Consider the following 72,089-nt stretch of genomic DNA (forward strand, 5'->3'; position numbering starts at 1 on the left):
AGATTGCCTTCAAAGAAGGAAAGTATAAATTCGGACAGTAGGCGAGAAAGGCACCTCCAAATTAATGACAATCAGGTTTTATGGGAAGGGGATAGAGAGAGGGAGCACCAGTTAAGAGATGTTAGTAAAGGCGTAACAGACAAAGTTGTCCACGTGTGCTCAATTTACTTGATTGGACATGATTAGGAACTTAACACATCTGTCTATGGAAGACCCCACAGCTAACAATGTATATCCAAGCATAAACCCAGCCATGATGTCAAAGGAATCAAGTGCAATGCTTCGAGACAGGACTGTGTCAAGTTACAGATCTGGGGATGGCTACAAAAAATGTCACAGCATTGAAGGCTCCCCAAGAGCACAGTGGCATCAAACATTCTAAAATGGAAGAAGTTTGGAACAACCACAACTCTTCCTAGAGCTGGCCACCCTGCCAACCTGAGCAATCAGGGAAGAAGAGCCGTAGTAAGAGAGGTAACCAACACCCCAGTGGTCGCTCTGGCTGAGCTCCAGACAACCTGAGTGGAGATGAAAGAATTTTCCAGAAGGACAACCATCACTGCAGCACTCCTCCAATATGGAGTTTATGGCAGAGCGTCCAGATGACACATGAAAGCCTGCTTGTAATTTGAATAAAACCACCTATTCAACTCTGGGACTGGGAGAAACAAGATTCTCTGGTCTGATGAAGTCAAGGTTGAACAGTTTGGCCTCAATTTTAAGAGTCTTGTCTGGGGGACACCAGGCACCGCTCATCATCTGCATGACACTATTCCAACGGTGTGGCAGCATCATGTTGTAGGGTTGTTTTTCAGTGGTAGAGACTGTCAGACTACTCAAGTTGAGGGAAAGCCGAATGAAGCAATATTCTTGGAGATATCTATATCAATATCAATATAGATATCAATACCTATGGAGATCTCTCTATTATAATAAAAAAAAATCCTGGTACAAGACGAGACTTTTTAGCCTGACATGAGGCATGACTTTTTCATAGAGATACTTTCATGTCCCGCAAGATGAGACTTTGTGCAAAGAGATTTAACCATACCCAGAGCCGGAAATAAAAGAGAAAGAGTAGATGACAAAGTAGAACGTCGTAAAAAATTCAAAAACGTTAGCACGATACACATGCAGTTGAGGTTAGAGATAATGAAAGCACTAAAAATTCGAAAGTCTTAAAAAAATTATAGAAAAGATCACATTAGGACAAACAAATGGAAATAACAAAACAGCGAAAAGAGATCGAATATATTGTTCTGATTTAAACTTTAAGTCGGAGACTTGTAGATCGTCTAATTCGTGTTGCCATCAGGGAAAAGTAGTGTTTCTTCCCAATGAAGAGGCGTATCTGAGAGAATTAAAAGATTTGTTATTTGGTGAAAGTGAGCAAAGCGAGCAGAGGGCGAAGCCCCCAAGTATTCTTGATGAAACTCTGCTTCTGAGTGAGGTGGACATCACACTGTGCCAAAGGTTCACCTTCCAACAGGACAATGACCCTAAGTACAAAGCAAAGACACCAGAGTATAGCTTATGGTCAACTCTGTGAATGTCATTGAGAAGTGTTTGAGAAGATCAACCAAGAAGAATGGCTGACATTCCACAAATCCAGGTGTGTATTAAACCCAAGAAGACTGCAGGCTGGAATCACTGGCAAAGGGATTGAGTAAAGGTTCTGAATACTTGTGTGATATTTCAGTTCCTTCAGTTTTTAATAACTTTGCCAAAATTCCTAAAATCTTGTTTTCACTTGTCATTCTGGGGTGTTGAGTATCGGTTGATGAGGGAAGAAATGAATTTAAATAATTATAGCAAAATGCTCAAAAAGTGAAGGAGCCTGAAATTTTTCTGAAGGTGCTGCAGATAAAGAAGTAGAGCAGTAAACATCTTTTATGAAGAGGGCACACATTTCTGAATTATATTTCTTCTTAAGTAACCCTAGCATTCAGACATACATACAATATGCTAATAGTTTCATGAGCATTACGTTAGTTTTCTTATTACCTGTGCAGGAACATGGAAGAAAAGACTGCATGACCAGTAGATAAAACGTTATCAAGAGCCAAACTTAGATTCTTCAACTAAAAGTCAGTCCCATTTTTCACCATAACTGAGAGCTGAAAACAAAAATAAAAATGATTTTAAACCAGAAAATAAAACAAGAAAGCAAACACTAACAAATAAATGACCGTTATCTAGACTTGGATACAAGAAGTGAATGGAGCTTCCCTTTATACCCTTGACTCCTAAGAACATGTGTAGCAAGACTCCGGCCATAACTTATAGGAATACCATAGCAACATCTACAACAACACCACACAAAATGGAGGCATTCATGAGAAACAAAAATGGCATTGCAGGAAGATGCTAAATAATTTTAGGACCCTTAAAACAAAAGAATCTCAAAAAACTAAATAGTGGAAATGAACTCAGTTGACAACAGTTGTGTCAACAAGCTCATTACAGTTTGAGAGCAGACTGGGAGAAGAAATTAAGGACAGAAACAGGACTTAAACCAGGAGACACAATTAACAAGCCAAAGCGAGGGACAAATATCCGTTAGCAAAATGGTTAGAACCAAAATAACACAACAAAATAAGTTTTCAGGAAAAGCATAATGGAAGAAAGGGTTTTCTATCCACAACTAGAATAAGGAAATGATTTTTCAGATGACCCTTCACCCTGTTCTGTCAGTTACCCTGGGGTTACGACCTCTGAGGACATGCCCCTAGAAGCACAGCCAGTTGTCCTAGCGATGGGTGTCCAACATGTGCAAAAAATTAAAATATGCAGAACAATGAAAAATAAATGCCAGATTTGAGCTCAGGACCTCAAAAAGCCCTGGAATGAGTTCTAGACTATTCAAAATGATAGAGAAAAACGTAGTAAAAATATCTAAACGATACCAAATCATAAGAACAACGGTACGCTTTTTTAATTTGTTATCTTGGAATGTCTTTCTCAATTTGGTTGCACCCAGCTGCGGCCAGTTACTTTGCAGTTGCAGTCTTTGAGGTTTCACACAGCGAGTTTTCTCGCGAACATAAAATACATCTGCTGAGAGTTAGTGATCCATTAACTCTTCTTTTTCAGCGAGACAAACTGGTTTATTTTATGTGCAGTCTCTCCTGCTGTGCACCTGTCTGTCTTTTAGTGAGGTTAGACGTATGGCTGACTCTGTTAAGAGCCTTCTCTTTTTACACTAGAATTTCCTCTTTTATCAGCTAGATTGTCTGCATGTCTTATTGATTTCTCATCTTGGATGAAGGACCACCATTTACACACAGCTCAACCTGGCAAAAATCAAATGTGATTCCGGCCAGTCTGTTCAACTCCCCAGCTCTGTACAGCTTGGCTCACTGTCACTCATACCTGCCAAGTCAATACGCAACCTTGGGGTGGTGACTGATTAGCATTGATCCTTTTCTGACCACATTTGTACTGTTTCTCATTCATGCAGGTTCACGCCGTACAACATCCGTAAGATCAGACCTTACTTGACAGAGTATGCCCCCCAGCTTCTGGTTCAGGCTTTGGTCTGGACTACGGCAACTCACTTCTGACTGGAGTAAGCACATGTGCTATCAATATGTTGCAGAATGCAGTGGCCCGTCTTGTATTTAACCAGCCAAAAGATGGTCACGTCACTCCTCTCTTCAGGTCACTACATTGGCGCCCTGTAGCAGCATGCATTAAGTTCAAATCCCTGATGCTTGCCTATAGAGTAGTCAATGGCTCATCACCCGAGTATATGGAGACACCGGTGAAGTGCTACACTCCTTCTCGCCCACTCAGTTTGAGCCAGGTAACGGCGTCAGGTGATGCTACTTCTGTGTGGTATCAAGTCTCAATCCAGACTCTTTTCTTGTGTAGTTCCCAATTGGTAAAATGGGCTGCCCATCTCCATCTGTACTACTGACACCTTTAATGTATTTAATGTAAATGAAGACCCATCTGTTCTGTGAATATCTGTCAAATGGAAAAGAAGGAATAAAAAAGCAAAAAACAAACTTTGTGCTGTGATACTTTATATTTTTGGTTAATTTATTTAATTGCTTCATTGATTGTAATCTCGTAATATAAATGTACGTATGTTATTACATCTTTTTACTTGTAGCAATTAACTTTTGTTACCTGTCCCATTACACTTGCTGATCAAACAGGCCCTGGCCTAATGTTTCTCGGTTGTTTACCTCTTTTGTAAGTTGCTTTGGATAAAAATGTCTGCTAAGCAAATAAATGTAAATGTAGATGTAGAGGGTACTGGTCTTGGATACGGTGCACAGCCTTGACAGTGGGGAATCTGCTGAGGAGAGTAGGACTGAATGTAGGCTGAGCAGAAGTAGATTGAGGGACACATTAGGGAGCTTATGCGGACCATGAATTATGAATGAAGGACTGGACATTTAAACAATGGTTTTCTTGAATTCACATAGGATTTACTTTTTGATTGTTGGTGGATGCACAAGTTTGGTAAAGGTAATCTGTGGTCATATTCCACTGACACCTTGCTCTCTTAAATATGCTTTGCCAGTGTAATCTGAATGTAACAAAGCAAAGAGAGCATAGGAGTGGCTTAGGGTCAACTCTACAAATTTCATGGAGTTCCAGAGCCAGAGCCCAGACTTGAATCTAATCAAACATCTCTGGTGAGGACTGAAAATAGCTGTCCACCGATGGTCTCCATTCAACCTGACAAAGCTTGAGAGGATCCACAAAGGAAAATGGTAGTAAATCCACAAACCCAGGTGTATGTCGAACCCACAATGACTCCAGGCTGGAATAACAGGCAAAAAAACTTCAGCTAAAGTACTGTACTATGTAAAGGTTCTGAAATGCTTGTGTGATATTTCAATTTTTACTTCAAAAATATTTTTCAAAATCTCATTTGTCATTCTGGGGTATTGAGCATTGCTTGATGAGGGGAAAATGAATTTAGCACAAGGCTGCAACATAACAAAATATATAAAAAGTAAAGTGGTCCGAATACTTTCTGAAGGTGCCATATATACAAAGAAGAAGAACAATAAACTTATTAAATGAAGAAGACTGAGCTGATACATATCCAGATTGATCTATCTATCTATCTATCTATCTATCTATCTATCTATCTATCTATCTATCTACAGTATCTATCTATCTATCTATCTATCTATCTATCTATTGTGACAGATAGGGGGCTATCGCTCCCTTGAACCCCTGTCCAAGACTCCAGACACCAGGAAAAAGTCCAAATGTTGATTTTATTTAAATGCCACAGTGCACAAAGCACCCTCTCCTCCACTATACTCATATACAAACCAATAATCATTCACAAATACAATCCTCCACTCCCAGACGCTGCCACCCTTCCACCCAGCTCAGCTCACCGCCTGGGAGCTCCCACAGTCCTTTTATACTTCCTGACCAGAAGTGTTCCCAGTCCCCAGTCCATGTGATTCTTTATCACTTCCGGTCAGGTACAAGTCCTTTCTTCACCCCAGAAGTACCTCACTTCTGTCATCGCCTTCCTTTGACGACTTCCGGGTTATAGGGCACATATGACTCTTTGCTCCCCCTCCTGCTCCCTCTTGCGGCCCCTGTGGTATCCAGCAAAGATGTGCATAGGAGTGGCTTAGGGTCAACTCTACAAATTTCATGGAGTTCCAGAGCCAGAGCCCAGACTTGAATCTAATCAAACATCTCTGGTGAGGACTGAAAATAGCTGTCCACCGATGGTCTCCATTCAACCTGACAAAGCTTGAGAGGATCCACAAAGGAAAATGGTAGTAAATCCACAAACCCAGGTGTATGTCGAACCCACAATGACTCCAGGCTGGAATAACAGGCAAAAAAACTTCAGCTAAAGTACTGTACTATGTAAAGGTTCTGAAATGCTTGTGTGATATTTCAATTTTTACTTCAAAAATATTTTTCAAAATCTCATTTGTCATTCTGGGGTATTGAGCATTGCTTGATGAGGGGAGGGATGAATTTAGCACAAGGCTGCAACATAACAAAATATATAAAAAGTAAAGTGGTCCGAATACTTTCTGAAGGTGCCATATATACAAAGAAGAAGAACAATAAACTTATTAAATGAAGAAGACTGAGCTGATACATATCCAGATTGATCTATCTATCTATCTATCTATCTATCTATCTATCTATCTATCTATCTACAGTATCTATATTCTGTTTATATAGATATATAGATAGTGTGAAATGATTAGACTCGACACACTCAAAAAGGTTTAGTGCACCCATTCGCATAATTTCCGCAAACATCCACCACGCCCTCTCATACCGACTGGCAGATCAACCACATGCGTTACCTGGTAGGTAACCACCCATACAATCAGATCAGGTCTCAGACTATGAATGCTATGAATGTAATTACTCCGATCTCCAAGCTGTCAAATAAATGAACCACACTCCGTGGCGCAGTGTAAAGGGGCGTCGCCACTGACGTCCGAGGTTCAATCCCCGTGAGGGGTGCAGTGGAGTGTGTACACTTGATGAGTCCAAATAAGGACGAAACACGTGTTGCGTACTCTTTGCATTATTTGACAGTAAACTGTGTAAATTCTATGATCTGCTTCTCACAACTGAGAGGATGTGGCAGATGTTTGCCGACTGGTAGACCAGCCACATGCGTTACCTGGTAGGTAACCATCCATACAATCAGATCGGGTCTCAGACTACAAATGCTATTAATGTATATATATATATATATATATATATACACAGTATATATACAGTATATATATATGTATATATATATATAATAGAGAGAGAGAGAGAACAGATTAAGCAGCTCTTGCACACACTGAATTATAAATGAAGGACTGGACATTTTAAGAATGGTTTCTTGGCTTCATATAGGATCAACCTTTCAATTGTTGGTGGATGCACAAGTATGGCAAAGGTGACCAATGGTCAGACTCCACCAACATCTTAGTCTGTGAAAAATGTTTTGGGGGAGCGTCATTTGAATGTGATTCATGCTTTTTTATCAGATGGAAAAATCCAGATTCTGCATACCAAGAGGCCTATTCAGTTGCACAAAGAAACTCATCATTTTCCTTGTAAGGAATTTCGCTTTGGATGAAGTGTTTGTGTTTATGGAGGAGTGTTTGATATCAAATGCTCAAAGACTTTGGGTCAGGTCCGGAGTTGAAGTGAAACTCTTATGTGCCAAAGAAAAATAAGACAATAGCGCTTTGCTCTATAGCTCAGCAAGCATGAATACAATATAAATCAATACAAAGAATCAAGGAAGATTATGAGGCAAATGCTAAACACTGTAAAATATTTGACTGCAAAGCACTGGCTACTAATTGCATTACTTCACAGTTTTTTACGTATCATGTTACGTTATATTAAAACAAAAATGCAATACTATAAAGTGACTTCACAGTAAACTGGGCCACATAATTAATGTGATGTACCAGTACACTGCTGTTCAGTTACAGTATGTCACACACATGCACATGGGGGACAGCTGAAGGGCTCAAGTGACAGTAATTCTACTGCTGCTGTGTCCTAATGCCTTTTTCTCTTCCTACCATCTTTGACAGTTCTGTCACGAACTTGCATCTTACTATGCCACTGTAGGAGAAATAGACAAAGATAAAGAGTTGGGGTACCAGCCTGCTCATCCTGTATAATTGGTTTGGAAAATAACAAAATACAGACAATTGTTGCAGAGTCATCTTTGCAGATGTGAGTTCAAAACTTAACTGTCAAATCTGGCGGAGCCTCCAGTTTTGGGTCCTACTGGGAGGTGGACAGACACCTGAAGTGACATCACAGGTGTTATAGCCATAAAGTATTTGGTCTGCAGAAGGAGGAATAGAAAAACTTATTAGGACACAGTGCCAACCCATGTACCAGATGTTGAATTACAGTCACTAGTGGCCTACAGGTGTCCCCTATGTGCACAAAAAAAAAATCTACAATTTAAGAATGACCTTCCATTGCGGAGTTAAAATACTAAAAAGTCATCATATTAAATCAGATCTGTCATTGGTAAGGATTGTTTTCTAATTAATCAACTGGGCTAGAACCTGTAACGTCTGTGACCCTCCAGGACCAACACTGATCACCACTGATTCACAGTATTGTAAAGGGGGCATTCCTTATGCAAATATCCCAACTTTACACAAATTTGTTTTCTATGCTATTGTGTCTTTATAGCAGTATAGCCTAACAATTATTCATTAAAAAGTCTTGCACATTGAAACAATTTATATGCAGAGCTAAAACACTGCCGATATGCAAGTTTACATGTATTCATCTATTTAAAATCTTTAATCATTTGTTATATTATAGTTTTTTGACTGTGAATATATACCATTAATTTAATGTATTTTCACGGGATTCATTTTACTGTGTTTTCACCTATTTTTCCCCAAAATTTACATCAGGTTGAGTTGTGCAGGTCCCTAAAGTTCTTTTCTGGTCCTCCTTACTATTTGGTCACTTATTCCTGGTGTCTGTGGTTCTCTCTGTGAATGAAAAATACGTATCTCATGTTTGTATAAAATCAAACAAGGCTCCGTTTGTATTCCTGTAGCCAAGATTTCACTTTTAAATGTCATCTTACAACACATATAAGCGAAACAGTATGAAAATGCCCCACAATTCAACGCAGAGCAGTCCAAACACAAGTTTACAGTAAATTGCTGTCTTATTATGGAAGATGGCTTAGTCTACAGTTGCTGTATGTTGCTAAATATTGCAGCAATAGCATAAGAACATCACATGTAAGCACACTTAAGATGTTAATGAGGATGGTTGGGGTCTGTGTTTTGAGCACTAACCTGGACCCTCTGGAAGCAATAGCAGATATAAGGATGTTGGCTACACTAATGTTGATCAAGAAAGACATCTCACAACCTTTGTCCTGCTTAACCCTTGGAGCACCTTCAGCATAGGTCTATTTCTAGGGCATGTTACCAGAAATGTTTTTTTACCAACTTTATCACATATCCATCCATCCATCCAGTATCCAACTCGCTATATTCTACCTACAGGGTCACGGGGGTCTGCTAGAGCCAATCCCAGCCAACACAGGGCGCAAGGCAGGAAACAAACCCCGGGCAGGGCACCAGCCCACTGCATATTTATCACATATCCTGTGGTTAAAATAGCTAAAGGTCTTAAATGTGAATAGATTCTAAATACCATATGGAGGCAATTAATTCATTTTACTGCTTGCTTTGAGTGCATTTTATGTTCTGGTTGCTGCAAGACTGTAATTTCTCCTTGAAATAGATACAATAAAGTATCTTTCAATAGTAAATAAATATAAAAGGCTGTACACAATATATATCTACAGTGCCTTCCATAATGACACATTTTTCCATGATTTACCATTATGCTCCTCAATTTAAATTTACAAATCAAACAATTCCGACATTGTGATTAAAGGGCACATTGCAGACTTTAAGGGGATTTGCATACATTCCAGCCACACCATTTAGAAATGACAACACTTTTAACACATGCCCATAAACACCCCCCCCCCCATTTTTAGCCACCATAATGTTTGGGACAATGGATGTCACAGGTGTTTGTGATTCCTCAGGTGTGTTTCATTGCTTCATAAGGTACTACCTTGGTTCGGCAGGAACACCTCCGGGTCAGGGTAAACAGTCCTTTTCTTCAACCCTGGAGCACGTTGTTTCTTCCTGTCACGTGACCGTGACGTACTTCCGGGTTATAGGGCACATATGCGCCCACGAGCCCCCCTACAGCGACTCCCAGCGGCCCCCAAGGTATCCAGCAGGGCTGTGTATAAACTCTACTTGGTCCATGATGCCCTGCTGGAACTCGGGGCACGATCCTGCTGTCGTGAGAGCTCCTCCTGGCGGCCTGGGGGTGAGGACCGGAGTAAGAAGCCGGCAGTCCTCCACAATATATATATTAACCAAAGTATTTCACACACAAAGTTTTTTATTCCTTTTAAAAGATTCCAATGGCTTGCATGTTTAGGACTGTGTGATTCTGTCTTAAACAGTGTCTGACATGATAATGACGTTGTTACAATTCTTTATATCTTTGTTGTTATTTTCTTGGTTCAATGAATTTGTATTTTTGGCTTGGTAAATTTTTCCCTATTTTTTACTATCACTTTAATTTTGAAGTTTTATTTTTTTGTTCCAAAGCTTATAGATTCTTTTCATTATTATATTTTAAATTTTTCCACAACACCATCTTGTTTTTTGGTGGGTTGAGCATTATGTGTTCCAAATGTTGTGGTTGCCGGTCATGAAATTGAGAAGATGTGATGTTATCGATACAATGTCAGCCATTATCCAAGTTTGTGAATTTCATATGAAAACCTTTTGTGAATGCTTTCTTTTGAAACTTTCTCATTTAGAGGTTATCTGCTTTGATTTTCAGCTCATATATTAGGCTTGTCACATGGCAATTTAGACTATTTCAGTTTGAGCAATGCTAGTATTTAAGTTAAGATTTGTCTCTTCATGTCTTTTTTAATTCCCTTTTGCACTCAAGGCCAACCAGTTCTCCGATAGCTTTGGCAGAATGGATAACCAGCAATGGACACCATATGTATAAGGAATATGACCATGTCAATGACACTAAAGCCCAAAATTGTGTAACCCACTCCAACAAAATGACCCCTCATCATTAAATAAAGACACATTTTATTAATATTAAGAAAACCTAAATGAATACTTAAAGCAATTGTCAAACAGGATTTAAGAAGCAGAAAAAAACAGGATTCATGACAATGATGTTATTGCACCTTTTCTCCATCTTTTTACACTTCTATGTTGGACCAAAGTGTTTGATCAACATTCTCCATATAGCTTGGTCCTGCATCTCCTGACCAGTCAGATCTTTTTCGTTCAGATCCTCTTTTACTTTATCCATCCAACTCTGCTTTGGCCTCCCTCAATTTCTCTTCTGTTGTACTTCCATTCCCATCATTCTTTTGCTCACATATTCAATGTCACTCCTCATCACATGTCCATGCCATTTCAACCAACTTTCCTGTACTTTCTTAGTTATCTCTCCCACTTTTGTTATATTTCTGATTGTATGTCCTCTTTTGGAACTCCACACATCCATCTTCTCCTGCTCTCCCTTTAATGCCCATGTCTCAGCTCAATACATCATTGCTGGCCTTACAACTGTCTTAAAAACTGTCACTTCTAACTTTCATCTTAATTCTTCGATCAGATAGATAGATAGATAGATAGATACATACATACATACATACATACATACATACATACTTTATTAATCCCCAAGGGGAAATTCACATAGTCGTACACGGAGCTGCTGGAAAGGCTGCCACTCATGGCGGCGCCTCATGACTAAAGTCAAAAATCACTCAAAAATCCTGATACTTTCTTCCAATTGTTAAATCCACACTGCACTTTATGAGTTCTCTCTGTATCTAGTTTTCTCCATCTTAGGCTACCACTGATCATAGATACTTAAAATTTATCCACACTGTTCAATAGCCTTTCCTGCAGATGTGGAAGAAACCCCAGAGGAAGACAGGAATAGCTCAATTAATCAGTCTTTATTCAGGCACCGGTGAGTACATGGATTAATGTGTTTCAAGGCAGAAGAGCACAGATTCCCTTTTTTGGTCAGCTTTATATATTTTTTTTCTTTCCTCCCCCTTCCCCTTACTTATCAAAAAGCATAATTTTGTTTACCTAATGTGACAGTAGATAGTGCTATATCAGCACCTACTCTGGCACAGACAGACACAAGAGGCACCCTGATCAAAGCACACGCTTTTATTTTACAATTCACACAGCACAATGCACTATAAACAACTCACAAGGCTCAGTCCTTTTTATTTCTCTTAAGTCTTCTGCCACCCCTACTCCTCTCCTCGCATGCTTCATCCTCTTCCACCTGACTCCGGCTTTTTGAATGGAGTGAGGCGGCCTCTTTTTATAATGTGCTCCAGGTGTTCCCTGATGACCTTCTTGCAGTGCTTCCTAGTGTGATGGAAGTGCTGCATGGACACCTGGAAGCACTCTAGGTATACCTACTTCCTAGTCTGGCAGCACTTCCTGGTGTGGTGGAAGTGCTGCATACCATGGCTTCTGAACCATCCAGGTGCCCCCTAGCAGTGGCCATGGGTCCCCACAAGGTTGAGTTTCCAAGCTCTGTTCCCGTGGCCCCAACACCCACTAGGGCGGCTGCCTTCTCATGTTCCAGGGGAGGTACTGCTCCTCTCCTGGTTCTTGCATCCTCCAGGCTTCCCAACTGGGCATTTGTCCCAGCCATCCACCACACTAAGCATTTAATTTTATTACACAAATGAGCGATCTGTTTCTGTTTTGTGTATGTGTCAGATGGACCCTAAAGAAGGAAAGGTCATCTTTCCTGTGTCTAACAGACATGTTCCTAAGGAGGACATTGTCCTAGGTCAGCCTTCTGCACCCTCTCTTATGACAGACAGCTGTATGAATAACCTGCCTTTATAGCAAAATAGCTTTGTCAGCTTTTAACCCTTAGTAGCTTGCAAGCAGTTCATTTTTCTTTCACACAGACTACCTTCTGAATCCTGAACATCATTAAACCTCATAGATTCAGTCTCCTTCTTCATGTTTATCGCCAACACTCTGTCTTCCAAAGCCCTTCTCCATTCTTCCAACTTCTTTTTCATTTCCTCTGTTCTGGTGCTTCACAAAGTAACGTCATCAGCAAAACACTTGCACCAGGGAACTGGTCTTTTATCCCACGACTCAACACATCCATAAGCAGGTCAAAGAGGTAAGGACTTGAAGAAGATCCCTGGTTCAGACCTACTGTACTTGAACTGGAACCTTGACTGTTACCCCAGCACTGCTTGAAATCCAAATCCTCTCTCCGTCATTCATATACAGGGCAATCCTCACATTTTACACCACCTCTATAGAAAGTAGCAGCCACCTTAATAACCTGTCTGATCTTTTAATACAAAAGGAAAAAGACTGTGTCACTTACAAATAAATATTTTCTTCATTATACTGAAAAAAACATGAGGATTTGAAAGTCTATTTTTCTCATTACGTTCCCTAGGTGGTCATTTTGGTTTAGTTGCTCTACTTTTCCTTGAATCTAGTTTGAGCCTGGCCAGTCTAATGATTCTTAGAAAATCTCTTTTACTTGTTTGCCTTTATAAAGCTCTGAAAATCATTTCTAATAGACAAAGGCTGAACCGAGTCTGTAGTCGAGAGGAACATTTAGAGCAAAGGCACTCGGATTGGAGACCTAGATTACAAGCAAGACTGAATGAAAAGAGAATGTGTTTTGGCTGAATTTAACAGGTGAGCATGTGGACAAGATGATCCCTGTAGGGTGTTTTCTTTTGTACTTATAGTTCTGTGTGTTGCCCTTTTGTTTTTCTTCACTGGCATGCTTTATTTAAAATAATTAATGCACCTATTTTGATCTGTCTTGAATATCTTGGCTTTATTACAGATGTGGAGTGATGCCAGGATGGTGCTCTCCATTTACATTATATTTTCCTTTCAAGATCTGTGCCATGTAAAAAATAAATTGAATTAAATTGAATTAATCCAACGAGTTTTATAAAGACATATAAATTAGCCAGAAATTAAGAGATTGCTTGAAATGACAACAGCTGCTGTGTGAGCCGTTTGCATGTGCACTCTGCCCAGCGTTTGACTCACTTGCATTGGGCATCCGAGCAGCTGTCTGATAATTAAAAGAGGGGGGAAATATATTTATTTATTTACAGATTCAAGCAACCACTCTCAAGGTAAAATTAAAAAGTAACTAATTCCTAGTTGAAGTTACATAGAATGTTACTCTGCTTAAAGATGGGAGAGTACCCAAATTTGCCAATGCTTTTCAATAGAAAAATTTGGAAATTTAAACCTTGGTACAATGCAATTTGTTTGAGAAATCTGAATGAAAATTGAACTGCGTTGACAAATTTCTTTGAAGAATTAGCATGACACATCAAAAAAATTGGTCCTTGTAGGGGCTGAGTTATTTCATGCAGACAGACACGGGCTTTCACAATAGGCACGAAGGCATTTAAAATCTTTAAAGCAAACATGTTCTCACTGAGCTTCCCGTGTGACCTCCAAAAAGCCAGCTCCAGATCTCCTGCTGTGAAAACTACTTGTTAAGAAAAGCATTATACCTGTACATAAATCAGTGTTTGGTTTGTTGTTTGTTAAAGTAGCCAATTTGTTTAAGTCACTGCATTGTTTGTCGCTTTGATATGGTGTGGGAATTTTTACCATTTTATGTGAATGTACTGTACAGTACTTTCTTGTGTAGATGTTGTTAGAAAAATTCACAGCATTCTAACAGCCTGTCAAAGTTTAGAGGTTTTGGCAATATCACCGGTTTTGAAACAGGAGGGTGTCCATTTTAAGTTATATGAGAAGAGAAACAAGATACTCTTACCAATAGGAAAAATGCATACGTGTTAGTTTTAATCTTTAGGTGACTGGTTTACACTGGCATATACAAAGGGACTTTATAAACCTTAAAGTTATACTGCATAAAGCTATAAAACAGAGTAAATTGTAAAAAAGTTGGAAGTCTGTCAGTAGATGAAGTCTTTTTCTTTCTTTTTTTTTTGAATGTGATGAAGTAAGGCCATAAGTACTTTTTCCATTGACTTTTTTCAGCTAAGAATTTAAACCATCAGCATTAAAACATGCTAAGGAAATGTTTTCATAATTCTTTACATAATTTTATCCACTTGGGGGAAATATAGTATTTTATCTTGACCTTACTGATGAAAATTGAATTTCCAGGGAGGTACAGCAGCACTCCCTATTGGGGACAAGCACTATATTTGGATATCACCTTCATCATCCATAGTATTTACTTTCCTGTCTCTGATGTGACCTTATATGACTTGTTTGAAGATCCTGATCATAATGATTTAAAACAGTAATAAAAAAAATCTTGCAATGTATCCAACAAGACACAAGGCAATAAAATCTAGCACAGTTAAAGAGACACATTGATGGATACGTAGACAGTACTTTATTGGTCCCAGAGGGGAAATTGACTTGCTCCAGGAGCCAAATACATATATAAATAAAATGAAAGTCACAGATGTACTGGCATAGTGGCTGGGAGTGATGGTACTTTCTTAACCAGCCAGGAAGTCATAAAGGATGGACAACTTGGATGAATGGGAACTCTGAACAGGAAGGTTGTTGTTCCCTTTCCCAATTGGAAGGCCAGTATAGCAGGAGAAGACTGCTTTAAAGGGTCATTTGCTCCAACAATATGTCTGGTGGTAGAATTTCTCCATTACGACTCCTGTGTGTTCACACATAGGGGTTCCTGGGAGTTGTAGTACTTGGGTACTCCAAAATCTGAGATGAACAAAAGGATAACCTGAGTCTGAAACAGAGTAGAGCAACACTCACCTGGGTCTTCATTTATAAAGCTTGCGTATACACAAGAAGTGGCTCAAAATTAATAAACAACTTGCCATGCAAATGTCGACATTTATAAAAGAAAACTTGATAGGGGGAAAATGTGTGTATATTTATGACAATTCTGACCCACCTTTGATTAAGCAGGGCAATACAACCGAACCAAATACATGATGACTCCTACACATAATAATTCACATCACCAAGCCATTATTTGCTTTGACGTGAGAAACATACACACTCAAAAGTGATGAATATGATGTACATACTGTATTGTAATTCCCTTTTAAGAGGGCCAATGCTGCATACCATATATACTCGTGTAAAAAAATCAGACCCCGACTTATACACCCATTCAAAAATACTTTTTTTTTGTACATCTTCATACTCCCTCCAATCTTGCACCAGTTTCTCAGACACATAGAAGTTTGTTGCAGCAGCGCAGGTTCAAATTTCTTTCGCCACTTCAATGATGTTTAATTTAAAACCAGCTTCACATTTTCTTCTGATTGAACACTCCATCATAGATAAGGGTTATGATAAAGGTGTGAGATACAAAAAACACAAAACAGTGCAAATGTCGCTAATTTGGGTATTACCGTGTGGTCATGTAGGCACAATACATAGAAAGAAAGGCAGTGTGCTCTGTGGTTACTCTTTCAGGTGGGTGTTAGCATATCATAATCTCTTGGACCAATAGTATGAGTTTTCCACATTCGACTTATATATGCCCGTTCAAAAATACTTTTTTTTTTTTTTACATCTTCATGCTCCCTCCAATCTCGAACCAGTTTCTCAGACACACAGAATTTTGTTGCAGCAGTGCAGGTTCAAATTTCTTTCACCACTTCAATGATGTTTAATTTAAAACCAGATTCAGATTTTCTTCTGCTCGAACACTCCATCGTAGATAAAGGTTATGATAAAGGTGTGAGTTACAAAAAGCACAAAGCAGTGCAAACGTCGCTTCAGGATAGTTTGGGTATTACTGTGTGGTCACGTAGGCACAATACATAGAAAGAAAGGCAGTATGCTCTGTGGTTACTGCATCCTGTTTTCATAGGGTGTATGTGCAAATACTGTATATAAAACATGCCATGTTTTGGCCAACACAAAAAGGCAATTTATAGCAGTGTTTGGTTCTCCTAACATAATCTGAGAAATTGAATGTATTCATATAGCAAGAAGGGCATCTACTATGACTGCTTTTGTTAAATAAGAGCAGTGTTATTCCATTGAAACAGAAGTCATCTGTGATGCCAAGATGAGACTGACAAACATCAGTTCAACCTATGATTCATTTATTTCGAGGCAAAGTAGCTTTGACAGACGATTGTGATAGTACTGTATGTGGTGAATGGCCTGTTAGTAAGGTAACTGGCTGAACTCTCTGTCTTTCATATTGCCTGTACTATTCATTGCTTCAGCAATCACGTCATTACATGGGCCAGGTAATAGCGAGTACCTGCTCAGACTCTGGTGCCTTCTGCCTTTCCCAGACTGCCAGAAGGCAAAGGAGAGACACTAAAATGACATGCATGATGCTGAACATGTGCTCTGTCCTCCAAAAGTCATGTGAAAAAACAATTTCCCCTTAGGGATTAATAAAGTACAGTAATCCCTCCTCGATCCGGGGGGTTGCGTTCCAGAACCCCTCGCGATAGGTGAAAATCTGCGAAGTAGAGACCATATGTTTGTATGGTTATTTTTATATATTTTAAGCCCTTAGAAACTCTCCCACACTGTTTATAAATATTCTCCGCACAGTTATACAGTAAACCCTTGTTTATAGCGGTTGATCCGCTCCAGACAGATAAATGAATTTCCAAGAAGTAGGATTTTTTAGTTATAAATCTAATATTTTCGCAGTTAGAGCATTGAAAACCTGTTTATGACCTTCTAAATACGTTTTTCAACATTATTAGAGCCCTCTAGACATGAAATAACAGTCAAAAGCTTAAATTGTGCTCCATGACAAGACAGAGATGACAGTTCTTTCTCACAGTTAAAAGAATGCAAACATATCTTCCTCTTTAAGGTGTGCGTCAGGAGCGGAGAATGTCAGAGAGAGAGAGTAAAGTAAACAGTCAAAAATCAATAGGGCTGTTGCGCTTTTAAGTATGCAAGCACCGCGATAAAGCGGCGCTATGAAGGGATCAATGTGAAGGTAGCCTTTCAGCATTTTTTTACAGGCGCGTCCGTATCTTCTAAGCAAACAGCCACTGTGCAAACAGCCCCTCTGCTCACACCCCCTCCGTCAGGAGCAGATAACGGGGCCAATCATACGCCTCCCTGATGGTATTGCATGATGGATAAGTATCTGTTTGTATTTCTCAGAGAGAGTGAGAGACAGAGAAAAGCAAAGAATGAAAAATTAATACGGGCTGTTAGAGCTTTTAAGTGTGCGAAGCAGCGTGCGGGAAGCATATCGTATATCATTGAGGAGTTTTAATAAATATGTAATACGTGCTCTGATTGGGTAGCTTCTCAGCCATCCGCCAATAGCGTCCCTTGTATGAAATCAACTGGGCAAACAAACTGAGGAAGCATGTAACATAAAATGAAAGACCCATTGTCTGCAGAAATCCGCGAAGCAGCGAAAAATCCGTGATATATATTTAGATATGCTTACATTTAAAATCCGCGATGGAGTGAAGCCGCGAAATTCGAAGCGCGATCACTGTATATCAATTCAAAAAATCAAAATGATCTTGCACTCTCAGATCTAGAGCACAGCTAGATAAGTCTTGAATGGAGCTGGTGAGGTCTAAATACATCGGGGATGCTGCTCTATCAGCCAATACGTTCTGCAACATTGTGGTCACAAATGTATAAGGCTGATTAGCATATGCTCCATGTATGGGTATTTCAAAGAGGGGTCTGAGGCATGTTTACAAGGTGATTGTGATTTTAAAAGGGTAAATTATATAGAAATATAAAATATGCCAGGTTTTATAAATCAGATTTTTTTGGCATTCTTAGCTTTGATGGACTGGCACCCCACTAAAATTTAGTTTAACCCTTGCACCTGAAGTCTAGGATTAATTTTATCAATAGCACCTGATGACCCCGATTCTCTTGATTCACTAACACAATGTCTGACTTGTATCTCAGAATGGATGAATAGTAACTTTCTCAAGTTAAATAAAGAGAAAACTGAAATCTTAGTAATTGGCAATAATGGATACAATGAGGCTATTAGCAATAATGGATACAATGAGGCTATTAGAAATAAACTGGATACATTAGAATTAAAAGTCAAGACGGAGGTAAAAAGCTTAGGGGTAACTGTTGACTGTAATCTAAATTTTAGATTGCATATTTATCAGACCACTAGGACAGCATTTTTTCACTTAAGAAACATAGCTAAAGTTAGACCTCTTATATCACTGAAAGATGCTGAGAAATTAGTTCACGCATTTGTTTTCAGTCGACAAGATTACTGTAACGCACTCCTCTCAGGACTACCCAAAAAAGACATAAATCGCTTGCAACGAGTGCAGAATGCAGCTGCTAGAATCCTAACTAGGAAAAGAAAATCCGAGCACATTTCTCCAGTTTTGATGTCACTACACTGGTTACCTGTGTCATTCAGAATTGACTTTAAAATACTGCTTATGGTTTATAAAGCCTTAAATAATCTCGCTCCATCTTATATATCGGAATGTCTGACACCTTATTTTCCAAATCGTAACCTCAGACCCTCAAATGAGTATCTCCTTAGAATTCCAAGAACAAAACTTAAAAGTGGTGAGGCGGCCTTCTGCTGCTATGCACCTAAAATCTGGAATAGCCTGCCAATAGGAATTTGCAGGGCTAATACAGTAGAGCAATTTAAAACACTGCTGAAAACACATTACTTTACTTTAACTTAATCCTGATATTCTGTATGTTCAATTTATCATAATAACTATTCATGGTGGCTCTAAAATCTGTACTGACCCCTACTCTCTCTTCTGTTTCTTTTTCCAAGTTCCTGCGCCACCACCACCTACTCAAAGCGTCATGATGCTCCAACAATAATAGATGGATTAAAAGCCAGAAGTCTACATGACCATCATCATCAAGTCCTTCCTTCCGTGAGAACCCTAAATCCAAAGAGGACTGTTTCATTTATGTTAGGCAAAATGCTCAGAGGGGACTGGGCAGTCTAATTGTCTGGAATCCCTACAGATTTTATTTTTTTCTCCAGCCGCCTGGAGTTTTTTTTTTGTTTTTTCTGTCCACCCTGGCCATTGGACCTTACTCTTATTCTATGTTAATTAATGTTGGCTTATTTTATTTTCTTACTGTGGCTTTTATTTTTCTATTCTTCATTATGTAAAGCACTTTGAGCAACTTTTTGTATGAAAATGTGCTATATAAATAAATGTTGTTGTTGTTAATTTTAGGCCCCCAAAATCATATACTGAAACGAATAATATACTGAATGAATAATCTCAATTTTGGTACACAGTCTCCCTCACCTCAGGCCACAACCTATAGCATAACAATGCTCTCTCTGTGTGACGTGTGTAGTAATTCAGTTTAACACTTGTTACCCCATATCCATTTCTTTTTATTAAGAAATGTTTCATTTTTCTGATAAGTTTACATTTACATTTATTTGCTTTATCCAAGGCAACTAACAAAACAGGTAAACATAACATTTACATAAACAAGTTTAACTGATATACTAATCCCTACTACATCAACAACTACCACCACTTCAACTGTTATGGTCAGTGATGAGTCCACCACCAACCACCATTGTGTGGGTGGTCCATAATTGAAGACCAAGTGAAGAGATAAGTGAGGAGGGTTCACACAGAAAAAGTTCAGAACAAGAAAGAATCAGTCCTCAGGTTCTTAAAGCCTGTGCTGACTAACTTTGCTGCATCTTCAGTCACCTGCTGTCACTAAGGCTTCAGAAAATGGCGCTACCTGCCTTGTTTCTGCTCCAAAGAAAGCAGGTAAACATTTCTTCACACATTGAATAAATACCAATAGCTCTTATGTCCCAAATCATGAAAACTTTTTAGAGGCTGGTTCTGGACTATATGGTTGTGTTACAGTGTGCTAACAGCTAGTGATGATCCTATGCTGATCTGGTCTTAGTACGTATTTGCAGTAACAAGACTAACTTTCAGGTTTAGCACTGATGCAGTGAGCCTCAACACTCTACACTAGCAGCACATTAAGGGTAAAGCACATCAGATTGTCTCCATATTAGTACAGGTGCCCCTCAAGGCTGTATATTTCACCATAATCCAAACCCCCAACTTCTGTAATCCCTATATACCGATTAATGTATGTCCACTGATCCTTCAGTAAAAAAAATCTTGGTCTAAATACTAATGGTAACACAACAGCTTATAGAAAAGAGGTGCTTCATCTTATATCTTGTGCTTCAAACAACATAGTCCTCAATACCACCAAGAGTGTGGAAATGGTCATTGACTTTCGCAAACAGCAGTTTCAACCTCTCACACTAAAAACGAATTATTCTGCAGTCAATATGGTGGAATCCTTCAACTTTTTGGGCTATCAGCTGGGACATTAACATCACTGACATTACTAAAAAGGCTCAGCAGTGGTTGTCCTTCTTACGCCAACTAAAGAAATGCCCCAGCCAATCCTGCTCTCAAAAGCTCCTCTCTGGTAAACGCTTCATGTAAATCAAAACTACAACTAACAAACACCTCAATAGTTTCTTTCTCAGTGCCATTGTCCTCTCAAACCCGTAATTCTTTGTATATTCAAGCATTGTCATAAACTGTATGAAGATGTACAATACAGTATATGCATGTGTATGCCTGTGCATCACACAACACACTCACACTTTCACATCATCATTTGCCTATCTCCCTTATACATATACTATTCTGCAATTTTGTATGAAGTTTTTCTTTTTAACTTTATTTGTTATTTGTTGTGCTGCCGTTGTGTTCTGAAGCAGCTCCAAATCTACCAAGTCAAACTCCAGTGCATCGAGTTCTGGCAAATAAAAATGATTCGGAGTCTAATTAATTTTCAACCGTTGTTGTGTTAATCTAACAATTCCTTTTCAGTTTCCATTTTCTGCCGCCGTGAAGACGAAGATTTTCATAAAGAATGGGCCTACGCAGTGTTCTTTGTGCACATTGTTTCAAAGCTGTTCTTTTGTGACGCTTTCAAAAGTTGCGCTCGAGACATAAGATGTTTATGCAGATATTAAAATTGCTTGAAGTTATTTGGAAAAATCTGAAATAACAAAACAACCTATACCCTCATCTCTTAAATATTTCTTTTAACATTATCCTGTAGTCGAAACTCGATTTTTAGTGAATTCTCTCACTGCAACATCATTCACATGCGCGATGGCTAATTAACGATGGTATCAGCATCAGACATCCGCTATTAATAACAGGTGATGACATAAAGTCATTTTGTGTCTGCACATTGTTTTAACCAGCACCGACTGCTTAAAAGAGATTCTCGTACTTCTCATCATGTAACTGGTTTCTCTTTGGTAGGTACGTTGGTGGACTTGCTCCCTGGGAGCCCCAGTGGGTTCGTGTTATCAAGTGGGCATCGCAAATTACATAAAAGCCGTCTAAACTGATGTTGTGGGTCGGATCTGCCAAGGAGGTGCAACGTGAGAACACCTTTATTGCGGAGAGCGTGATCGTGTGAGGAGCGAGGGTAGCGGGACTCAAATGAAGGCCTTTTCTTCAGCCGCCGGAGTGTCATGATTTGTTTCAGAACTCACTGTGGAGTGCGAGACCCGAGTCTCAGGTGCCATCTGGATCATCGGAAGATGAAATGGAATGCCTTTAGAGTATCAACTATAACTCGAATAACAGAAACAATTGGGAAATGTGATAAAAATTGGAACACTCTAAGAAAACCCCAAGCTGACACAGTTAGAATGTGCAAATTCATTCTGAAGTTTGGCCTCCTAGTGTTTTGAGACAATAATGCTGGCCACCACATTTCTACGTATAAAATCAACTTACTGTAACACATTTGAGACAGTAATAAATATGCAGTTATATCAGTGACACATTTATAAACGTGTTCCCGGATTTCAGTACGCGTATATACACACAATGGCCAATTTATTGTCAGTTAGTTTACCGAATGCCATGAGTGGATGCTTGTAGCAAAGGTCCGGCGTTTAAGTAATAATACGTTAGCCAGTAAACGATTCACACAATCACTTATTAAAGTCGACTTTGGTAAAAGTAATTTTTTAAAAATTTGATATACTGTATTAATCTCTATGGGGAAACTGTCTTTTCGCCCGACCTTTCAAGGCATAAAATTAGAATACAGGTGAAGTTATCTAAAAAAGGGAGTGTGTGTGTGCTGGTGTTAATTAACCGGTGCAATCGTATCAAAAGTATTTTTGTGAAACAAAATGAACACATGCCAAAGAGGACAACATAACCGGAAAATCAAAAGGAAAAGAAAATAATGAAAACAGCAAAAGAAAAACGTGACAAGAACCGGTTCTTCTAAACAAACATAACATTCATAACAAAATACTTTAAATGTCAAACATTTTTAAATCGCCAAAATAATTTAAAACGATTAAATATACAGTAAACAATCCAAATACATTAAACCTGCCAAAAAATGAAAGGTTATTTGAGACCGGTGAATTTTTGTTCTTTGTTGATCTAAAGACACTCACTGATGTTGGCCCTTAACGATTTCCACAGCACACCAAGATACCAACCTTTTCTTAAGCCATTTTTGTCTGTATATTAGTCTCTTAAAGGGATAGGGTCGGGGATGTCACAAAAAAGACATTAACCCTTTATTTTACTATATTTACCCATCCTATATAATTAAGGAAAAACTGTTCACACGTGGATCCACGGCCGGCGATCGAACCGAGTGCCAGAAGCAGAATAATCTGTAAAACACGCCACGATGTCTTTGGTGAAAGTCATCATTAAGCATTTTAAATAATGGCCAGGTCTTTGTAATGAACAAAACATCTTAAATAAAAAGTGATGATCCGAGCTTGACACTCGGCGACTGCATTCGCTAGGATGAAACGCTGCTTGTCATTTCATTCGTTAGCCAGTCCACTTGGTAGGCATTCTTTTTTTTCACAAGTGCGGCGCAGCTATACACCTCACTACTGCGGCTAACCATTATCAATACCAGCACGGCCGCATGTTAGCCAAAGCGCTTTAAATGCGACTCGCGGCTTCTCATTGGTTAGGGAGCGTATCACGCAGGTGCCGCCCTCTACCGATGCTGTGGTGCACAGTATGAGTCGAGATATATTCTAATAAGGGCGCGCTAACGAGAGACACGGTTGGCCGAGACTTCGCTTAGTGGGCGTGTCGGGTCGTCTGCGCCTAGCGCGAGCGCGCGCTCTGACATACACACTGATATACACACACTCTCTACAAGCGGCCGGCGCTTAGCTTTTCGACTAACGGTGGGATGCAATTGGCGGCTCGAGGCTCAGCACCTCGAGGTAAGTGTGCAGTATGGAAGTCGTGATGTTCGGAATGGACGCTTCTAGTATTTAACCCATGTATAGCGGGACCGGTTTATTAATTGCATGTCATTTGGCGCGAGCTAGTGGTTTTAAGTGGAGCTTGGCGTGCGGTGCCGAATTTGCACTCAGCTTGACTACCGGCGCAGTCGCGCGTCATCCCGCTCCAGGAGTTTGTGGAGGGGCTGCGGCGAATGGGCCGCTTAAAACGCTGCGGAAAAAGAAGTCGTTATAACATATCGTTTGGCTTATCCCTTGGTATTTCAGTCCAGACTCGGTTGTGTTGCGGCGCAGAGACCAGTGGGGCTTAAGGCGACGGCGACGCAACTGCGGATACAGACAGAGGGTCAAACACACTCAAGCTGTGGCGTGGACATTCCACTTGGCTTGAAAGTGAGGACTTGCATAGTAAGTGTGCTGCCCACGTTAAGAGTCGAGTTAGTTAGCGGCACTCTGCTGCACTCGGGGCATTCTTCGGATAAATGGTAGAGGTGCTCCTCACTGCAACATCTGTCAAATGAAATGTGCTTTCTGTCTGGCGTTCGTAATAATTGGCTGATTCTCACTGGGCTACCCTGGTGGCTTCCGAGAGTTGTACCTTGCTGGGCACAGGCGCCTGTTTTCCGTGTAACGGGGGACTGTTCTGCTTATCTTTCTTTGCAGTAGATGTTTCTTTTATGACACCCATTGTTCTCCATTCACTTTTAAATGTTGCCCACTCAGAGAGTGGTGACCTGTTGTATGGATAGTCCCCTGCTTCTAACGAGACAAGTCCTGGTTTTAGGACAACTGCAAATCTCCAATACACTTTTTATAAAAGAAGTGACCCATTGCTTTTTTTTTTCTCCTTTTTTTCTATGGAATGGTTATTCCGCTTACACTGCTTGGAGTTTCCTGTCTAATAAGTGATCTGTCTTATCGTGCTTATTTTGTTTTAGGTTGGAGGGTCCTTTAGTACTGAAAGGCCACACTAATAGTACAAAGTTGAATTGTAGGCAATGGAATAATTTCTACTAAAACTCTGTGCTACTTCTACTTTAATACGAGGTGCGGTTTGAACTAGTTAAATAACACCGCTCTAGATATAGACAACATTCAGAATGTCAAACTCAGGTGACAGTGATTTAACAGTAACATATTTAGTGGACATTGGAGGAACTGGACTGTCACAGCCCATGGGACTGATCTGGAGCAAGGGAGATAGGGAGGGAGAGAGTTAAGGGTGTAATTTGTCCCTCCTGCACAGGACTCATACTGATTAAAAGAGCCTTTTTGCACTATGTTTCTCCCGTAAAATTCAGAGTCCATTGCCTATCGGGAAAGTAAAAGCACAAAGTAATTCCTCCAGATTACTGTTCACATCTTATATTGTGTATTTTTTTCTTAGTATTTTTTAAAATTCTGTGGCAGCACTAGCGTGCATATGATGCCAAGAAAGCACATAGAATTGGAGTTCTTTTGAGCGGTACAGGGCTGTGGAAGAAAACTGTGAATCTGTACCAAGTGGGGCATTTTCCCCAGCATGAGCAGTAAAGATGAAGGACATTTTATGTTGATGGAGAGTTCCAATTTAGCAATTGAATGGTACCTTCTCTTGGCAGTGTACTTTCTTCCATTGTATGTTAGAGGGAGCCGGCCTGTTATGTGCTCTCCTCGTGTCTAACTACGTGGAAAATGCTGTCTTTACTATCGACTGAGAGATGTGGCCTGGTCTGGCCTACATGAGTGTTTCCAGTGATGACCAGCAGGGCATGAATGTGCTATTCTGTTTACTGAAATGAGTGATTTTCCTTTTTAAAACTGTAGTGCAAGGTTATCCTCTTAAATGAGTTTCTGTAGTTGAGTGAGAGGAGACCTTTCCATTATTCAATATATTGTATCTGTTTCATTGTGTTCATTTAGTTAACCACAGGAAATGCCCTAACCATGTTCAAATAAACTGTGCACATCACATTAGTTCACTATCTGGTATTTTTTTCATGTATGTTTGTTTTTAAAGGGTGTGTAACATTGAGAGTGCTTCTCAATGCAAGAGTGTGATGGCTGAAGTTGTATCCTCCATCAAGTTCGGTCCTTTTAGAGATGGGATAATAGTGATGCAAACAGCTCAGTACTATATTATATATAAGCCAGTGTGTGTACTGTATGTTTGTTTTGTTAGCCAGTTATACTAAGAACCTTTTGTTTATTAGTTTTGTTTAATATGTTCTCCCTTTTATTTCATATTGCTTAGCTGTATTTACACTTTAAGCCTCATAATTCTGGAAAATCACATTAAATTCTTGTTGTTGGATTTACATGGGATATCCTATGCAAATAGACAGCATAAGTATGTTTTTCTGTCCTGTTGGGAATAGGCAGTCCTGCTGGTTAAACTACAGTAGAATGGTAGAGAGATAACATTCTGTGACTTATTTTTTTAAAAAAAGTTTCTTCTCTGCCTACTTGTTCATACGTTTCAGTCTGTCCATGTGTGAGTGCTCAGCTGTTTTTTAACTTGTTGTATATGTACAATATAGGGTAAAACAACGTTTTTCTAAAGGCAAACAAACAATTATGTTCAGTCATTGTTCAAAATTTGTGTGGTAAATATCATAATGGTATACTTTTGGGGGGGAGAGTTTTATAACCACAGATATGTAGGGATCCAATCTCTATGCAGCATTATTGTCACTGGTATATGTCTTATGAAGACAGCACACAGTTGTAGAATAAAGAAGAAAATATTTTAATGGAACTACCTGAAGATGCTTGGAAATGGCTTGAATTGTCAGTTAACCTCATTGATAATTAGTTTCTCATTTATTTCTATGGTTCGGTGATAGATCATTATGGTTTTTAAAGGAGTGTATTCTTACTGACATATTGTTTTATATTTCATTCAGTTCAATCACTTAAATACTAGTTTAATATAGTGCCTTTCACAGACGGTATCATGGAAAATGCAAAAATACTATTGTATATAATCTTAAAGTGCAAATGTTTTTGTGTGGGTATTGGCTAATGAAATACCCAGTTCTAATAGCTCTTTCACTTTTTGTAAGTTTATTAACTTAATGTCAGTGGGGTTCAAGCAATTTTTTATATGCCTTTTTGTTTGGTTGTTAACTTCTACAAAATGCCTTGCACAGGTCAATGAGGTGAGATGAGAAACCGTGAGTCTTAGCAACACAGGCTGCAAAGAAGTTAGTTAACATCAAAAAAGGGTTAACATTCTGGTCAGAATGTGTGAATCTTTTGGGCTGTAGCAGCTGTTCAAAACATGTGTTTTTAGACTGCTAGTGCTACTTGGATTGCTTCTGAGGTCAAGGGCCAAGGACCCAGTTACTCAATTAACTTAGCACCATCTGCAAATTTGCTGAATGTTAACTTGTTACTATTGCTACAACTGAGATTTAAGTAAGGTATGTAAATTTAAATGTTTCTTTTGATCATGATTTCCTTTATTTAAAGTTTTATATAGTAGCCTGATTCAGAAATCCATTGTTTACCCTACATCTACCTAGAAGCAATCAAAGGGCTAGGGTATTTATTGGTTTAGTGTATTATCTGGAACACGAAGGTGTAATATTGCACTTTACAGTAATTTATTCAACCAATACGCAGTGTCTTATGCACACATACACATTTACACACAAACAAAAAGCATAAATTTGTCCTGCCGCAAAAAATTGTAATTATAAATAAATTAATAGAAGTATTTCAGGCAGATGTCTGTCAGTCACTGAAATAGCTTGGGAAGATTGTTTATCCACTCTTGTAAAAATATACATGCTTTAGCTGTTTGAGTTTCTTTTGTGTACCGCCCATTTCTGTTGTTTTTAGAGCATTTTGATATAATGTAGATCTTGGCTCTGAAGGTCTAATTTTTAAAATTTTCACTCTTTTCATTTTTGATCTATTCTGTTGTGGATTTATTCTTGTTGCAAGATCCATTTTTGATTTAGGTTCAACTTGTTGACAGATGGCCTCCCATTCTGCTCAAGTATTCTCTGGTACAGTGTGGAATTCATGCTTGATTCAGTGATAGCAAGCTGTCCTGAGTATAATGCAGGCCAAAATCATGACATTGTCACCTCCAGGGATTTGTAGTTGGCATGAGGTGGTTCTTTTTAAAGGCAGCTTTTGGTTTTAATAAAACATGATGCTATTGTGGCATTTTATCTTTTATTTGCCTTGCCAGAAGACTATGCTTCATAAGATTTATTGTGCATTCTACTCTCTCTAGAGGGCATCTGAGTTTTCCTTTCTCATTTCTCATGTAGCACAAGTTTATGACAGTTGACTTGTGACACCACCACATTGATTGTGAGTGTAGATACCTTTAGATCTTTTAGAATTTGATGAGAGATGGACATCTTGTGGTAGATTGCCAGTTGTATTTATTTTACTCTGTTTATTGATTATAACTTGTACTAAAGAATAAATATTTAAATTCATTTGAAATTATATTGTAACCTGTCCCAAATGTATGGGCAACTTTTAAATTGCACTGCTATGGCCAAACTAGACAAGTTCTTCCTTTTTATATAAAGCTGGGCTTGTCAATCTACCAAAAGGAATTTTAATTATTTGTGCCTGGTTTGATGTACTTGACATAAATTACCAACCTAATTCACGAATAAGATAAGGATGTAGTAACGTTTTCTACCCGATTCCAACCAGTATTTCTCTTGTTTTTGTTTGAATAATAACTTATTTATTGGTTGAGGTCAACTCTAGTCTCTTAATAGCATTAAAATAAAAGTCAGATGTCCACATGTTTACATATGTTAAGTGTCGAGGAAATGCTTTTTAGGAGCAAACATATTTTCAATGCATTGTATATTGAATGAATGTTTCTTGTTCAATTGATTTTTTCCCCTTTATATTGGTCTTAAAATATGCTAATCAAAATTGATTAGGGCAATATAATATTTCTGTTACAAGTGTAGTACAGGTTTTAAAGTTATCACTCGGCAACTTTGTGCTATCTCCTAAACCTCAAGGGAGTACACAAGCCTTCTGTTAACTCCCCTGAACCCCTCTCTCTCCTCCATTGGTTAACCTGTAAGCATTACTTTTACGGTACGAATGGCACTTCCACAATTTACTGGTGGTTACTGTTTATACACACTGCTGTGTGGAGATATATTTTGATGAACAGAGTAGATTCCTTTTTTTAATGATGGCAGATCTGTTTCTCATTGGTATGCAGCTAGGTGATCTTCCACAATATATACACCTACAGTGTGGAACGGAGTTTTACTGACCTTCATATGTAATCAATGTTGAACCAGTGGCAATGTCATATTGTAAAAAAAAATGGACAAAGCATAATTCATGGACTTGCATCAGTGTATCAAGAACAGGAACTTTGTTTAGGTATTTATGGATGACAGTTTCACATATGTATAAAAAAACAAAAAAAAACAAACAACCAGTCAGTGATGATTCTGTGGTCAAATTCAGAATGTTGATACAAAATGCAGGTGGAGGTCGAGAAAAGAGTAACAGATGGGCTATAGTCGGTCAACTTTTAGCTTGGAACAAGGGTAGTGCTGAAAGAGACGGAACACGCACATCACTTTGTCTTGGTTGGCATATGATAGCCGAGTCTCATTCCTTTCTTATTTTGCTGAATTTGTTTCCCTGGACTGATATGGATGGTAGGACTTACAGTTCCATGGTAAAGTATATACACCCCTTGTCAAATTACATATTTTGTTGACATTTTGAAGTATAAATTAGTAAATAAAACTTCAGCAGCCAACAAACTAAAACAGTGACATTTCATGAAAATGTGAATATATGGCTATGATTTATTTGATAAACTGAAAAAATATAAAAAAGAAAAGGGTTTAAGTGGCATTTGCAAAATTTTGAGTGTCCTAGTAAGCCACTTGCATAGAACAGTACATGTTCAAGTATCTGCTTTTTACAGGTTGGAGTGTGCATATGGGACAGGTTAGGCTTCTTTAGTCACTAACATAAGCTTTGAAATATCACCGGATATCTGAAAGTAATTGAGTAACATGTGTGCTATTTCATGGCACTGGGATAATGCATTTTGTAATGAAGCTAGTCAAGTCTTGCAGTTGTTCCAGAAACATAACAGTGAATTTATCTTAGTGGATTGGACTTGTCAGTCATGAAATCTTCATACATTTGAGCATCTCTGGATTTTAGACAGTTACTTTAGCTCTGTATGGCACTTTTGTCACTTACTGAGTAAAACATCTATCCATTTTCAAACCTGCACTGATGCAAGTTTGTGAAACAAATCTAGTGAGAGATCCTTTGAGTTGTTTTCTTTACTTTTGCCTTAATTTGCATATCTTATTTAGGTATTCTCATCACACATACATTCTTATTATTGGGGAAACACAGCATGCAATGCTACAGTGGATGTATGGAACTTTTGCTTTTGCATGTTGTAATTAACTTAAAGAAAAAAAATTCAATGTGTAAATATTCACTTTAGAAACTGAAGAAATATGAGAAAGCAAAACCGACATTAGAGTAGATTTAGCATATAAATGAGCATGTTGAAAGTGTGCATATAGGAGGAGCTACTGAATTATTTGTTTGGTCTGCTTAATATTTTATATCCTTTGTTGCATATCCAGTTACCTTACTGTTGAGAAGAGATCTGAATATTACAGAGAAACCCTGCATTAGATCTAAAATTGTGATATTTTTGCTTTTTTGATGTTTGGGGAAAAGAAAATTGTTTGTACAACTTCAAATTTGTATGTTGTTTTCTGATTGTGTGGGTGCATTAAGATTACACAATTTGTAATGCTGTTTCTCTCCTCCTTCATTTTGTAAGTCTAGTAAAGAAAGTGCACTATAATATGGAAGGTTTTTGTTGTTCTTAAAATGAGTACTTTGGTACCAGATTACCTTTTTGAAAAGTAAATAGCATAAGGGTGCTGCTTTTCTTGTATCTTTGAATCAACATTAATACCCGTTATTGATAGATAGCTAGATACTTTATTGATCCCGAGGGAATTTCAGGTGCTAGTACCCAAGAATTTATTATGCCAAGTTAATTACAAACATTTAGGTACACTTACTACAGAAATAATGTAATTGCAGTACGCTAGGTGGTACATACAATAATGCTAGTGCAGTTTGAAATGTGTATATAATGCTACTACTAAAGTGACAAGTTGCAAATAATATCAAAGTGACAGATACTAAAGTGACTTAATGTAAAAGTAAAATAAAATAAAGTGGCATGGCTTATGCTGATAGAGTAATAACAAATTTAAAGAAAAAGGATATACAGTAATGACCAAGTAGTGAGATATCAGAAGTATGTAGTGTATAGCTAAAACATCTAATACAGCTTATGAGGAGAGAAGGATTATCAGGTTCAGAGCTCAATGATCCCCCCTTCCCAGTTGTAAAGAGTTGGAGTCTAATGGCTCAGGGAACAAAATATCTCTTGTATCTGTCTGTATTGCAGTTCTTTGATAGCAGCCTACCACTAAACAAACTTCTCTGTTTGATTATGGTGGTGTACAGTGGGTGATGTTCATTGTCCATAACAGAAAGCAGCCTGCATAGTGGCATCCTCTCTGCTACTGCCACTAGCGAGACCATTTCCATTCCAACCACAGATCATTCTTGCCTAATCAGCTTGTCAATACAATCACTATCCCTCTTTTTCAAGCTACCCAGAGTACACCACAGCATAGAACTGAGTGCTGGCAACCAAAAACTGATAGAACTTCGGCAGGAGTTTCTTGCATATGTTAAAGGAGCCCAGCCTCCTCAGAAAATAGAGCCGACTTTTCCCCTTCCTGAACAGAGCCTTTGTGTTCTGTGACCAGTCCAGCCAGTCATTCAACTGCACTCTAAGGTATTTATAGGTCTTGACCCACTCCACATTAACCCCTTCAATGGAGACGGGTCTTAGTGGAGGTCCAGACCTAAGGTTGTCCAAGACCATCTCCTTGGTTTAGGAAGTGCTCAACAGGAGTTGGTTTGACTGGTACGATCACACAAAGTCATGCACCAAACCCCTGTACTCCACCTCCTGGCCTCTTGAGGAGAGAAGACATAGAAAAAGAGAGCAACTCCAGTACATTGGCTGGTTTTAAATGTTCCCCTCATCAACCATCGGGCAATAGACACATTATGTTTTGACCCCGTGAACCTGCAGTCATACTGGCTGCAGATGAACAAGCACTGCCTGCGTCAAAAAAGTTTTGGTGCACTGGCGTACAGCGCAACTTGGGGGTTGTTGGGGTCTCAGAAATCTCACATTATATATTTAGATGTTAAAAATATATATCCATCCATCTTTTATCCAACCTGCTATATCTTAACTACATGATCACGGGGATCTGCTGGAGCCAATCCCAGCCAACACAGGCCAAAAGGCAGGAAACAAACCTTGGGCAGGGCACATGAACACACACACACCCACACAACAAACACATACTAGGGATAATTTAGAATCGCCAGTGCACCTAACCTGCATGTCTTTGGACTGTGGGAGGAAACCGTAGTACCTGGAGGAAACCCACGCAGACACAGGGAGAACATGCAAACTCCACACAGGGAGGACCCAGGAAGTGAACCCGGGTTTCCTAACTGCGAGGCAGCAGCGCTACCATTGTGCCACCATGCCGCCCCTAAAAATATATATATTTATAATAAATATATTAACATGTATGTGTGTGTATACACTTATAAAAACTAAGAAAACACACTTATAAAATCACACGGATTCTGTTTTTCTTCACCTTGTGGGAAACACCTTTCTCATTTCCCACAGGTACAACACAGTTCAAAGCACTTAAGACACAATACACAAAACCTTTTTTCTTCTTGTTCTCTTTTCTCCTCCACTCCTCCTTGGTAAGCTTTGTCTCCCTCCTCTCGACTCTGCCTCCCCAAGTACTGTCTGCTGGCCCATTATATAAGGGACCCGGAAGTGGTTCAGGTGCTCGTTGCCCCACTTCCGGCAGCACTTCCAGGTGTGATGGAAGAACCGTCCACATGGGCTCACAAACACCTGCAGCACCCTCTGGTGGCACCTCCGAATCCCAACAGGGCTGTAGGCAACTGCATCTCCCATGAAGCCCTGCCGGAGTCTGAGGCACTGCTGCAACCCATGGGGGCTGCCATGTAGCATTCCGGGGGAGGTAACGCCCTGACCACACTTGCTCCCCCATTCCTTCCATCGAAGAAGTGTCCCAGTCGGGTAGGGATCCCTGCCATCTGTGACAGTATATACTGTATACAGGGTGAGCCAAAATGAAGTACCACATTTCTCAAGGTCATTGTGTGAGGTAGAGGCAGCCGAGTGGGTTGGGGGTCCTTTGATAGGCAAGCCCTTGTAGTTTTCAGTTGGCAACTTGCCTTGGTCCGGGGCGCACCATGTTTTCGCTGTCGAAGTGTTCTTCAAAAACCATGAATCTGTCATCACTACGCAACATGCCTTTTGAATGTACTTCAGTATTCCTCCTAACTGTGATGGCCCAAATCGGAAAACAATTCTTCAGTGGGTGGCTAAATTTAAACAGACGGGTACAACATTGAATAGAAAATCTCCAGGCTGTCCTCGGACTAAATGAATGCCTGAAAACATCCAAGCTGTAATGGCAGCAATTTTGCAGTGTCCTAGACTTTCAGTGCAAACATGTTTCTGCCTTAGGCATTTCCAACACGTCTTTGAGGAGGATATTGCATGAGGACCTTCATTTCTATCCATACAAAATGATGGTAGTGCAGAAACTCACTGAGAGAGACTGGGAGAGCCACAGGGAGTTATGCACGAACATTCTGCAAACCGTTCATCGAGATGCCATTGTCATGTGCAGCGACGAGGCACATTTCCATTCGAATGATTGTGTAAATAAGCAAAACTTTCGCTCTTGGGCTGAAACCAACCCTCATGAACTTCATCAGAGACCCCTGCACAGTTAGCGTGTTACAGTTTGGTGCGCTGTTCCAGAATTTGGCATTGTAGACCCTTTTTTGAGGAGGGGGGAGCAACTGTCATCGTCACTTCAGAATGTTACATTGAAATGCTAGAGACCTTTTTGTGACCCCAACTGGGAGAAATGGATGTGGTGGATGCCTGGTTTCAACAGCATGGAGAAATAGCTCATATGGTGTTTAGATCTATGCCAGTTTTGCAGGAGATGTTTCCGGGGAAGCTGATCTCCATGCGTTTGGATGTTGGGTGGGCTTAATGTTCACCTGTTCTGTGTGATTTCTTCTAGTGAGGCTTTCTCAAGTCGAAGGTTTACACACACCGACCTCCAAACCTTGAAGCCCTCAAGGATGCTATTCGCCACGAAATCGCCACTATTCCCCTTGAAATGGCCAAACAAATTGTGAGCATTCAGAAATCGTCTCAAAGAGTGTATGGCTAATGATGGCCACCACCTTGAAGATATCATTTTTAAAACACAGTTAAAAAAATCAAGAGTTGTAATGAAATTTATTTTATCCTGTAGCATTTTTGTAGAATAAACATTTGAAATGTGGTACTACTTTTTGGCTCACCCTGTATAATGTTTGTGTGTGTTTATATGTGTGCAGAAATCTACTACAAAATAGTCCACATACGTATACATTTATGTTAATTTCCTGTTATTTCTAATCAGTATTACAGCTTGATTCTTTGCGAGGCAGGTTTTCTGGGTTTTTGTGTTAGAAAAATACAAGTTGTTCCATTCTGAAACACTTTTTAAAAAAATCTGTTATACTTGTATGTTCAAGAGAGTGTAGAAATTTGACAAATGGTAAGATTCGTAAATGATGGAAAAGGCAATTGCTTGTAATGAGAACTGCAAGTACTTCTCACATAAAGTGTGTTTTGTATGTGTGTATTTGTTCAAAAACTGTATATATTTAAAGTGTAGTACATCTTGTTCAACAAAGTTGAGCAGAAGAAAAATATTGGCAGACAATATTAAACAAGCCAGATGAGTTCCATACATTAAATGGGGAATTCAGACTTGTGACATGCTGGCTGTTCTGAATGTTAGAGGTAGTATGGCCTGCTTGTTTATAAACAGTTACAAGCAGCTGGGTATGTTCCAATGATACCAGAGTCCTTAATGAAAAATATAATCTCAGACATGCAGGCCAAATTGGTGCAGCCAGAGGGAGCTCTGAATGGAAAGACTCAGAAGTTTCACAAGGGCATTCCAGAGCCTGGGAAGAGTTTTGTGGATTTCCCTTAAAATAATTCCTTATCATGGTAATAGCCTGCTTCCCTACATTGGCCCATTTATGTTAGACACAATTGAGATAGCAGTGGCAAAGATAATGAGATAGTGAATAATGAAAAGGATGGAGAATTTGGTGCCTCTGGCATAGGACTTTAGTTGGGAAAGCCACTTCAACAAGTAGAAATGAAACCTGTAAAAATCTGTCTCTAAGAGCAGTTACATCAGTCCTCATTTTATGTGAATATTTTGAATTTGGCACGTTTTGCCTTAGGTTAAGGTTGTATATATTCAGTACTATGAACATATATGCATACTACTGGAAGTATTGTGTTTTAGAGATGTTAAAATCCAAGAAATCTGGTTAAAGTTTTATGTAAAGAAACAGGAACATATAGACGGTTACACAAAATGTTGAAATTAATGTCAAATTACAGTGATTTTATTTTCAGCACATTTTTGTATATTCAGCTGAGCCCTTGAGGGTCACATGAAATGTGTATTGCATGATAGGAAGGCTACACTAGTTTACTGTATGTTTTAGGCTGGTTTGGTGCTTAAACTTTGGGGAGTTTCAAAAGTGTAGCATGTGGTCTCTTATTTGCTATTAGGGTGCCTTTTCCTTTTTCCTATTTTTACCCTTTTGCCGTGCTCTTGTGTGCTGTTCCTCTATGCTGTGTGTTCTTACTCACACCCTCTCTCTCCATGCTAGAAGCAGCAACACAGTAAAAGCTAAAGTGGCTATAAAGCAGCTTGGGACTTGGTAAGAATTCTGCCTGCGTCTTTTTGTTTTTAGCCCCTTCACCTCATTTTAAGTTGCAAAAAGGGAATAAAGTAAAAAGGAATTTGAACGGTTATTTAGAGTGAACTTTATCAAAGACCTACTTATGTAACATGGAGTATGCCAATTCGTAGTTTACTATTTCCATTATAACGGAAAGCAAACATATAAAGGAGGGCTGGCTGCAGTTAAAAAGATTTTTAATTACAATGTTAATCCACAGGGAGAAAGAATACACAGTCCCTCAGTGTGAGATTTGCTTATTTAATATGGGAATGAAAGTACACAAAAGGTGGGGAGCCGTAAGGAAAAACCATTTGATAAAAGTCTCACTTAGTATGATTTTCTTGCCCATAACGGCAAAGCCACTATTCTTTACTAAGGTTATTTCTTTGTTAATGATATGGCTCTAAAGTGTCCTTTGGGGATGCAAGCACAAGTTACTTCTTTGAACCCATGCATAATTAGGGATCAGACAAGAATGGAGGGAGTTTTTGCTGAAGGAATTATTCACTTTTTCTGAACAGTTCTTCATACTCTGAAATATAGGGACATTCCTGCCTGCCACTAAAATCCATTTAACATAGCACTGATGTAAGGACATAGGAAACAATGCACAGGTTTTAACAGTGGGCTTATGTTTTTTGATGACCTCCTTAGCCATAGACATGTCTGTCGTACCTTAATATCTTACACTCATTTTGATCAGTTTAAATTGCCATTACTCATCGTTTCATGTCTCTGTTAATCTTATAAAATCTGAAATCTCATACACTGAACACTGTATAAACATTTGATGCTCATTTTTCATTTTGTTAGCAGAAAGGGAAAACATTTTTTTGTTGTTTTTATAATCTAATTTTACCATCTACATTAAATGATTTTGAGTTTAAATTAAATAAACAAATTGTTTATATCACCAATATTATTTTCAGTCAGACCCCATTTATTTTATAAAACACCTTTTAAAGCAAGCACTTTCACAAGGAAGTTTACAAATCAGATGCAATTATCATATACCTTGGAGGATTGCAAGGTTGCCACTAATAAAAGTAATGATTTAAATGGGCAGGAGAAATGATTGACAGTGATGTAAAATCAGAGTTAGCACAAAATATCTCAGAAACATGTTTAAGATTAAGGAGTTTTTGACATTTACTTATTTAATGTGTTGTTTTGTAAATCCAATTAATAGCATCTTCTGGTGAACTCTGTCAAATTACTATGTCATGCCTGTGAGATTCCTGCTCCAGAGCTTGGGAAGATTAATGCTATGAAAGCTGAAATAAGAAGCCCTTTGAGAGCTAGGATTCATTTCACAACAGATGGCATTCAAAATGCCCAAAACTGTTTGGGTGAACGAACACAAGAATACAATATCAGGGGCAGAATAACTATGATTAATTTAATGAGCCCAAAAACATATCATCTGTCACAATTATATATAACTTTTAATGCTAATAGAGAAGACATTTTGCAAAGAGGTGCACACGCTGCCATTTGTATTCAAAATACAGTCTTTTTACTTAAAATACGATTCCACAGCAAAACAATAAACATTTTTTGTCAGATACCTTTATGCTACTATTGTATGCAGCTGTTATCCAAAGTGTGTTCTTTCCATTGTTGTGGGGAAAAATACTGTAGATTCTAGCTGCTTCTGGTAGCCTGGTGGTCATCCGACCTTTCTCTTTGCTTATTGTCATCTGCAGCAGGTTTAGAGTTTACCAGAGGGATCTGTTTCTCTTGTTCCAACTCACCTTTACTGCTACAGTGTATGTGCAGTGTGAGAACGCCTGGGAGACACACAGATTTTTCATTTGGACAGGAACCTATCAAAAAAGGCACTTTAGACTTTGGTAAGTTCACAAACTAAGCCTATAAGTGTGCATGTGTGTGTGTATCTCTATGTATGTGTGTGTGTGTATGTGTTCACAAGCCCACTTTTTTATATTAATCATATATAACTTTTATTTAGTTTCCATCCAGGTTGTTTAAAAAACAGGTATTGTTACTCACAATACCAATTTCTAACATCTATGTGAGATGTCTTTGTAGTTTTGTAACTGGGACTAATTATAAGTAATGGCAAAATGAAGGATGAGTTTACTATCTAAAAACCCATTAACCAAGAGAACTCGATAGGCTGGTTTCATCATATGTGTAAAATATCCTTGCTTTTCCTTTAGATTTAACCAAAGTTCCAAAGTTTTATAATTCAAATGTTGTGCCTGTGCACTATTTATAAAGCTGGTCAGTCTTGACAGATATAAACTTAATATCTGTAATTGTAAAACTGTCTTCTTGTGATGACAAAACACTATTTTTTTCAAAAACTGAAACTGTGATCAACATTTACGTCTGTGAGTCACCAATCTACCAAAAAAAGCAGCCCAGCTGCAAGCAGTGGTATGCCACGCTTGTAATGACTGATGCAGCAAGTACTCACTAACATGGATGGCAGTTATTTATGATAAACATTGCTTATTGTACTCTACTTATTGTGTCCAGTATGTTGGTTTCCCTAAAGCACACCTTCTCTCTGTTTTATGTGCTGCTTGATTTTATCCATACTGTTGCTTCCGTAACTGTGATATAAAGGGTGTCTGGGGAGGAATTACTCTTTGTCATCACATTGTGTGAAATGAGAAGAACCAGCAAGGACGGCTTCCAAACCTCGTTTTACCTGGGTCTGGCAGAGATTGCCTTGTTGTAATACTTGATGTGATTCAGTTGTGCAAATTTGATTGGCATTTTCTTTGTCAGACTGCATATTGATGTCATTTTGTTTTCCCTGTGAAGTACATTATGGTTTTGGGAAGGAGGTCTGCAGGGGCTTAAATAGGCAATCTTTTTCTCATTTTGTTTTCCAAAGCAATTTAAATTGGCTAAACTTTTAAATGTTTTTTATTCACATCTTAATATTTACATCAGTTATAGAATATCTTAGTCCTTGTACACTAAACATATTACAAGCTTTTAACAATAGGTGAGGCTAATATGTTGTGTTCTACACCTATAATTGACCATGATGAAAACAAAAAAAGGAAGAGAAAATATCTAAGGCGGGTGAACAGTATAATTTAAAATTTTACACAGATTACTATCCTATTTTCCATGTGCTTACTCTGGTGATAATTGTTTTAGCAACTTAAGGTATAATCAGTCCAATGTATTCTTTGTCTGCTTCTGTCAGTCTTTCCCTGTACACCTTATGCTTAAGGAGCTTGAGGGCATGAGCTGAGTCCTAATCACAAAATGAAAAATGACCCAACAACTTGTGCAGGAGCCTCATTTTTGGTGCATTTGCAGTCCTGTTGTTTCATTTACTACTCTATAGCTTGTAACAATAGGTGAGGCTAACTTTTTACATCAAGTGGAGGATGATGTTAATGCTGGGTGTTATGTGTCCGTGGCAGTGCAGGGATTTCTAATTATAAACAATGGGGATTCGGCTTGAGGTTGTGGATGCACAAAACTGCAATATTTTGCAGCTGATGGGTGTTCAATGGGGAAACTAGCTGATTGTTTGTTAACATGCAGGTGTGAACGGCTCAGCTGTTCCTCATTGACATTTCATTGGTTGTTAAGCAAAGCATCTGCTCCCACAAAGGTATTAAAGGAGAAAAAGGACACTACATGAAATAGAAGAAGAAAGAAAGGTGATGGACAAGAAGAGAGAAAGAGAGAACAAGCTAAATTGAATGGTTAAGCTAAAGCTTCAGAGAGGAGGCGATGCAGTGGAGCAAAGAGAACAGCGCTCCAGGGCAGATCAACCATTTTGAGCATTTTGAGAGTAGGGGTGATTGTCGACTCCGGGGTCCTGTCGTAACTTAGTAAGGTGACAAGAAGAAGAAGCGGGGCTTGGTGGATCTCAACAGGTTAAGAACGGATGTGACTAAGATGTGAGCCCAAAAAGGGGACCATGTTTGCAGGAGTCGCATTCCTGCTGAGAAGTGCTGAAGAGTGAGCAGGGGAAGCAAGGAAAGAGAGGGAGGAGGACTTGAAATGAGATGATTCTTGTACTTTTATTTTATTCCTGGTTTTGTTTCTTATTTATTGGATTCATGTATTGGTTTTTATCTCTTCACTTTACTGTTTTTATGGATTTATTTACTAAAAGACTTTAAAACTTTACTGCACTATTTGAACACTAATTCTTAATAAATAAGCACTTTGCACTTTTTGCACCATAATTGTTGATTTATGTCTTTTTGGACTAATCCATCTAAGTAATGACTTATCACCAAGGTGCATCACAGATGAAGACAATGTTTAAAGTACTGCCTGCTGCACCAATCCTTAGTCATGCTTACAATTAACCTCTAACCACCTTCATGAAGAAAACCCTGAGGTACTTAAAATCCACATTTTGCACTAATTGATTTCCCATTATCTGCAGAGTTTACACTATCCTCTTCTGAAAGAGGATCATAGACTCAATTTTGAAGGTGCTAATTTTCATGCTGACCATAGTACATTTTTCTGAAAACTGTCTTGGTGTGTATCAGTGTTTATTTAGGTAATCCCAGCTGCACTATGTCATGTTTACATAGCAGAGATGTAACCCTCATATCACAGAAACTGAATTCTCTTCAAGCATTCGCCACACCTGGATATCATTGCCAAAAACTCAAACAGTAGAGAAAAGTATTCATACTAAATATATAAACACAACTTGTTCAGCAAATGCACTTAATATGTGTTTTTAAGCTTTTTCAAAATGTCATGGAATAGATGTGAATATGTTTGGCCAATGCCCAAATTATCTCAAATATCTGTGCAGTGATAAAGAGTTGGTTAGGTCTACCCTAACTAAGGCATGTTCTGCATTGGCTTTTCTGGATTTGATGTTAGAATATATGGAGTCTCCAGTCAAGGCCTTGGTGTGGGCATTCCTTTTTTTTTTTTGCTTTGTATGCATAAAGGCAAGTGGAAAGGGATTTATTGAACTTGTATGTGACTGTTTATAGCTGAATTCTGAATTAAAAGATTTCAGCAGATTTTAATTCCAGGAGATAATAGTAGGTTGAACTTTAAGTTGGATGTGTAATTAATTCAAGGAAATATTTAAGGAGTGAGAATATACCTTACACAGGTACTGTATGTGACATGGGAAATACCATATATACTCAAGTATAAGCCGACCCGAATATAAGCCAAGGTACCTAATTTACCTACAAAAACTGGATTAATTTATTGACTTGAGTATAAGCCTAGGGTGGGAAATGCAGCAGTTACTGGTAAGTTTCAATAATGAAAATAAATACCAATAAAATTACCGTACATTAATTGAGGCATCAGCTCATTAATTGAGCATACAGCCCAGAATGAGCCTCACAGAGGCTGCACAGCACCACACAGAGCCTGCAGCAGTTCTTCTGCTGCCCGCAAACCAAACTAGGTACAGTGGAATCCGAAGTAATTTTCCCCCATAGGGACTGTATGTAAATACAATTAATCCGTTCCAGACCGTACGAACTGTATGTAAATATATATTTTTTAAAGATTTTTAAGCACAAATATAGTTAATTATACCATAGAATGCACAGCGTAATAGTAAATAAATGTAAGATCATTGAATAACACTGAGAAAACCTTGAACAATAGAGAAAAGTAACACTGCAAGAGTTTGCGCTATAGCGCTACGAACTGCTCGCTAAAAACACATTTTTTTTTGTTTTAAGCACAGGGAAAAAAAATGAGCATTTGAAAAATCCGTAATTTAATAAACCACTAAGAATAAACCACATAAGTATTCACAGCCTTTGCTCAATACTTTGTCGATGCACCTTTGGCAGCAATTACAGCCTCAAGTCTTTTTGAATATGATGCCACAAGCTTGGCACACCTATCCTTGGCCAGTTTCGTCCATTCCTCTTTGCAGCACCTCTCAAGCTCCATCAGGTTGGATGGGAAGCATCGGTGCACAGCCATTTTAAGATCTCTCCAGAGATGTTGAAGCGGATTCAAGTATCTAGGCTCTGGCTGGGCCACTCAAGGACATTCACAGAGTCGTCTTGAAGCCACTCCTTTGATATCTTGGCTGTGCGCTTAGGGTCGTTGTCTTACTGAAAGATGAGCCGTCGACCCAGTCTGAGGTCAAGAGCGCTCTGGAGCTTGTTTTCATCCAGGATGTCTCTGTACATTGCTGCAGTCATCTTTCCCTTTATCCTGACTAGTCTCCCAGTTCCTGCCCCCCACAGCATGATGCTGCCACCACCATGCTTCACTGTAGGGATGGTATTGGCCTGGTGATGAGCGGTGCCTGGTTTCCTTCAAACGTGACGCCTGGCATTCACACCAAAGAGTTCAATCTTTGTCTCATCAGACCAGAGAATTTTGTTTCTCATGGTCTGAAAGTCCTTCAGGTGCCTTTTGGCAAACTCCAGATGGGCTGCCATGTACCTTTTACTAAGGAGTGGCTTCCGTCTGGCCATTCTACCATACAGACCTGATTGGTGGATTGCTGCAGAGATGGTTGTCCTTCTGGAAGGTTCTCCTCTCTCCACAGAGGACCTCTGGAGCTCTGACAGAGTGACCATTGGGTTCTTGGTCACCTCCCTGACTAAGGCCCTTCTCCCCCGATCGCTCAGTTTAGATGGCCGACCAGCTCTAGGAAGAGTCCTGGTGGTTTTGAACTTCTTCCAGTTACGGATGATGGAGGCCACTGTTGCTCATTGGGACCTTCAAAGCAGCAGAAATTTTTCTGTAACCTTCCCCAGATTTGTGCCTCGAGACAGTCCTGTCTCGGACGTCTACAGACAATTCCTTTGACTTCATGCTTGGTTTGTGCACTGACATGAACTGTCAACTGTGGGACCTTCTATAGGCAGGTGTGTGCCTTTCCAAATCATGTCACATCAACTGAATTTACCACAGGTGGACTCCAATTAAACTGCAGAAACATCTCAAGGATGATCAGGGGAAACAGGATGCACCTGAGCTCAATTTGGAGCTTCATGGCAAAGACTGTGAATACTTATGTACATGTGCTTTCTCAGTTTTTTTATTTTTAATAAATTTGCAAAAATTTCAAGTAAACTTTTTTTCATGTTGTCATTATGGGATGTTGTGTGTAGAATTTTGAGGAAAAAAATGAATTGAATCCGTTTTGGAATAAGGCTGTAACATAACAAAATGTGGAAAAAGTGATGCACTGTGAATACTTTCTGGATGCACTGTATGATAGATAGATATATAGATATAGATTTATAACTGAATATACAGTACTGATCATGAGGTTTTTATATGTTACCTGGAAACTTCAAAGCAACCCTTGTTATGGACATGGTTGGATTTTTTTGGCATTGTGTTAAAGTTCAATTTTAATTTGGATGTTTGGAATTTGTGTTTCTAAAGAAGTGTGTTTGTTTACAGAAGGTCAATGTCAGTGATGTCTTTGCTTGTTTTTTTATGTCAGTACATCATTTTACCTTAAGCAAATAGCAAATTCTGTTCTTTAGTGCATCAATGTAACCAAAATGCTAAATTATACAGTATAGGAGATTTTAACAGTAGTGTAGAATTTCAAATATTCACTTCATTTCCAAAATGCTTGACATTAATTCTGTCCATTCTCTTCACAATTTTGTAGATTACTCTGTTTTCCTGTGCTTAAAATATTACGCTCATTCTGACTTCTCTTACTTTCTTTAAGCTTGATTTATAAAAACCAGAACTCACAGTGTGATATTGTTTATTTTGTACCCCTTTCCTCTGATAGATTGTTGCTTGTCATTTCTCATTATATTTAAAGCTGCTGTACTTATCTGCTTGTCTGCTCTGTGGTCCTGTGAGCTGGTTAATGTTTCTTTAGATTAATGAGAAATTCTTGACATTCTGGCTCCAAGACACCAAAATTCAAATCATGCTATTTTATGTAAGTTAAATGTCAAACATTAGCCTTCTTGTATTTTTCAGTTAGATGCTAATTATATTTGTAAAAAGTATTATAAGTATTTATAAAATTAAATTGTCAAATTGTAAAGTCTTGAATATAAACCAAGACTTTGTTTATCTAAATGATTGTCATATCAAAAGCAATGCAGTACAATGCATTTAATTCAGGTTCTCTTGCATTCTTCAATTGTGGCTAATAATTGTGTATGTGTGAGTGTGTATGCATGTGTGTGTATATAACAGTAATTTCTCGAATGCTTTATTAATGTATGCTATTGGAGACTTGTTCCAACTGATCTTTTAATCACAGGCTGCCTTTTAATTGAACTCTGTTGTCAATTTTTTTTGTTTCTCTGTTTTTAAATTCGGTATTTTTTTTTTTTTGTTTGTTTAATGGCAGATTTTTAGATGTACTAAACTGTTTACAATTTAGTCTCTGTATTACACTTGCTAAAACAGCTATTACCTTTTGTTCCTAACAAATTATGAGTGTTTAAGTATCCTACTGGTACAAAAGATGCACTTAGGTTTTCTACAGTTAATATTTGACCATGTGGTCCTAATTCTGTACTTGATTCAGTCAATAACTTTCCAGGTGTACTCTAGCACAGTTAAGGAAACCATATTTAATTGTGAAATCATATGATTCTGAATTTGACAACTTTGCATCGGAGCATCTGTGATATCGGGATACATTTTGATGAAATTGGTTTTGAAATCCTTCAGTTATACAAGTATGTGCATAATCTGCCTTCTTACACAAGTACTGTAACTTCATCTTTCACAGCTACTTGTTTAGGACATTCCAATAGACTGACAATCCAGTAGACATTGCGTATCTCAGTTTGTCAAACTGGACAGCTTTATTTCTTGGTAAATTTGTTTTATTTTTACTCCGTCTATAATTATTTATATAGTTTTTTTTTTTTATGCATTTTTTTATTTTTACATTTCTTGGATACATAAAATTGACATAGGTCATCCATTTTCAAGGTAGACTCTGCAATGCCTTTACTTCCTCAGATGCTTGTGGAAAGCCTGTGTTTGTCCACTTATGCTCACTAACTTCATTATGTGAAGAATGAACCTTATCCCCACTGGCTACATAACATCCCGGTATGGTACCTGCTCAGAGGAGGACTGCAAAGCACCATAGAAGGTGGAATAGGATACTAATGGCATGAAGCTCCCTTAGAATGACTAACTGTACTATTTCAGACAAGAGTTACCCTGCACAGCTACTTTTTCTCCCTTCACTGTTCGGACTAACAGCACTTGACCAGTAACAGAGAGTTTTACATCCTACTACAGCATGTGCATTATTTTTTTCCTTTTTTCTTTGGTATCAGATTGTTTACTTATGACTCCTTAAAGTGAAGGCATTCTGAGTGTTCTTAGCATGATAGGTGATGTTGGCATACCATGAGAGTGAGAGATCTTCAGTGATGTGGATGCCTTTAAGAACCTAAAGCTACAGCAATCCATTTACAGGCACATGACCCCCTCCAAGTCTTGTGACTCTACAATCGACTCCTTTGTTTTGCCATTGTCACACCATTCAGTAAGAAGTTTAAGCTCCTCACTATTGGTGTGTTTTATTTGTCTGTAACTGGGCCCAGCACAGTTAATATTAAGTTTGTGCCATGCTTGACAAGAGAATTTGTATGAGCAGAATCTTCTGCACTGAGGTGCTCTGATGGCTTCTGCTGATACATCAAGCCAGGCATTCTGAGGTCCCACATTTGAGAAGTTCTGGGTTCAGTTTCACAGGATAGTATTCAGTCCAGAATTCCTGAGCTTTGCTGCTAGTAGCTAGTTTGAGGTTTATACTGCTTTTGAATGCTGAGATAAAGTCTCTAAACAGAATTGCATTGTTGGTTGTGGAAATTGTTGCATAGTGGTAGTTGTCTTAAAGAAGTTGAGATTGTAGCCTTAGCAAGTGAGATACTGAAGAGTTACAGAAGATCTACCCGCTTTAAGATGTATAGGATCAGCAAATGCTCCTAACACCTGCTTAGTGATACCCTCTGAACCTGCAGCTTTTGATGTATATGTGTGGAAGATATTTGTGCCTTATCTATGGACAGAATGTGATCCTAGTCACCTGATTGAATTGGACTATAAATGTTATAAACCTTATCTGGCACGGAAATATAAGTAGTTAGTGTGCAGGAGACTTTGCCCTTATGTTACTACCTGAATAATTTGACATGTGTGCTTGGTTTCAAGTTATTGAATTTTAATTCTACCTATATTTTCATGTTGAGATTTGAAGGTTTTATGGAGCTTTAGTGTTGCACCTGGCTGCTGTAATACATCACTGCTTGATTTAAATTTCTTAGCACAGGTGTTGAACAAGGAATGGGCTTTGCTTTTCATCTTTGTTTTCTGATTAGGCAAAGACATAATATCTCTGTTGGTTATATCATTGAGGATTTTCTTTAAGTAATTTGTTACTGAAGTGTAATTTTTTGTTTTACTTTTTGTAATTTTAGTGTCTTATCGTTTTTAGTTCATGCATTTAACATAGTCTGAGAGTGTAGATTCTGTCACATCTTGTCACAGTTTCACTGTTCTTACAGTTTATTTAATCTCTGGTATAGCAGAAAGTTGTACTGTACTTTGGGAACCTTTATATACTGAGTTGATGATTGCTAAGTAGTGTTGTGCTAATTGTGTCCTAGTGTTTTCACAGCCATTTCTTTACAGGAGGCATGCACAGAAAGATGCAATCAAATTCACCTCCAGTAATTTAGTCTTGTGAGCTTTACTGATATTTGTATAAATCAAGTTTTAGGCATTGTATAAGTGAGTAGAAATATGTGCATCGATGTGCCTTATGATAAGAATTGAATTCCCATAACCTTGAAATTGATAATAAGTGGGTTATAAAATGAATAAATTGGATGGAGGAAGCCTAATTGAAGGGCCTAGTTCCAAGACAGTCATTCTATTCTATGTATTGTTCTATTTATTATTGTTCGGCTTAGGAGTTAGATACATTGCATCTGGAAAGTATTCACAGCACATCACATTTTCCACATTTTCTTATGTTACAGCCTTATTCCAAAATGGATTAAATTCATTTTTTCCTCAGAATTCTACACACAACACCCCATAATGACAACGTGAAAAAAGTTTACTTGAGGTTTTTGCAAATTTATTAAAAATAAAAAAACCGAGAGATCACATGTACATAAGTATTCACAGCCTTTGCTCAATACTTTGTCGTTGCACCTTTGGCAGCAGTTACAGCCTCAAGTCTTTTTGAATATGATGCCACAAGCTTGGCACACCTATCTTTGGCCAGTTTCTCACATTCCTCTTTGCAGCACCTCTCAAGCTCCATCAGGTTGGATAGGAAGCGTCGGTGCACAGCCATTTTAAAATCTCTCCAGAGATGTTCAATTGGATTCAAGTCTGGGCTCTGACTGGGCCACTCAAGGACATTCACAGAGTTGTCCTGAAGCCACTCCTTTGATATCTTGGCTGTGCGCTTAGGGTCGTTGTCCTGCTGAAAGATGAACCGTCAACCCAGTCTGAGGTCAAGAGCGCTCTGGAGCAGGTTTTCATCCAGGATGTCTCTGTACATTGCTGCAGTCATCTTTCCCTTTATCCTGACTAAGGATCTGGGAGACTAGTCCCAGATCTTCCAGATCCCAGATCCTGCCACTGAAAATGGTGGTGCTGCCACCACCATGCTTCACTGTAGGGATGGTATTGGCCTGGTGATGAGCGGTGCCTGGTTTCCTCCAAACGTGACGCCTGGCATTCACACCAAAGAGTTCAATCTTTGTCTCATCAGACCAGAGAATTTTGTTTCTCATGGTCTGAAAGTCCTTCAGGTGCCTTTTGGCAAACTCCAGGCGGACTTCCATGTGCCTTTTACTAAGGAGCGGCTTCTGTCTGGCCACTCTACCATACAGGCCTGATTGGTGGATTGCTGCAGAGATGGTTGTCCTTCTGGAAGGTTCTCCTCTCTCCGCAGAGGACCTCTGGAGCTCTGACAGAGTGACCATTGGGTTCTTGGTCACCTCCCTGACTAAGGCCCTTCTTCCCCAATCGCTCAGTTTAGATGGCCGGCCAGCACTAGGAAGAGTCCTGGTGGTTTCGAGCTTCTTCCACTTACGAATGATGAAGGCCACTGTGCTCATTGGGACCTTCAAAGCAGCAGAAATTTTACTGTAACCTTCTCCAGATTTGTGCCTCAAGACAATCCTGTCTCGGAGGTCTACAGACAATTCCTTTGACTTCATGCTTGGTTTGTTCTCTGACATGAACTGTCACCTGTGGGACCTTATATAGACAGGTGTGTGCTTTCCAAATCCTGTCCAATCAACTGAATTTAGCACAGGTGGACTCCAATTAAGCTGCAGAAACATCTCAAGGATGATCAGGGGAAACAGGATACACCTGAGCTCAATTTGGAGCTTCATGGTAAAGCTGTGAATACTTATGTACATGTGCTTTCTCAATTTTTTTATTTTTAATAAATTTGCAAAAATCTCAAGTAAACTTTTTTCACGTTGTCATTATGGGATGTTGTGTGTAGAATTTTGAGGAAAAAAATGAATTTAATCCATTTTGGAATAATTCTGTAACATTGCAAAATGTGGAAAAAGTGATGCGCTGTGAATACTTTCCGGATGCACTGTACCTAATTAGAGAACAAAAACTTGTTTAACTAAAATATTTAAATGGAGTTAGCTGGTACCAGTAGCTTTTTTTTTTTACAGTTTAACTAAATGCCTGACTCTTTTGAAAAGTGCTTCATCTACAAGTAGGCTTTTTGCACACTTTGAAATGTATCCAGGTAGTTTGCAAACCAGTAAGTAAGGTTTGTTTGTAGCTGGTATTATTTTTCTGTAAAGCAAATGCAGCATTTAACAGAGATGTAGTGAGTTTTATTTTATGGATGTGTAACTTGAATGGCAAAAAATAATGGTTGCTTGGGCAGCTCCTACTTATTACCAGTCAATTTACAGGCTCATCTGTTATTTGACAAAGTTATGAGGAATTATCATGGAGCTGTTGAATGTGCTTGATGTCAGAGTGTATAAAAGGCACAGGAGCTGCTGCATCTAATACATTTCCTTTTAAGTCGAAACCGCCTAAATGGCTGAAATCGGCAGTGAATAAATCCTCCTGTCTTGCTGAGTGTATACTCTGCTGAATGTCAAGTTCCCCAACCCCCTCCTCTCCCCAAACAACTATTCAGCTTACATGAGCATCTGAAGCAGTGCTCATCTTGGACTCTGGCATCGCAACTTTGTTCATTCCTTGTATGGACCTGTTTTCACTGACCCTCCATGTGGAGCCTTTTTCTTGATTCCTTTCAGTGCCGCTTGTTTATCAGTTGGAGCCAAAGCTAACACAGTGCATTTCTTTAATGTTGTCTAAAACTTTATGCTGATGTACTACTATAACCTTTTTTAGCCATGGCAGAAGGTCTTTAAATACCACTGAATATCTATTAAAATGTATGCCTTTTTCAGGAAAGTTAAAAATAAAAAGAACAGACCAAGTAACTCTAACAAAAATATTCAATAAATAAAGAGTGGTTCTGGATATTGTTTTGAAATGTATGACATCAGAATCAGTCATATTATTAATGCAGTATTTAGGAGAATGACATTTGTTGTCATTTGCAAAAAACAGTATATGGAATAGAGCAACCTAAGGTTGCATTGGCTTGTCTGTCTGCACCACTTGACTCACTTGTCATCTACAGTAGCAGTGACAAGATACAACAATTAATGTTACGCAGCAGTCCCACAAACCTACTGCACAGGGCTTGCTGTGCTTAAAGGCATCTTGCCATAAAATGTTTTGAATTAAACTTCTTAAATCATTTGTTCCCATTCTTGAACATCAGTAACACTTACTTGTGAATTATTAAATTATAACCATTATCCAGGGATTAATCTTGAATAATCTACATCATGGTATCTGCTCTCAACCTGGAAGTTATTATAAGTAATGATAATATTATTAGGTCACTGGGGCTGCTTACTCTTGAACATGAGTACTCTTGAATTGCTCATGAGTAAAACATTCCTGCCATAGATCAATTACTCCTTTTTCTGCTTTTCCTAGTGACTTGGCTTTTGCTGAAGGTCTTTAAAACAAACACAAAAAAAACAATTTTACAGAAAAGTGTTCTTTTGACTTGAAATGGGTAATCAGCTGTGTTCCCACATAGGTGTTATCGTATTTTTCACCAGTTTGATAATGCACCTGTATTATTCATAACTCCAAAGGTCAACCCCTTCCATTTCAGGATAACATTCATACAAGAGAGCTTCATGGTGCTCAACGTCTCACACCAGAAGGTTGATGCAGTGGAAGAGATAACTAAGATGAAAACTGGTAGGCATTTATGAGTGATGGGCGTCAACTGCAAAAAGCAGTGCTTGAGAGCTTTTCATCTGAGCTTTGACGAAATTTCGCAGTCATTTTTCCATGCAGGGTACACCTCGTCTTGCACCTTAGCCAAATATTTGTTAATGTTTAGAAACACAAGTAAAATTTCTCCATTCATACAACATGCAATTTGTAAATGGAAGGTCATAATCTAAGAGATGTTCACTTAGCCCATTCTTAATTGCTTAACATAAATCTACAAACACTACATTTAAAATGTGTATTGGGTTTTCTGAAACCAAAATAATGTTAATTAACAACTAAATAACAACTAAGATTTGATAGGGATGAATATGAAGGTGTTTCCAGTTAAAACTTACTTCTGAATTTATAGTCTGTCCAATTTAATTACTAATTCTGCATTATTACAAAGGTATAGCCAATAGAAAACTCTGATCACTTATGTGAAGTAGCTTGAAAATAAATAGTAATTATTGAAATAATAATCTTAAAGAATAAGTTTGGTATTTTTTAAGGAAAAGTTATTTCTTACACAATCATGTATATCAATTATGTAAAATTGTGTTATCAATTTTTAAAAATGCCAAGTCTGTTCTTCTGTTCTAAAATAGAGGTGATGGGGCTGGTGGCCAAACATGAAAATGCAAAAAACTTAAAACGTGACGAATGTGTCCTCTTTCAAGTGTTGGTTTTTATTTAAAAAAGCAAGTTTATGTGTTTCTGAGGCATCCTTGTGTCAACAAAAGTAAAATGGAAGTAATATCCATCGATCCATTTTCCAACCCGCTGAATCCGAACACGGGGTCACAGGTTTAAGTAATATATTTTATCAAATTTCTTGGTAAGGATACGTTTCCAGTTTGCGTATCTTCTTGCAGCAGTCAACATGAGTGGAATTTTGACATTAGCCCTAGGAGCACCCCCAATTCACCAGGTTTTCAAAGCTTCAGTCTGCATATTATACTTTTGTCTCTGCAGTTCTGTTACAACAATGGTTACATTCTTTAATGTCTTATAACAAATGATGCTCTGCATAAAAGATGTGCCGACTGTCTGATATGGTGGCAGATCTGTCAGTATGCACTGAAATCCTCTTATTTGAGAATATATCTGCCATGATTCACAAGATATGCCAGTACAGGCACTACTTGTGTTCTCCAATAGTACACATTCTGAATGACATCATAAAATATACACATTCAAATCATATGATGATTGTTTTCAAAAACAGCACCCACTTTTAGTTTTTCACATTTTGTGCAATGGGGCAATATTCCTGCTGAGTGGTGGCGTTTTGTGTGCACTTAAGAGTTTAATTGGGGTTTGTACGTACAACAATAAATTTGAACTAGGACTGTGCAGTGTCTTAAAAGTTAACATAGTCACATTGATGATGTTCAATACCCTTGTGGAGATGGGTGGGCATGGCTGGAAAGATGGAGAGATGCTTGTGGATTTAGAATAATTGTCTGCTCTACCCATGTACTATGAAAAGCACCTACACGGGGCAGTGGGAGAATGGTGCTCAGGCATTTTAACTAGGGATGCTACACTTAGATTTGTTGTCTCAAAAATTGCTGCAGCCCAGCAAATGTAATGATATTCGGAAATGTTATTGCAATGATGCAAATGTAATTTGTTCCTAGTTTATTTAAAATTGCTACAAATCATGATGCTGTGTTGGTAGGAAACTCTACAATTAGAACTGCCTCATAAAGTTGATTTGAGGGCCTGACAGCTTTCTTGAGAGATGATGGCAATGTTTGGCTCAGCCCTAATCTAAACTGGACTGGCTACACTGCACTGCATTTTTTATAAATGCCTTATATAGTTCCTAGGCCTCCTGCTTATTCATTGCATATCTACACCAGCTTTACTCACTCTATAGTGTGTCATTTGCACACACAATGAAAAAACAAAAAAATTAGAAAGGCAAATAATTGAGCCAAACCACAATGAAAATGATTCAAGTGTTATGAGCCTGTTATAAATTTTGTGGTGCATACTGAGTTGCTCTTGCTATGGTTGTGATAATACAAGAACTGAGGACACCACTGTTGAGTGAGTAAATGTTAATTAGTGAGTTTCATTGTTTCTTCTCGGTAGACTAGTAGTCAGGCTCATAATATAACAACTTTTAATTATTTTTATTACACGTAATGAAAGAAAGTGAATGATTGTGAGTATGTTTTTTCAGTGATTATTGTCAAGTTGTCTACCAGACAGAGACAACAATTCACATCTGGGCATCAGCATTCAGTAACTTTAATAACAGCACTTAGTCTTTTTGAAGTTAAACCATACACCTGGGGCTTAAAGATTGCTGTGTATGTTGTAAAATAAAGACAAAAACACTGTCAAAGGTTTGGGGGGATCCCCCATATACTGTTGCAAAAGCAAAAGAAATTATGTCTTTACAGAAAGAGTTCAAATCGGAACTGACACAAGAGAAAATGATGGTGGTAAATGTAGTAGATATTGCAGGAAGTGATGTTATAAGGAGGTGGGATCTTGAGGGTTGGGAGCGGAAGTGATGTCATGAAGAGGCAGGTCTTGAGGATATGAACCAGAAGTGATGTTACTGGGTGGAATCTTCAGTTCTGCCGGGAGAGAGGAAAAAGTGTTAGAGGGCAGTACCAATCGGTGGGTAACTGCATCTATTTGAGCCTGTAAAATCTCTCCCAAACGCATGTGTGTGACAATTTATATGATTAGCGAGGTGAAGCATACAGACTGTTTCCATTTTAAATGGGTGACTCTCCCAACAAAGTTTTGCTTTTTCAATTTCAAAAATGATGTGGATGCACAGTTTTGCAATATGTGTGAAGTCTCAACTTTTCAGTGAATGTGAACTTAAGTGATTACTGAGATTTGGCAGAGTATAAGAGGCTGCCAGGCCAACCGATGCACTGTTACTAAAATAAGTCTCAAAGTTTTTTTTTTCTTCCTAATTTTTGTAAAGCCACAGTTAATGTAAATATGTTACTCTACGTACTAGGTAGCAAGCTGTCTCTTAGTAAGAAGGGTGCTTCCTGCATGGAGTTTGCATATGAGTCTCCGTAGGCTTGCTCTAGTTTTCTCCCACAGTCCAAAGATGTGCTCGTTAGGAGAATTGGCGATGCTAAAACATCCCTGATGTGTGTTTGTTCACCCTGCGATGGTCTAGTGTCCTGTCCAGGAGATGCTCCTGTCTGTCTTCATTGATTTGTTGCTCAGATAGGCTTCAGCTGCACCCTGCCATAGATAAGTGGGTCTGGAATATCTATATCTATATCTATATCTATATCTATATCTATATCTATATCTATATATAGCTCAAAAGAATTAAAGGAACACTTTTTAATCAGAGTATAGCATAAAGTCAATGAAACTTATGGGATATTAATCTGGTCAGTTAAGTAGCAGAGGGGGTTGTTAATCAGTTTCAGCTGCTGTGGTGTTAATGAAATTAACAACAGATGCACTAGAGGGGCAACAATGAGATGACCCCCAAAACAGGAATGGTTTAACAGGTGGAGGCCACTGACATTTTTCCCTCCTCATCTTTTCTGACTGTTTCTTCACTAGTTTTGCATTTGGCTACAGTCAGTGTCACTACTGGTAGCATGAGGCGATACCTGGACCCTACAGAGGTTGCACAGGTAGTCCAACTTCTCCAGGATGGCACATCAATACGTGTCATTGCCAGAAGGTTTGCTGTGTCTCCCTGCACAGTCTCAAGGGCATGGAGGAGATTCTAGGAGACAAGCAGTTACTCTAGGAGAGCTGGAGAGGGCCATAGAAGGTCCATTACCCATCAGCAGGACCAGTATCTGCTCCTTTGGGCAAGGAGGAACAGGATGCGCACTGCCAGAGCCCTACAAAATGACCTCCAGCAGGCCACTGGTGTGAATGTCTCTGACCAAACAACCAGAAAGACTTCATGAGGGTGACCCAAGGGCCCCATGTCCTCTAATGGGCCCTGAGCTCACTGCCCAGCAGCATGCAGCTCGATTGACATTCGCCATAGAATACCAGAATTGGCAGATGCACCACTGGTGCCCTGTGCTTTTTACAGATGAGAGCAGGTTCACCCTGAGCACGTGACAGAAGTGAAAGGGTCTGGAGAAGCCATGGAGAACATTATGCTGCCTGTAACATCATTCAGCATGAGCAGTTTGGTGGTGGGTTAATGATTGTCTGGGGAGGCATATCCATGGAGGGTCACATAGACCGCTACAGGCTTGACAAAGGCACCTTGGCTGCCATTAGGTATCAGGATGAAATCCTTAGACCCATTGTCAGACCCTATGCTGGTACAGTGGCTCCTGGTGCACGACAATTCCTGGCCTCATGTGGTGAGAGTATGCAGGCAGTTCCTGGAGGATGAAGGAATTGATACCATTGACTGGCCACCACACTTTCCTGACCTAAATCCAATAGAACACCTCTGGGAAATTATGTTTTGGTCCATCTAATGCCACCAGGTTGCACCTCAGACTGTCCAGGAGCTCAGTGATGCCCTGGTCCAGATCTGGGAGGAGATCCCCCACAACACCATCTGTCATCTCATTAGAAGCATGCACCGATGTTGTCAGGCATGTATACAAGAACACAGGGACCATACAAAGTGCTGCATAATTTTGAGTTGCTGCAATTAAATTTTGGCAAAATGGACTAGCCTGCCACATCATTTTTTCACTCTTGATTTTTGGGGCGTCTTTGAATTCAGGGCTCTGTAGGTTGATCATTTTCATTTCCATCAAACGATGTGGCATCCTTTTGTTCCTAACACATTACCTAGTCTATATCAGTATAGATATCCAGGAGGATTTCTTTTTCCCATTGAGACCTGATGTGTTTTCAAAGTGTTCCTTTAATTTTTTTGAGCAGTTTATATATATATATATATATATATATATATATATATATATATATATATATATATATACTGTCCCGGGCACATCCAACAGCGGTGCGCTCGTCGGAGACCGCTCCAGTCGTGCCATGCACGCCACAAGCTCGCGACAGGGGAAGACAGCTCTCCTGCGGATCCCTGGCGGTCCGTGGGGTTCCTTTACCCCGCGGGGCTGTGTGCACGTAGCACCTGCGGCACGTGGGTGGGGTCCCCTGCTGCGCTGGCCGGTCCACAACAAAATTTTTTACTACAGGTCCCCGCCTTGGAACAGGCGGAGCATCCTGCCGACCCGGACACAGACTGGCGGACATGTTCTTACTCACCACCACACGTTTATTATTAACAATATTTACAATGATTTGGTCACTCAGACCCAGTTCAATAAAGTGCACAAACCCCAACACACACAGTCCTGGCCACAAATGCCTTCTTCTCGGGCCGCCTCCACTCTCCTCTCTTGCCTCGTCCTTCTTCCACCCGACTCTAGCGCTGAATAAATGGAGACGGCCCCTTTTAAAAAGTCCCCGGATGAGCCCCAGGTGTTCCCGGCTGTCCTCCCGGCAGCTCTCCTGGTGCCGTCCTAATCTTCCCCAGCACTTCCTGGTGTGGCGGAAGTGCTGGGGTAACAGGTCCCAAGGCATTGGGCGCCTCCTGGCGTGACCACGGCCCCTACAGTGTGGAGTTTCCATGCCCTGTACCCGTGGCCCCCAGAGCAACCAGGAAGGCGGTCCCCATGTGATCCAGGGTGGGTTCTGACCCTCTTCCGTTCCCTCACGGCATCCCGCCGGGTCGCTGTTGCCCCTGGCATCCCTGACATATATATATATATATATATATATATATATATATATATATATATATATATATATATATATATATATATATATATATATATATATATATATATATATATATATATATACACACACACACACTGTGAGTGGGAAAAAAAAACACACCAAAATGTTTTTCCTCACATCTTCAACAATAGTCGGCCGATTCTGATAAAAACACATTTTGGTGTGTTTTTTTTTCCACTCACAGTGTATGTATATTGTGAACGCTGGCCCGGACACAGACAGACGGACAACATAGTTTCACCCAACACACCGTTTATTTACAATATTTACAAAGTCTACCGTGCTCACAAACCCCAGTGCCTCTTGCACCAATCCCCCAATGTCCAGGCCACACAGTCCTGTGCCTCTCTTTCTCCTGGCCGCCTCCAGTCCTCACTCCAGCTCCGTCGTCTTTCCTCCCAACTCTCGCCAATGACTGGAGGGAGGCGGCTCCTTATATACAGCTCCTGGAGGGGCACCAGGTGTTCCCGGCATTCCTCCCTTGGCCACGCCCCAGCGTGGCGGAAGTGCCGGCTGTCCTCCCGGCAGCTCTCCGGGTGTCTCCCAAAGTCTTCCCCGCTCTCGGGATATTTAGGCAGCAGGGCGCCGCTGGCGGTGGCCACGGGCCCCTACAGGGCTGGGCTTCCATGCCCCTTACCCGAGGCCACCAACATAACCAGGGCGGACACCCCCCCGTGGTCTGGAGGAGGTACAAGCCCTCCTGCCCCGGCCGGGTGCCACAATATATATATAAGATTTTTTTTTCTCCCTAAATAATAAAAACCATCATTTAAAAACTGCATTTTGTGTTTACTTGTGTTATATTTGACTAATGGTTAAATATGTTTAATGATCAGAAACATTTTGTGTGACAAACATGCAAAAGAATAAGAAATCAGGAAGGGGGCAAATAGTTTTTCACACCACTATATATATATCTATACTAATAAAAGGCAAAGCCCTCCCTCACTCACTCACTCTCTCACTCCTCACTAATTCTCCAACTTCCCGTGTGGGTAGAAGGCTGAAATTTGGCAGGCTCATTCCTTACAGCTTCCTTACAAAAGTTGGGCAGGTTTCATTTCGAAATTCTACGCGTAATGGTCATAACTGGAACCTGTTTTTCTACATATACTGTAATGGACTTCAGCTCAATGCCCGTGGGGGGAGGAGTTGCGTCTGACATCATCACACCTCCCATGTAATCACGTGAAATGACTCTGAACGCAGTACGTAGAAAACAAGGAAGAGGTCCAAAGAGCGCTGAACAGAAAACGCTACTTCACAATTGAAAAGGCAGCAAAAGATTATGAAGCGAGTCATGCATACAAGCATATTCATACGTGCAGCTACTGCGGAAACAAAGGACGGTGTGAACCGTAAGTTTAAATTAAGTTTATAGATACACTCCCGCTGCTCTTTGTCATGCCTACGACGAATGTGGTATTCGCAAGATAGTTTAATGAAAAGACTCGAGGTATAAACGAGACTTTGGATCACTTTGTAACGGAGTTAAAATTTCTGTAGCAAGAAACTTTTTAGTGCCGGGTCTTAGCTAACATTAAATAAACCCGTTGACATCGCAAGATCGCACGAGCACAGCTGAGAAGCTTCGATGCATGTACTTCGAGCGGCTCACGTCAACTGACTTTGCAGGACTGGAAAAGATTAAATTAAGTTCATACACACGTTACCGCTAAATGTTCGCAGGCAATTTTCACAACTTAATCCCGGGAATGCCTGTTGAACATCTTACATTGACGAGTACTGTTGGGTGGTGAACACTTCAATGAATGAAACCTGTTATCTTTACAACGGTTGACAAACACGGAATATAACTTGAACACAACACATCCTCCAAATACGAACCTGATTGCAAGAAATAATGATAATCAAATCCTTGATGACAGCAACACTCATAACGGTCACAAAACTATTACTTTGACAATCATGTTACGTTATTTTTAAAATGTTTCCTTTTCTTAGCACAAGCACAGCTGAGAAGCTTCGATGCATGTACTCCATAACGCGTTAAAAAATAACGCATTTAATCACACTTTCAATTCTAAGCAAAGGGGAACTTTTGTCAATGCATGATTTCCTGGTACATCGATTACATTGATGCACACATCAGAGCTACAAAAATGTTAAGATTCGGAATAAAGCGCATTCCTACGACTGATCGGAGGAAAATTTCATCTCAAAAGACTACCCGACGGAAGTCTTGATAAAAGCATGGTTTTGTGCACACTGAAAAGCAAGCAAAATTAGATGCTTTACAGAAAGCGGACTTTGTGGCTCTTACTGGGGATTTTTTACACTGTCTTCCTTTAGCGGGACATTGACTTTTTCCACCGTGTGCTTTGTTTCCGCAGTAGCTGGATTTATGAATATGCTTATCAGATGCTTCATATTTTTTGCTGCCTTTTCAATTGTGTAATTCGGTTTTTGTTCAGCTCTTTGGAACTGTTGCTTTTATCTGTGCACTGCGTCCAGTTCACGTGAGCCGCTCGGTGTACATGCATCGAAGGTTCCCAGCTGTGCTGGTACCATCTCGTGCTATGTCCATGGCTGTGTTTAATGTTACCTTAGTCCTGGCACTTAAAACTTTCTCTCGCAGTTTCGCTGAGTTTGTGTCAAACACCACCCTGACCATCTCATCTTCCTCTCCATAAACACAGTCCTTCACCCGTGAATATTTAATGGGAGTTTGGCAAAGCCCCTCACTCACTCACTCACTCACTCACCACTGACTCATCACTAATTCTCCAACTTCCCATGTGGGTGGAAGGCTGAAATTTGGCAGGTTGATTCCTTACAGCTTCCTTACAAAAGTTGGGCAGGTTTTATATCGAAATTCTACGCGTAATGGTCATAACTGGAAGCAGTTTTTCCATTTACTGTAATGGAGATGAGCTTCAACGCCGGGGGCGGAGTTTCGCGTGACATCATCACGCCTCCCACGAATCACGCAGTACATAGAAAACCAGGAAGACCTCAAAATGCGCCAAGAAAACATGCATTATATAATTGAGAAGGCAGCAAAACAATAGGAAGCGAGTTCTGCTACTTCGGAAACAAAGCACGATGTAAACCTACACTTTAAATTAAGTTCATAGACAGGCTGATACGCTGGCGTTTGTAATTTAGTGCCTGCCCATAGAAGGCCGTCCGTCAGCGGCAATCCAATGCAGCTACGGTGGAAACAAAGCACACGGTGGAAAAAGTCAGTGTCCCGCTAAAGGAAGACAGTGTAAAAAACCCGTGCATGCAGTGTGTCAGGTCTCAGATAAAGAAGAAGACGAGCTGTTTATTGATGCAGTAAGAAACGAATCGATGAATGAAACCTGTCATCTTTACAACGATTGACAAACACGGAATGTAACTTGAACACAACACATCGCATAAATACGAGCCTGATTGAAAGAAATAATGATAATCAAATTCTTGATGACAGCAACATTCAATAACACTCACAAAACAATTACTGTATATTGACAATCATGTTACGTTATTTTTAAAATGTTCCCTTTTCTTTTCATAACTTCTACTTCTCCACTGCGATACGCGGGTATATATTTAAATGTATATATATACCCCTATCTACAGTACATACTCGATAGACAAACCACATGCTGTGGCTCAATTGTAAAGTCTTCCTCTAATGCCGACATTCGAGGTTCGATTCCCAGAGGGGATGCACTGAGTATCTACGCGCTACTGATTCATTTTACCTTCGATCTCCTTGGTTTGGGACGTATGAAAAATATTCGGTTAACGCAGAATCATGTTACGTTATTTTTAAAATGTTTCCCTTTATTAGCACAAGCACAGCTGAGAAGCTTCGATGCATGTACTCCATAACGCTAAAAATAACGCATTTAATCACACTTTCAATTCCAAGCAAACGGAACTTTTGTCAATGCATCATTTCCTGGTACATCCATTACACTGATGCACACATCACAGCTACAAAAATGTTAGAGTCGGAATAAAGCGCTCCTACGACTGATCATTTCGACTTCCCGCGAAGCCTTGATAAAAGCATGGTTTTGTGCACAATGAAAAGCAAGCAAAATTAGATGCATTACAGAAAGCTGACTTTGTGGCTCTTACTGGGGATCATTGGACTTCCGTGACCGTTAGTAATTCTAATTACATCTAATTACAAAATGTTCAATGATCACACTGTTTTAGCCTAATGTACAAAATAATTTTGGCTAAGGTTACTCAGAGTTTAAAGATTAAGTTGGTCAAATTACCTTTTATGTTTCTGACTTATTTTTTTCAGAAGAAAAACTGCACTTTATGTTGAAATTTTGGTTATTATTATTTAAAGACAATACTATTCTGAAAATCTACTTAAAGTACTTAAACTACCACTTTATTTTTAAGTCTGCCCAATTTTAACCAGGGATGATATTTTTGTTTCTGTTTTGAATTCAAATGCAGTTTAAAGGCTTTTTTCAGAAATTAAAACAGCTTCAGTTTACAATATTCATGTACATGTCTATTATTTGATTCTGTCGCCACTAAAACACTTTTAAATTAAAAAAAAAAAACATTTGCGATTTGGGGCAAATTTACGTGTGCGATTACATACGATTAATCAAGATTAATTCTTACACAGCCTCTAATTAATTGGATTAATTTTTTAATCGGGTCCCACCCTAATATATATATATATGTGGATATATATATGTAGATTTGTATATATAAATGTGTATATACAGTATATATGTAGATATGTATATGTGTATATACAGTATGTATATATACAGTATGTATATATATGTATGTGTGTATATGTATATATATATATAACTGTGTATATATGTGTATAGATGTGTGTGTATATATATATATATATATATATATATATATGCCAGCAACACTCATGACAATGACAAAACAATTACATTGTCAATCATGTTACGTTATTATTAAAATGTTTCCTTTTCTTTTTACTTCTCCGCTGCCAATCGCAGGTATTTTGCTATATATATATATATTGACAGTTAAGGCAGGTGGGGGAGTCGCGTCATCATCTCCCCTCTCATTCACCTCATTTCGCTCTGAGCTGAGCTCTGCAGCTAACGCAGTGTTATGGAAGCGAGTTTGTGGCGCTGCCACCAAATTCTCACAGAAAAATCCACAAGTTAATACACACGCTGTGTCTAGAGTTTCTCCACACTGAATCCTCCAGGCACTACTTACAAAAAGGTTACATTGACAATCGTGTTAAGTTATTTTTAAAATGTTTCCTTTTCTTAGCACAAGCACAGCTGAGAAGCTTCGATGCATGTCCTCCATAACACGTTAAAAAATCACGCATTTAATCCCACTTTGCATTACGAACAAAGGGGAACTTCTGTCAATGCATGATTTCCTGGTACACCGATTACATTGATCAGCTCTTCCTGATTCATTTTACCCTCGCACCCCGTTGGTTTGAGAGGAAGTATGAAAAAATATGAGGTCAACACAGAAAAACAGATCACCAATTCAAGCTTTATGAATAATCAATTCGCCATCAATAATTGTTTTGGTAAAGCCATACTCAGTGTAATCCTCCTTCCATGTTATAATTTTTCTGCCACTAGCCATGATTAAATGAACGGTAAAAAAGTAAGAGCAAAGCGAGGGTGACTTATTTAGGCAGGCGACAGCTCAATAGCTCGAATTTGGATATAAGTGGGTTCTATTTAGTCGCCAGAAATATCTTTGTTTGGAATGGAAGTTGAATTTAGTCTTTTAAATTTCTATGGTAAAGAAAAAGTTATGCAATGTTGACTAAATTTAACTATATAAAGTCAAAGCTTTTATATATAAAGTCATTCCCGAATATATAAAGTCAAAACTTTATTATATAAAGTCACTGTCGGAATAAATAAAGTCAAAACTTGAATATATAAAGTCAGCGTCGGTTCATATAAAGTCAAAACTTGAATATATAAAGTCATTCCCAAATATATAAAGTCAAAACCTGAGTATATAAAGACGGTGTTGGAATATTTCTGAATATATAAAGTAAGCGCTGGAATATGTAAAGTCAAAACTTAAATATATAAAGTCAACGCTGGAATATATAAAGTCAAATCTTGAATATATAAAGTCAGCGTCGGAATATCCATCCATTTCCCAACCCGCTGAATCCGACCACAGCGCCACGGGGTCTGCTGGAGCCAATCCCAGCCAACACTGGGCGCAAGGCAGGAACCAATCCTGGGCAGGGCACATGCATCATTTTCAAAACATTAACCAACAGTGTTTTTAATTTATTTTTCTGAATACGTTTTTGTTAACTTAGTTCAGTTCAGAGTCTTTTCAATCAATAGATTTTGACTTTGACTTTATATATTCAGGAGTGAGTTTATGTACTCCAATGTTGACTTTATATAATAAGGAATGACTTTATATATTCTGACGCTGACTTTATATATTCAAGTTTTGACTTTATATATTCGGTATGACTTTATATATTCAAGTTTTGACTTTGTATATTCTGACTTAATTTTATATATTCACAAAATCAATTTATTTGCCTGTTTGTCACCCCATAGTATATACTGTATGCGTGTGTGTATATATGTACACATGTATGTATGTATGTATGTATGTGTGTATATATATATATATATATATATATATATATATGTGTATATATATATATATGTGTATATATATATATATATGTGTATATATATATATATATATATATATATATATATATATATATATATATATATATATATATGTGTATATATGTATATGTATATGTATATGTATATATATATATATATATGTATATGTATATGTCGCTCCTCCACTCCTGTGCGTGTCTTCATAATCCGACCTGACGACCTCATAATCGTATACGTGTAAAAGAAAGTGCGAATCGCCTTAATATTAGTTTGCCGCAGTCTAGACATGGGATCCCGTGTTTACATTTGTCTGGGCTATCGCTCATGGGAAGGGGGAAAAAAATTATCATTAACAACAAGTTAAAAATTCTGCTAAGTGTGGGAAAAAAAACAAATATTAAAAACAATCACAAGCTGTTTAGGTTATAATTAAAAAAATAAAATAAAACAGCTTGTGGAAGGTCGATCAAGTATGTTGAGCTATTGATTTGTCAAGTTTGCAGAGCAGGGTGCCGGTGGTCAAAGAATAACATACAGGATTAAGCTAAACAGGATTCTTTTTCCCCTTTACAGAATCAACAAAAATACAATACATGTAACCTTAATTATTATTTTGCCTTTGTTTTAGGAATTATATAAGCCAGCAGCTTCCAAAAGACACATGTTGGTTGAGGCAGGCAAGTATGCTTTCCTGACACTGAAAATGTTGTATAGAATGACAATTTTAAAACCATTATAGTAATAAAAATGAAATTCAGAAGTATTTTAGTTAATTTCCATTATGTTTGTGAAAAGAAACTAGATGTTGTTGTTTCCTGCGATGAATAATTAAACATTTGACAATAGCAAATTAGGGATTTTAGATTCAAGAGTGAAGCTGAACAAGATCAGAGTCAAAAGGATACCTACAGACTGCTGGAGAAGACTTTAGAATCTATTGTTAGCACACCTGTTAATCAAAAACCAGAGCAGTGCGGTAGAAAAATCTGTTCAAACTAGCAATTAAAATTTGTAAAAACACAAATCTTTGAATGTATTATACAAAACATTCAAAATACAAAAGTCTTGCAGCATTGCATGTCAGGAGTAAATCAAAGCCAAAAAGAAATAATAAAAGACCATTCTTTTAAAGCTGATTTCAGCATTTGCCTTGAAATAAGATTATTTTTATGTAGTTGTGAATTATATTTGAATAGTGATGTCTGTTCTGACACCCCTTGTCTTCTCCACATGCTTATGTAAACATAAATCTCAAACATCAAATGTCACCAACTTGACAAAGTGAATTTTCAAGTGAACCTGATATGAAAAGTGTATTGTTAAAAAAAATGTTTTGTTTTTTTTTTAAATCAAAACTACATGAGTTATTTTGGTACTTAGTAATTTATGTGACAGTGATTTAGTATTGTTTGAAGTTTTTATTTTTACTCTTGATTTTAAGCAATAAATATATTTATTTAAGGCAGGGAAAATGCCAGTGAGCAAAATGTAGTACTTGTTAAGATAAGTCAGGTAGTCCATTATGGTCACATCTTTCTTTATAAAGCCAATGCTGTCCCCTCGCCAATAAAATCTTCCATCTCTGTTACACATGAAATTCTAGCCCTAACAACTATGTAGCCGTTTGTGCAGGGCTTTCTTAAATAGATGATAGAAACATATGGGAACGTTTTTTTATTTTTTCTGCCTCATCAAACCTGCCTTTAATTATAATAATGATCTAGTTTCCATAGCAGTCATATAAATGTTGTAAGTGGCAGATTTTAAATCCTGGACAACCTTTTTGGACACTTACTCAGTTTAAGGAGTATACTTTGAATAGAAAGTTGGAATTATGCTACACATTTTTTGCCAATTTTTTGTTGGTTTAATTATAAACAAGGAACAATGGCTCAGCAGCAAGAAGGGATTTAGATTCTGACAGGACTTGTTTTGTTATCAGAATTTATTATTGTAAGTGTGCCACATTATTATGAATAGGTCCATAGCTTCTTCCATGCCTTACTTGTTCAGTTGTCCATGATTATCCAACCATCCATCCATTTTCAAGGACAGGATTATGAGGCAGCTAGTGCCTATCCCAGCAATCACTGGAAATTTAAAGGCTTATAAATATTAAGATATCTCAGTGACCCAGTTAATGTAACCTGCTTTTTTTTGGGGGATGTTGGAGGTAAACCAGATTATCCAGAGGAAAACTGACACTGACATGGGGAAAATATACAAACTATACATACTATAGCTTAGCATAGGATTTGAACCCAAGATGTGCAATTTTGATTATTAAATTGTAAAAACAACTCTCTATACAGTGTCTATTTAAGTTAAGTTACCTTTTTTGCTTGCCGTCAAGCATTAGTGTCTTTTGAAAAGCCCTGGTTGTGTACTTACTCCCTACCTCTCTCCAGTTTGTTTCAAATATAAATATAGGGTGCTATTTTGATCTGTATGATTATATAAAACCTGCCCATTTTTTCTTTTCAAACAAGTTGCCTTTCAGCTTTTCCACAAGGCACTCTGTTTGTTTTAAAAGGTGCTCACTGCATGCCACTTCCTGTTTCAGGGCAAAATGCAGTTGGGGGCCCATGTTTCCCCCAGGTTCAGCCACGGACAAAGGATGTTCAGCTTATCTATCAATTTACATCCTGTGGAGAGTAGTTTTAAAATTATCTTTAGAACGGATAGTGCATGTCTAATTCTCTAAATATTGTGGAGTCAGAAACGGATACTAGCGCCTATAATTATATGCTTCACTCTTGACTCTTCACAGCCATCTCTCCCACCCTGTAACCCTGTAGGCAAGCTTAGTTACACCAACAATGCTTGTAAAAATTCATCCATACACTCCTCTGCCCACAGTAAAAAACTAAATTAATAAAATAATTGCATTAGCAGCCAGTTTAACATTTCCATTAAGTTAGAAGGTCAATGGAAGAAGATCAAGGTAGGATTGGAGAAAATTGGCTCCTGTGGAAGGATCTGCCTTTCAAATGGGGAAATTTTGTTTAATGACCAGTGGGTAAAAAGAAGCTGGAAAGGGAGGAGCAATGAGATGTTGGTTTCAGTACATGTGTTCCTCTTCAGGTGTGAACTCAGAGGTCATTTGCTGTCACGATTGAGGGCCCTGTCTGCATCATGAGAGAAATATTCTCAATTGATGTAGAAACTCCTGGTTCTAAGAGCTTCATTACATAAATTGGATTTATCACTACATAGGCAGCAGACTCCAAAGAAATGTAAAAGAGAGAGTTTTTAGTATTCTGAGTATAAACTGTGCAAGTCATTTGGCTTATAATAATTGGAGGTTATACGTCCTGGACAGTTTATCGAAAGGCTGTGCTAGATATGTAAACTGTGAATCTTAGAGATGGGTGAAAACTAGTGGAATTGTTAATGAATACCTCTGGCTGTTTTTTGTAACAGGCAGCAGCAACACAACACAATCATTAATATATATTTTGTACAGGTGTAATACAAAACATAAGTAGGAAGAAAATTCTCTTCTGTGTAGCCAGTAAAGACGTCAGCATAACTAGGTCTCATCCTGACATCCATTGTGATTCCAACAACCTGGTTTTAGAAATTATCGAAAGAGTAAGCACCAGTTCTACCAGGCTGAAGAGGATAGGTGTTGGAGGTTTTCTGGACTGAGTGTCTGTTAAATATCTGTGTGAAGTCATCATTTTGAGAAATGAGTGTGCAAAGAGAGGTGATGTCCACAGTAAAAAGCTGTTAAACAACTAATGAGCATGGTTAATGCTTTTTAAATTTAAGGGGATACTGTAGTAGGCTGTCAAGAAAAGCTTAAAAGTGAGTGGTGGGAAAACTGCATGTAGAAACAAGAGTGACTCCAGAATTGCATGGTTTATAGATTTCAGACACAAAGGTACAATTGACATGAGTTTTCAACAATGAGACAACGCTATGAAGGAGTTGATGTTTACTGAAGAGAAGAGAAGTGGTATCACTAACCTTCTGCTGGTAATTACCTATAGGGTCCTGTGAAAGGGAAACATGACCAGTTATGTTAGAGGGTTGTTTTGTATCCTTCAAAAAATAAAGGTCTTGCCAAACCATCACACCACCGTTTAATGACAATACAGTGGGATGCAAAAGTTTGGGCAAGCTTGTTAATAGTCATTATTTTCCTGTGTAAATCGTTGGTTGTTACGATAAAAAATGTCAGTTAAATATATCATATAGGAGACACACACAGTGATATTTGAGAAGTGAAATGAAGTTTATTGGATTTACAGAAAGTGTGCAATAATTCATCCATCCATCCATCCTCTTCCGCTTATCCAAGGTCGGGTCGCGGGGGTAGCAGCTTAAGCAGAGAAGCCCAGACTTCCCTCTCCCCGCCACTTCTTCCAGCTCTTCCGGAGAATCCCAAAGCGTTCCCAGGCCAGCCGGAGACATAGTCCCTCCAGCGTGTCCTGGGTCTTCCCCGGGGCCTCCTCCCGGTTGGACGTGCCCGGAACACCTCACCAGGGAGGCATCCAGGAGGCATCCTGATCAGATGCCCGAGCCACCTCATCTGACTCCTCTCGATGGGAGGAGCAGCGCTCTACTCTGAGCCCTCCCGGATGACTGAGCTTCTCACCCTATCTTTAAGGGAAAGCCCAGACACCCTGCGGAGGAAACTCATTTCAGCCGCTTGTATTCGCGATCTCGCTCTTTGGTCACTACCCATAGCTCATGACCATAGGTGAGGGTAGGACGTAGATCGACTGGTAAATTGAGAGCTTTGCCTTACGGCTCAGCTCTTTTTCACCACGACAGACCGATGCAGAGCCGCATCACTGCGGATGCCGCACCGATCCGCCTGTCATCTCACGATCCATTCTTCCCTCACTCGTGAACAAGACCCCAGATACTTGAACTCCTCCACTTGGGGCAGGATCTCCCCCAACCCTGAGAGGGCACTCCACCCTTTTCCGCTGAGGACCATGCTCGGATTTGGAGGTGCTGATTCTCATCCCAGCCGCTTCACACTCAGCTGCGAACCGATCCAGAGAGAGCTGAAGATCACGGCCTGATGAAGCAAACAGGACAACATCATCTGCAAAAGCAGTGACCCAATCCTGAGTCCACCAAACCGACCCCTTCAACACCCTGGCTGCGCTTAGAAATTCTGTCCATAAAAGTTATGAACAGAATTGGTGACAAAGGGCAGCCCTGGCGGAGTCCAACTCTCACTGGAAACGGGCTCGACTTACTGCCGGCAATGCGGACCAAGCTCTGACACCGGTTGTACAGGGCCGAACAGCTCTTATCAGGGGTCCGTACCCCATACTCCGAGCACCCCCACAGGATTCCCGAGGGACACGGTGAATGCCTTTTCCAAGTCCACAAAACACATGTAGACTGGTTGGGCAAACTCCCATGCACCCTCCAGGACCTGCTAAGGGTGAAGAGCTGGTCCACTGTTCCGCGACCAGGGCGAAAACCACACTGTTCCTCCTGAATCCGAGGTTCACTATCCGACGGACCCTCCTCTCCAGAACCCCGAATAGACTTTTCCAGGGAGGCTGAGGAGTGTGATCCCTCTATAGTTGGAACACACCCTCCGTCCCCTTTTAAAGAGGGGACCACCACCCGTCTGCCAATCCAGAGGCACTGTCCCGATGTCCATGCGATGTTGCAGAGACGTGTCAACCAAGACAGTCCTACAACATCCAGAGCCTTAAGGAACTCCGGGCGATCTCATCCACCCCGGGCCCTGCCACCAAGGAGTTTTTTGACCACCTCGGTGACTTCAGTCCCAGAGATGGGAGAGCCCACCTCAGAGTCCCCAGGCTCTGCTTCCTCATTGGAAGGCATGTTAGTGGGATTGAGGAGGTCTTCGAAGTACTCCTCCCACCGACCCACAACGTCCCGAGTGAGGTCAGCAGCACACCATCCCCACCATATACAGTGTTGACACTGCACTGCTTCCCTCCTGAGACGCCGGACGGTGGACCAGAATCTCCTCGGCCGTCCAAAGTCGCTCTCCATGGCCTCTCAAACTCCTCCCATGCCCGAAGTTTTGCCTCAGCAACAACCGGCCGTTCGCTTGGCCTGCCGGTACCTATCAGCTGCCTCCAGAGACCCACAGGACAAAAAGTCCTATAGGACTCCTTCTTCAGCTTGACGGCATCCTCACCGCCGTGTCCACCAACGGGTTGGGGATTGCCGCCCGACAGGCACCGACCACCTTGCGGCCACAGCTCCGGTCAGCCGCCTCAACAATAGAGGCACGGAACATGGCCCATTCGACTCAATGTCCCCACCTCCCTCGGGGCGTGGTTGAAGTTCTGCCGAGGTGGGAGTTGAAGCTACTTCTGACAGGGGACTCTGCCAGCCGCTCCCAGCAGACCCTCACAACACGCTTGGGCCTACCAGGTCTGACCGCATCTTCCCCACCATCGAAGCCAACTCACCACCAGGTGGTGATCAGTTGACAGCTCCGCCCCTCTTCACCCGAGTGTCCAAGACATATGGCCGCAAGTCCTGCGACACACCACAAAGTCGATCATCGACTGAGGCCTAGGGTGTCCTGGTGCCAAGTGCACATATGAACACCCTTATGCTTAATCATGGTGTTCGTTATGGACAATCCGTGGCGAGCACAGAAGTCCAATAACAAAACACCGCCGGTTCAGATCGGGGCCATTCCTCCCAATCACGCCCTTCCAGGTCTCACTGTCATTGCCCACGTGAGCATTGAAGTCTCCCAGCAAAACGAGGGAATCCCCAGAAGGTATGCCCTCTAGCAACCCTCCAGAGACTCCAAAAAGGGTGGATACTCCAAACTGCTGTTCGGCGCATACGCACAAACAACAGTCAGGACCCTTCCCCACCCGGCGGAGGGAGGCCACCCTCTCGTCCAACGGGGTAAACCCCAATGCACAGGCTCCAAGTCGGGGGGCAATAAGTATGCCGACACCTGCTCGGCGCCTCTCACCGGGGGCAACTCCAGAGTGGTAGAGAGTCCAGCCCCTCTCAAGGAGATTGGTTCCAGAGTCCAAGCTGTGCGCCGAGGTGAGTCCGACTATATCTAGCCGAACCTCTCAAGCGCACTAGCTCAGGCTCCTTCCCTTCAGAGAGGTGACATTCCACGTCCCAAGAGCCAGTTTCTGTAGCCGAGGATCAGACCGCCAAGGTCCCCGCCTCCGGCCACCACCCAACTCACTCTGCACCTGACCTCCTTGGCCCCTCCCATAGGTGGTGAGCCCATGGGAAGGGTGTGCAATAATTGTTCAAACAAAATCAGGCAGGTGCATAAATTTGGGCACCGTTGTCATTTTACTGATTCCAAAACTTTTAGAACTAATTATTGGAACTCAAATTGGCTTGATAAGCTCAGTGACCCCTGACCTACATACACAGGTGAATCCTATGATGAGAAAGAGTATTTAAGGGGGTCAATTGTAAGTTTCCTCCTCTTTAATTTTCTCTGAAGAGTAGCAACATGGGGGTCACAAAACAACTCTCAAATGACCTGAAGACAAAGATTGTTCACCATCATGGTTTAGGGGAAGAATACAGAAAGCTGTCCTAGATTTAAGCTGTTTGTTTCCACAGTTAGGAACATATTGAGGAAATGGAAGACCACAGGCTCAGTTCAAGTTAAGGCTCGAAGTGGCAGACCAAGAAAGATTTCGGATAGACAGAAGCGACGAATGGTGAGAACAGTCCGAGTCAACCCACAGACCAGCACCAAAGACCTACAACATCATATTGCAGCAGATGGAGTCACTGTGCATCATTCAACCATTCAGCAAACTTTACACAAGGAGATGCTGTATGCGAGAGTGATGCTGAGGAAGCCTTTTCTCCGCCCACAGCACAAACAAAGCCGCTTGAGGTCTGCTCAATCACATTTGGACAAGCCAGCTTCATTTTGGAATAAGGTGCTGTGGACTGATGAAACTAAAATTGAGTTATTTGGGCATAACAAGGGGCGTTATGCATGGAGGAAAAAGAACACAGCATTCCAAGAAAAACACCTGCTACCTACAGTAAAATATGGTGGTGGTTCCATCATGCTGTGGGGCTGTGTGGCCAGTGCAGGACTGGGAATCTTGTCAAAGTTGAGGGACGCATGGATTCCACTCAGTATCAGCAGATTCTGGAGACCAATGTCCAGGAATCAGTGACAAAGCTGAAGCTGCGCCGGGGCTGGATCTTTCAACAAGACAACGACCCGAAACACTGCTCAAAATCCACTAAGGCATTCATGCAGAGGAACAAGTACAACGTTCTGGAATGGCAATCTCAGTCCCCAGACCTGAATAGAATTGAAAATCTGTGGTGTGAGTTAAAGAGAGCTGTCCATGCTCGGAAGCCATCAAACCTGAATGAACTAGAGATGTTTTGTAAAGAGGAATGGTCCAAAATACCTTCAACCACAATCCAGACTCTCATTGGAACCTACAGGAAGCGTTTAGAGGCTGTCATTTCTGCAAAAGGCGGATATACTAAATATTGATTTTATTTCTTTTTTGTGGGGCCCAAATTTATGCACCTGCCTGATTTTGTTTGAACAATTATTGCACACTTTCTGTAAATCCAATAAACTTCATTTCACTTCTCAAATATCACTGTGTATTGTCTCCTATATGACATATTTAACTGACATTTTTTATCGTAACAACCAACGATTTCTACAGGAAAATAATGACTATTAACAAGCTTGCCCAAACTTTTGCATCCCACTGTATATTCTCGGTAGTAGTATCCAAAGTGTCTGAAATCCATGCTTAATAAGGTTATAATTGTGTTTGGTGGAATGAGAAAGATTTTTGGGAATTTCGTAGAAGTTTGATTGGTGAAGTAATTGATGGATGCAGAGTGTTAGGCCGCATTGTCCCGAAACTGTGGTTGGGATTCATGAGTTCAAAGATAGGATCACTCTTCTGCTGTCTCACAGTATTGGTTTATCTTGTTAGATGTGATGCAGATCCTGTGGTAACAGTGGTTAAAATCATTTGGGACATTGAGACTCCCATGTTTTTGGCACTGGTGTTTTTTTTTGTTTTTTTTTTAAAAAAGTAATAATAATTCATCCTGTTAAAGTAGGAGTTTAAGGGCTATAAGTGATTGTAAGACTATCAGACTTTTTTCAGTAGCCTCCTTAGCATTATTTTTAACCCCAGATATTTGAGTCAGTAACTTTTTTTTTAACATGAAAAACATTTATTGTATGTAACAGAAACTTGTAAATATCAAAATGTCATCATAAATACAGCAGAAAAGGCATATTTGGTATCAACTGCTGTACTGATGCAGATTTAGTACATGTCATTTGTTTGACGTACTTTGAAATAGATGGATAGATAGATACTTTATTAATCCCAAGGATGAAATTCACTTACTCCAGCAGCAGCACACTGATAAAAAACAATATTGAATTAAAGAGTGATAAAAATGCAGGTAAAACAGACAATAACTTTGTATAATGTTAACGTTTACCCCCCCAGGTGGAATTGAAGAGTCGCATAGTGTGTGGGGAGGGGGGTGGGGTGGGTCATAATAGTCACAAATGCACAGCCCCACGTTGTAATTGGGATAGTAAAAACATTTTTTTTGCACACTTCTGTTTTTTTT

Source organism: Polypterus senegalus, chromosome 1 (assembly GCF_016835505.1).
Source record: "Polypterus senegalus isolate Bchr_013 chromosome 1, ASM1683550v1, whole genome shotgun sequence".
In the NCBI taxonomy this organism is placed as follows: domain Eukaryota; kingdom Metazoa; phylum Chordata; class Cladistia; order Polypteriformes; family Polypteridae; genus Polypterus; species Polypterus senegalus.